This window comes from Miscanthus floridulus, chromosome 1 (genome assembly GCF_019320115.1).
Source record: "Miscanthus floridulus cultivar M001 chromosome 1, ASM1932011v1, whole genome shotgun sequence".
In the NCBI taxonomy this organism is placed as follows: Eukaryota; Viridiplantae; Streptophyta; class Magnoliopsida; order Poales; family Poaceae; genus Miscanthus; species Miscanthus floridulus.
Window position 1 is genome coordinate 9888693 of NC_089580.1, and position 69628 is coordinate 9958320.

The 69628-nt window shown below is 45.2% G+C and overlaps 7 protein-coding genes across 8 annotated transcripts in view; 3 read left to right on the top strand and 4 right to left on the bottom strand.

Moving 5' to 3' along the window:
- LOC136540671 (uncharacterized) overlaps positions 1–4660 on the bottom strand; it is a 6301-nt gene extending 1641 nt beyond the window's left edge. The window contains exons 1-3 of the mRNA XM_066532712.1: positions 4348–4660; positions 2077–2438; positions 441–492 (exon numbers count right to left, since the gene is read on the bottom strand). Of these exons, the coding sequence (XP_066388809.1) occupies positions 441–492; positions 2077–2438; positions 4348–4471 (538 nt within the window). The 5' untranslated portion in view covers positions 4472–4660. The remainder of the gene's footprint in view (positions 1–440; positions 493–2076; positions 2439–4347) is intronic.
- The window catches only part of LOC136541024 (octanoyltransferase LIP2, mitochondrial-like), a 15129-nt gene extending 4821 nt beyond the window's left edge, over positions 1–10308 (top strand). Inside the window, exon 2 of the mRNA XM_066532985.1 lies at positions 10120–10308. Coding sequence (XP_066389082.1) covers positions 10120–10132 — 13 coding nt within the window. The 3' untranslated portion in view covers positions 10133–10308. The remainder of the gene's footprint in view (positions 1–10119) is intronic.
- Positions 10309–16761: 6453 nt separating this feature from the next.
- Positions 16762–22392, top strand: LOC136451946 (uncharacterized). Its single transcript, XM_066452627.1, has 5 exons — positions 16762–16954; positions 20322–20424; positions 20806–21014; positions 21308–21822; positions 22090–22392. The coding sequence occupies exons 1-5, from the start codon at positions 16762–16764 to the stop codon at positions 22390–22392; spliced, it is 1323 nt and encodes a 440-aa protein (XP_066308724.1).
- Positions 22393–23850: 1458 nt separating this feature from the next.
- LOC136451957 (polygalacturonate 4-alpha-galacturonosyltransferase-like) lies at positions 23851–25345 on the bottom strand. The gene is made up of 3 exons (XM_066452636.1): positions 25082–25345; positions 24774–24975; positions 23851–24077 (listed from the first exon to the last, which is right to left on the bottom strand). The coding sequence occupies exons 1-3, from the start codon at positions 25343–25345 to the stop codon at positions 23851–23853; spliced, it is 693 nt and encodes a 230-aa protein (XP_066308733.1).
- On the bottom strand, positions 24513–28312 carry LOC136540852 (polygalacturonate 4-alpha-galacturonosyltransferase-like). 2 transcript variants are annotated; one of them, XM_066532915.1, is made up of 5 exons: positions 28117–28312; positions 26308–26330; positions 25529–25863; positions 25082–25439; positions 24513–24975 (listed from the first exon to the last, which is right to left on the bottom strand). In XM_066532915.1, the coding sequence occupies exons 1-4, from the start codon at positions 28199–28201 to the stop codon at positions 25370–25372; spliced, it is 513 nt and encodes a 170-aa protein (XP_066389012.1). In that variant the 5' UTR covers positions 28202–28312; the 3' UTR covers positions 24513–24975; positions 25082–25369. The 2 variants fall into 2 exon arrangements, with proteins under 2 accessions (XP_066389012.1, XP_066389066.1); XM_066532969.1 differs by lacking the exons at positions 24513–24975; positions 25082–25439 and adding an exon at positions 26164–26224 and having other exon boundaries at positions 25668–25863.
- Positions 28313–32695: 4383 nt separating this feature from the next.
- LOC136540764 (probable acylpyruvase FAHD2, mitochondrial) lies at positions 32696–37972 on the top strand. The gene is made up of 8 exons (XM_066532814.1): positions 32696–32900; positions 33115–33289; positions 34021–34073; positions 34453–34515; positions 36530–36580; positions 36669–36786; positions 36867–37004; positions 37463–37972. Exons 1-7 carry the CDS (start codon positions 32790–32792, stop codon positions 36980–36982), a joined length of 687 nt encoding a protein of 228 aa, XP_066388911.1. The 5' UTR covers positions 32696–32789; the 3' UTR covers positions 36983–37004; positions 37463–37972.
- Positions 37973–40478: 2506 nt separating this feature from the next.
- LOC136472660 (succinate dehydrogenase subunit 5, mitochondrial-like) lies at positions 40479–45173 on the bottom strand. The gene is made up of 4 exons (XM_066470371.1): positions 44882–45173; positions 43428–43732; positions 43161–43346; positions 40479–40817 (listed from the first exon to the last, which is right to left on the bottom strand). The coding sequence occupies exons 1-4, from the start codon at positions 45027–45029 to the stop codon at positions 40761–40763; spliced, it is 696 nt and encodes a 231-aa protein (XP_066326468.1). The 5' UTR covers positions 45030–45173; the 3' UTR covers positions 40479–40760.
- Positions 45174–69628: the final 24455 nt, after the last annotated feature.

A 69628-nucleotide genomic window follows, 5' to 3' on the forward strand; every position in this document is an offset into this window, starting at 1 on the left:
TTCAACCTTATTCTATTAGTCAAGACCTCCCCTCTAGGTCACTTCCACTTGCTCCCTCCTTATCTCTCTTCTATACCGAACTTTGAGGAAAGGGGGCGGTAGACAAAGTGAGCCCCCATGCTGCTTCCCAAGCACTTGCAAGTGGCATGGCTCCATGGCCATGTGATAATGACTTCTCTTCCCCCATTTTATAATGTGAGTGATACTCCTATACATGGCGTATTGGAGTATTGCATATCACGTATCAATATCAGGGTGTCCAGGTGACATGTATTAATGTATGGAAATCCATCCCTAGCCAAACTACCATGTTCCTTATCTACGCATGCCACGGTGTTACACGTCCAGTGAAACAGTTAATCCAACTCATTCTAAAACTGTAGGATAGGTGTGGCCACAATCTCTATCCTGGTATAGGATTAATTTCACACGGAGCCTACCTGGATTTTCTGGTTTTTCTGGTTCACCAATGTCAATACGCTCAACCTCAACCTGCAAAGTCAGAATCAGAAGTATGATTTACTGAAACATCAAAATTTGAATTGAGAGTTCGAAACTATATAAGATCACATCATGATGGTGGAAAAGTTCTGTATAGCGCTAAAGTGAGTATATCAAAATATTCATATATTAACAAATTTGACTCAACATACAGTTTCATCCCATACATGACGAAGCAAATTAGAAATGATATAATAAGCTTTTATATTAAACAAAAGCAGACGCCCAAAAATTAAAATAGCTTGGTAGCTTGATTGAAACAATGTATATAAGATTTGCATTGGAGAATTTGTTTCCATCTCAATTCCATCTTCTAAATCCCAACACAAGGCCACATTCCCTTTTGATGCTAAAAGTTAGAGCTGCATACTCAGCAGTATCAGCTGCCATGGTTCAGCCTTCAGAGTCATGACCACAGTTTGAAAGAAACATAATGTTATGGGCCATTATTCAATTGAAAAATGATTCAGTAACACTCTAACAAAGATTTCACATTCAGTGACCAAGTGCGTACGTAATGGCCCTAAAAATGATCACAATGAGAGGTTTTCGCAAGTAGCAAATTAAGTTTCACATGCCGACCAGAAATAAGGTTTCCACAAAAAAAAGAAGAGTAGCTCAACACTGTCATTTATTAACAAGTTGCTAACATCCACACCTTAAGAAGGTAAAGCCAACTACCATATTCTGCCAAAGAAACCTTCATAGGTAATCAGTGCTAAGAATACTTGCTATCCAATGTTTTGCTTCTAAATTACAAATCTGTTGTCCGCGAGCTACGTCACTTGAGATCCCACACTCACAGTGACCTTACCCCTCGCTTGAGTGAAGTTGTCCAAGTTGATCATCATGTGAAGTAATTCAAATTAAGTTGGGTCCTTAGTCACATTGAGAAGTTAAGTCAAGTTGACACCCTTGCATGTTTTAAGTAATTAGTTATCCCAGTGTAACATTCCTACACGCGTGAGAGTGAGTTCCCTTCTCACACCCGACTTCTAACGAAGCTAAGCATATCCAGTTGAAGTTTCAATTATAACTTTATAAGTTTGAAGACCAATGTTTTTGTACACCACTAAAATTAAATCAGATATTAATTACTTTGTATACCACCAATATAACACTAATCTTATGAAACAACAGGGTATGACTGCAGCTTATTTAATTCAAATAAACTTTCGAACTAGCTAGATTTGAAGGTAGGAAAACATATAACTTGTGGATCACATTTCCTAGTAAAACATTTCACCTTTCTAAAGAGAAGTAATAGGGTAGAATATATTTTATAACATCCTCAATTTCCCATAATCTGTCTAGGTTAAGATACTATCAAGTATCAAGGAAGATTGTTGATGACTTCAAAGTACATCAGATGATAAATCAATGAACACAAAATATCTGGAGAAAGATATCATGTATTTTTAGAAATGGAACCTGTTAGAAATCTTCAAACTTTATTACTTAATACTATATCGCAGGTGTTATCATGTTACTCAATTTAAAAGTGAAAACCTAACAAAAGAAAGAGCAATGACAAACCATTATCTAAGGCATAATAAAAGTAGTAACAGAACTCACTGGAACTGAGTGAACAGCAGGTTTGCTCACGGTCTGTGACTTGCTGACTTTAGGTAATGGAGGAGACTGTGATTCTGCACCCATTCCAGTAGTGGTAGCTGCCAAATTAACTGCTGCAGACTCTCCTGGAACTCGGACATGCCTTAACCTCTTGACAGCCCTATGCAACCTCTCAAGGCGAAAGGTCTCACCATCAAAAAATAAGACACCATCATTATCCTTGTACTCTTCTTGGCTCCCCTCAAATGTCACCTTTGGCTTGCCAGGCTGATTATTATGGAATTCCACAGTAACCCGGTTATCTTTGGTACTCTGCAGAGACCCAGCTTGAGTCTTGTCAATTGATGCTGGCTTAAATTCATCTGCAACATCAAAGGTAATAAAAACTATTTATTGCCGACCCTGATTTTTTATTTACAACATAAAGAAATGGCATGACCTTTTGTCAGATCACAATAATACAAAGGAAGGCTGCTAGATGATATCAGAAAACTAGCTTTGGTTGATCCCTAGTATTATGCCAATAATAACCTTTGCAGTAGAGGTCTCAGCATACCATCCATGACAATAAATAACAAAGGTAGCCATATTTTTCTTAACATCTAATTAATGACCAGAGAGAAGATCAAGTGGCTAATAATGCCACGCAGGCATTAAACAACAGTTGCCACACTGATAAACATGACAAAGAGAATATGATCAAGCAACCTTGAGGTTTCAAACCAGGCAAGAAACCAACTTACTGCAGACGAGACAATGAAGGGGATGACAGCTTTACTAGAGACTGAAAGGGGCTGGAGTCCTTTGAGTTCTGGGGTGAAGATGCCAGATTTTGAGGAAATACTTGTATGCGATGATGGAGATGGTGCAGAAAGGCAAGTGGATTTTTCTCTTGAATTTGATAATGTCCGTAAGAAAAATGAGATGATTAAGAAGACTAAAACAAGCACGCTGAAGAGATGCCCCACCTCCAGTGATGTCTAGAGCAAGTACAAGGTCTCCAGGGAATGGGACTCATGTTCCTCTAAGAGCTGAGAACAGATGGGCTGTACTGAACCAAGAAGGTACTTCTACCAATCCTTTCATAGTACTAGTCTTTAGATAATATTGTTTTAGCTAATGTCGCTATAGAATGTAATGTAATGTTGGGTGAAACTAATGATGAAATACAAGCAACTGTAGAAATAGCAGCAAAAGGCAAACAAGGTAAGAGTAACTCAGAGATCAACAAGTTAAGACAGTTATGAGGAACATGAACACAATGAAGAACATGAGAAGATTGGTGAGGAACACAATATCCCATCAACAGCAAAGCTTGCACAAAAAGTAAGGACCATTATTCAAAGGAGGCCAAATTGCACTAAAAATAGATGGCCCTTTTCAGTCACTGTAGCTGTAGAGCCCAACGTTCAACGCTTATATTGTTCTCCAAAGTACATTTAAGCACCGAGGGCTTAACATGTGTGACAAACCAAACTGCTAACATCCAACCAATACAGTGCACTCCTACATAACACCCCAAGCAAAAGGCACACAGCGTATGAATGGCGAAACTTCTGATGGACAAGTACAATTTCAGCGGACAGATCACAACACGCAGGCTGCCCTCAAAGATGATCGGCACAAAACATAAGCTCCATCCTAGTTCAAGATGACTCCCCTCTACATGCTCTGGTTGATGGAAGTGTAGCGCCGCATCCTTCAGAGCTTTAGCACCTGTTCCGAGGTACCAGCTGTTGATTGGTTTTGTTTTGCTGAATGTATCTTTGTTTTTTAGTTGATAAAGAGGCATATGATGTATCTCCAAATTATGATCATCTGATAACACTAGTAAAAATTAAAACAGGTCTTCAAAAAATTCAACCGTTTTTAGATTTATTGTGCACTGCATGTACTATTGGCAGATATTGTAAAAGTAGACCATTATTGCATTTTTTATGTCAAACTGTTTTTTTAGCATGAACTTTCTCCGCTCAGTACTTCAGTTTTAGACTTGTGAGCTGCACTTTTAGTATCTTTCAGTAGCTGTTGGTCAAATCAGTCAGATATTTCGTGTAATTTCGTCGCTGTGGAGTGTGGAGTAATGAAATCAGGTTTTCCCATGGTGCAAAATAATTAAACGCCAGGAATCCTGAGCCATCAGTGTCAAAGAACCCTACCTCCTGTGGTGCTAACTAGCGCTCGTCAATTCGCTGAAGCGGATCCCAGGCTACAGCGCCGCAGGTTGGGTACCGAAAAAAAGGAGTGGAAGAAAGGGGACGAAGGGCTTACAGCGGAGGGTGCAGAACTTGGCGGTGGGGGAGGGGTCACGGCAGGAGGAGCCCAGCCGGAGGTCGTACCACCGGTTCGCCTGCGGCGCCGTGCTTGGCTCCCCGTTGCTGCTGCCGCTCGCCATCCCGCGCTGTGCGCCGAGCCCCCTCGCCGGCAGCGGCGATCGGTTCTTCTATTCGATTCAGCGGAGGGGATCGGCGGAGGAATTGGAGGAAGAGGAAGGCGGCTGAGGGGCGCTCGGCGGAGGCGGAGCCGCGGAGGAGGCGTCGGGGGCTGCGGCTCCGGGCCTGTGGTTGCCTGTTTGGATGCTATGGGCTAGACTTGTTCGTAGGCCGCCCAACCAACCGGACCCGATTCTGTCAGGAAAAAACTCAATCCAACCTGATCCACCAGATAGGTCGAGTTCAGTCCGTAATAATTTTTTACCGGTGGCCTGACCCATAAATCCAAAGTAATTAGAGCTGATAAGGCCAATCTCAATGGAGTTTCATGGGGGGTTTCATGCACAATTAATAAGGTGCCACGTCAGTTTTTGCATGAAACTGGGAGGAGAGAGAAGAGATTCGTTTCATGGCCATGAAACTTATCCGCACTGTTTCCAAAACTTTGGAAACGCCGTGAAACCTGCACTGAGGCCCTTCCTTCGTTTCATCGCGACTTTTCTTCTCCGGGACCACGCGGGGAAGAGAGGGATGATAGGGATAGGTGGGACCCGTGAATAGTAAAATAAGGGATGAAACCGTGCCATGAAACTTTGCACTGTGGGAGAGACCCGTTTCATATCAAAGTTTCACGTGTTGGAAACTGGGAGGTGAAACTCTCCATTGAGACTGGCCTAAGAACCCAGCCGCACCCATTGGATCATCTCACGTCAACAATCTCGTGTCCCTCAAAAAAAAAATATCTCAACCATGAGTAGGTCTGTTTTTTATTAACTCTACCGTGGATAGGCTCGTTCAGCTTACCTTATAATCCATACTATTAGGCTTGTTTTTTTAGCCAGAACAGTGCTTTTCTCACACAATAATTCAGTCAAAACAGTGTTTTTCAACCAAATTTCAACAAACCGAACGGGGCTTAAAACTTAGGAGTTTTAGAGTACCCATTTAAGTGTTTTCGGAAGCGGAGCTTAAAAAAAAAAGAGCAAGCAAAGCAGTTCAAACAAGCCCTAAAATTCGTTATAATTATAGCGTAACTTTCAAGTGGCCATTAAATGCTGCCATGAATGTTCAATGGAACACTTAATACAGTTTGAGTGACATCATTAATTTGTCACCCACAGAAATTCAGCGCGTGTTTAGTTTCAGAAAGTTAGAATTTGAGGCTACTGTAACACTTTCGTTTTTTTTTTTTGCAATTAGTGTTCAATCATGGACTAATTAGGCTCAAAACGTTCGTCTCGCAATTTCCCACCAAACTGTGCAATTAGTTTTTTTTCGTCTACATTTAATGCTCCATGCACGGGCCGCAAACATTCGATGTGATAGGTACTGTAGCACTTTTTGAAAATTTGAGGTAAAACTAAACAAGGGCTCATTCATTTATCAGCCGATGAGAATCATAGAGCTCATCGTTCTTTTCATGACAAAAATAGACAAGAACCAACAACGGGCTAGGGGAGAAAGCACCACAAATGGGTTATGAAACTGCATACACATGATAGCTAACAAATCTAATATAGCACGAATAAAGAACATGTGATAGTTATACTACTAACAGAGGACTTCATTTTGAATCCCGTCTAACTTCAATGTTCATCACAGAAGAATATTTTAGGTGGTTTCTATTGGCTGATCTTGCATCCATGAATGTACGGATGCTCATAATTGATGTACTTTGTCCAGTAAGGCCGATACTTTGTCATTGCGATTTCCAGCCACGGTTTCATGTTACCATTGTAGTGGATGACCGCAGCATTGTCTATTTCTGATCGCTCAATGGTTGGATTGTACCCTAAGCCAAGCACATGCCATGATTTGTCCAGAGGGTGTGTCAGCTTGTAGAAAGTTAGAAGCCCTGGCGGCAATGTCCCCAATTTCCAGAGCAGCCTGTTCTCGTTCTGTACAAAGAGAACATAAAACAGTGTGAAAATGGAGTTCAGCAAATGTATGTGCTGATGTGTACATCTCAGGCGGTGCATTTGACTAACTCTTAACTCTTTGTAATGATCAAACATCAGTTAATTAACTAATTAAGAGAGTTGTGATAACTGAAAATTGGTATTATGAAAATTAATTAAGGACTCCAATGAATCATAATAAAAATAATTATTTAGCATTTGTTCATCTATATTGTACACGGTATAGTCATATATGCATAAAAATGAACAAAATCACAATATCTGAAAAGTCTGAAGTACCATAATCAATGTTCGGCAAGGCGAGATTCCACGGTCGCCTAGGCGCGACTAGGCGCTGGGCAGAGGCCTACCGCGGCGCCTACGGGGGTAGGCATACATCTAGGCGGTCCACGCGCCTCCGCGGCGTTCCGCGACGCCTCCGCGGCGCCTGGGCGGAGAGTAGGCGGACGAGGCGGCGGCTGGGCGGGAGTGCGCGGGCGCGGGACTCTGTTTTCGCGGGCGGGAGCGCGCACGCGCGAGAGCGGGCGACAGCGCGGGAAAGAAAGCGGCTGCGCGGGAAGGAAAAGAGCAGAGCGCCGGATTAGAGAGAGACAGAGACATAGAGAGAGAGAGAGGAGAATAGGAGAAGGAGATCCTCACTGCTGTCCGCCGCCGGTCTTCATCTCTCCTGCCGGCCGCCACCCGTAGCACCGGCGAGTCCGGTGTCCCGCCGAGGCTCGTTGCAGGGTGTAACACCCCAGGTGTTTGCCACCAGTTAAGCAATGGGTTTGAGCTAAAACATGGTATATTAAGTGATGATGAAGATGTCAAGGTCAAACCTATAGAAACGAGCCCCAACCTAAACTTGGATATTGCACCTTTGCTCGCCTATAGACCCCTTTTCAAGATATATGCTTGGGTGGTGTTATTGGAATATCTTCGTGTGTCTCACATCAATAACCATCTATATTGATCCATGGAAAAGTTTCGTGAAGTTTGGAATCAAGAAGTCACATGAAATGACGAGTTATGTTGTTGCTTGAATTATTTTATAAAGTGAAGGGAATTCTCGATCGTCAACCAAACCTTGCAACCTTGCCCAAATGACTCTAGATTAACTCTACAACAAAAGTCATGAAAGGTTCATGTTGGGCAAATGCCAAGAAAATGCTCCAATGGATCAAAAAGGATAATTTAAGCTTCATCGTGATCCTACTTTGGTCAAAGTAGAACAACAGGTTCTATACCAGTTTTGAGGTTGGACCTTAAATGAAAGTTGTAGTCCATATCATGTAGAACAAACTTTGTTTTTGGACCAAGAGCTAGATCAACTTGGAAATAAGTCAAACAGAGGCTCGATGTTGGAACCTGCTGCTGATTTCAGCACTTAGAAATATTCTAAGTCTGAAATTCATCGACATCGGCATTAACGTCTCGCGTTCTCCAAATTTCGTTAAGTAACTTGACTTGACCCCAAAATAAAAGTTGGAGCTTACACGATGGGGAAGAACATACAAGAAGATGGCACCAGTTGCATTTCATTTCGACCATCAATTTTGGATGTTTGCTTGTCGCTGTCAAATCACTGACACTATCAAGTTTAGTACTAATTATCTGCTAATCCAACAGCCTAATGGCCGAGCACCCTTAATCAAGTTTGTAGAGCATCAGAAGATGAAGAATTTTGCTTCAAGGCCCATAGCCCAGTTCGGAGCAGAGCTGGCCCAAAAACGGACCCCAAGTCGGGCACAGAGACGCACGCCACGTGTTCGTTGTTTTGTCTCCGTGGCAGCCATGCAACAGAGCGCGCACTCCATTGCCGCCGCGCGTCCCGCCTCCGCGCCATGCGCTGCCCTGCCCCTGCGCCTCCAAATGCGAACGCCCGAGCTGCCCGAGCACTCACTCGCCTCCCCACTCTCCTTCCCTCGCTCTCTGGTGCTGCGCGCGCTCCGGAACGCGGCCGCCATGGTTGCCGCCGCGAGCTCGAGTTTGGCCGCTGCCGTTCCCACCGCTCCCAGTCTCCTCACTCCCCACAAGCACCGCCCTAAGCTTCGCCGCCATCTCCTTCACGTCGCGCTCGTGCTCGCCGTCGCAAACCACCACCGTGGCCGTGGAAGCTCCGGTCGCCGCCGCTGTAGCCGCCGCCCGCGCGTGGCCAAGCCGCCGTGGGCCACCTCGGGCCGAGCCGAGGCCTCCGGCGGGTGCGTAAGGACCCCCTAGTGCTCCCCCGCCCCTCAGCCGACGACGACGTGCCTTCTCCGGCCGGATTCCACGAGCTCCGACGACCTCCCTGTTCAAAATCCCGCCAAGGACGTCATACGACAATTCGACGAAGTTCAGGGTCCTATCTGCATTGTCATAGACTCAGGTGAATAGTGCCGTAGGACTGGTTTGTAATTATTTTGCAGGAACTTTGGAAATTCATAGTAAATCGTAGAAAATTCGTAAAATAGTAAATGAAGACTTTTTGGAATCCTTGTGAAATTGTCTATGCAGTGGATCTATAATATGGCATGTTTTAGTTTAAATATTTTGCGGTAAAAATAGATTTGTGCAGTAAGGTTGTAATGCTAGTTGAATTTGTTATTTTTCATAACTGTAGATCTAGGGCTCCAAATGAAGTGAAATTTTTGTGGCATGTTACTCATGTGATAGTTGATGTGTGGTAAAAATTTCATGAGTATTGGATGAAGTATGAGTGAGTTATTGGTTTATCTTGCTCTCACATGAATTCTTGCTTTAGCAACTTGTCTTTTTCATAGAGGTTGCTATACATATCCAAATGGAGTGAAATTTGTACAGTAGACTATTGAGAGGATATGTGAGCCACTGTAATTTTTGTAGAAGTTATTGTGCACTTTTGGTATATGTTCATTAAGTCACCTTATTATCTAAAATAAATTAAGAAATGCATTAAAAGAATTTATTTGGTCATGGACACTAGGTTTTCTGGTGTTCTTTAGTCATGTGTGACATGTTGGTAAAGTTGGTTTTGCCTAATTATGTATTTGCAACATAAGTTAATAATTATTTTCTTGCCAATGTGGTTTATGGATAGATCTGGGAACTTAGCAAAGTTCTTCATGATAATGTGCTTTGTTGTGAAACTTGTTTATACAAAAGTTGTAGATAATTCATGTATCTAGCTTCTATTAAAAATTGGTGTCATTTGGCCAAGTAGTTTAAGAGTTATAGCTGTTTAAAGTTGGGTTTCAGAAATGGCTGTTTTCTGTCAATTGTAGACCAGTTTCGGTAAATGAATATATTTGACTTAGTTAACTTGAGAATCATGCTGAGATGATTAAAGATGAAATGTAGATAATTTCCTAAGCTTTCCAGAATGTCTTGTTTCATATCATTTGGATTTATAAAACTCCAGATATGATTGATTTATGAAGCTGCTGTTTGCAAGTCCAGAAATTGGCTTATTTCGGTTATAGTTGTTGCGTCACCTTGACTTGCTTTGCCTGTTGCTAAGTGTGGTTCACGTCCTTGGTAATTAAGTTAAATACACCTGAGATCTTGTGAGACTTATGTGCCATGTATAATATTCTTTGTTATCTTAGCATGATAGATTGTGTGATGTTAAGTTAAGCCTCGCAAAGTACTTAAGTGTGTTTAGTGTAAACAATGCTTGTCTTGCTTGCTATTTGTGATGCGTCTCATGGTACTATTCTTCATATTCATGCACTTGCATCTTGCATCTCATCTAGGTACGCTAGATGAACCACGTGAAGGACGTGATGTTGGAGCCGAATCCGAAGACGATGTATGGAGTATCTGTCCCGAAGATGGAAGGACTAAGCGAGTGCTAGGATCTGAGATGTCACCAGGATGGTGCAAGCTAACTGAACTGACTTGTGTCGGATCCCAGGCAAGCCCCGGAGCATTATAAGTCTCCTACTTTATAAAAGCAATTCTTTCTATATATATGAGTTTATATATATTGTTGCATTAAGTTGTAGGAGTTGATTGAAACCGTTGATGCATTTATTACTATCCTTGCCTACCTTACTACCTTGTTACCCTGTTAGGTCAGGATCGAATAACTGCTTAGCCTTGCTTAGACCGGTAGCGATCGGTGATATCCGGTCACCTACATTATAGGTGGTTACTGGAAGAATTTAGCTATGGAAAGAATGATATCCTGGAATTAACCATATGTGATGGATAATTGGAGACCGGACGGAAAAAGTTGGAGGCAACCAGACAGGGTTCTGGGGTGCTGTTAGTTTCCGTCTGTGTCGATTAAGGACCGATCGTTGTTGGCCCTCGAGTCATGTTGAACGCATGCCTTACATTTAGCTGGCCGGATAAAGTACCTTCCGACCGCGAAGCTGGGAGATTTTTCGGGCCGAGTAGATTGCCCGCAGCGCACTGTGCCGGAGCAGGTGTGGTAGGACACGGGGGCGAGATGATAAGACCAAAGTGCAGTCGGTCGGCCCCCGGGTACATGTGGTTCCTGGCAAACTCGAGATTCCTGGGAAGTTGACTCGGTGATTAATATCTCACTTTAGCGGGTGAGTGAGGTTTGTGTAAGGAATAAATCACCAGCTGGTTAGTTATCGATTCGAATCGCCATCGCTCCTGGATAGTGAGCACTTGACTCGAGTTACTTCATCGTAGTAATTATTATGGAACAATGATGGTTATCTGGATGGTATGGGATATGCTAAATCTAAATTGGTAACTGGATGTTATTGGTTAATCAAGTGATTGCTATAGTATAGGTGCTTACCTAGATGGATAGGCCATAATAAAGATGATGCAAAGTACTTAAAATGGTTTCTTCATGATAGCTTATGCTTTTTCGCAAATAAGTCAGCTAGCCCACTAAAGAAAGCCTTGCATAATCCTTGGTGTCGCTTTATTTTGGTTTAAGACGGGTAAGTCTGGCTGAGTACATTCGAGTACTCAGGGTTTATCCCACCTTGTTGCAGGTGATGTTCTCGACCTGTTGATGATGGTGGCTAACCACCGATGGGCTCGGTGATTCCATACTTACTTCTCATCTATATGCTTTTGTCGGATGATGTCACTATGCTAGCAATATATTTGAAACTTATATTAATGTAATCATTTGAAAGCTATGTTGTTTTCACTAAGCGGTTTTGAAACCCAAACTTGTACTATTATTTGTTAACCCCTTTGTAATATTATTTCCGCTGCAACCCGATGTATGTGATGTGTATTTGCTTAATCACGCGATCTTGGTTGTGATGTTGATTTACCGAGGTCTTTCGGGACACTCGGCGGACTACCGGGTTTATATGAGTGAAAGTATGGGTGTGTCAACGTGTTAGCGGGGACAACCATACTTGATCTTGTATAAATTGGGCGGTTCTGTCACAGCTGGTATCAGAGCGAGATTAAGCATAATACTGTCAGGTATATAGTTTTAAAAGCTAAGTTTTGGTTTTAAAATGTCTATTTTAACTAAAACTTTTGCTACAGGCAAATTTATCAAAACTTATTTGTAAAACTATGCTAGCGACATCTTCCTTTATGCCCAGTTAAGGACTATTAGGTGGCTATCTAAGTACTAACTTTAAGGGATGTACTTTATTGCAATTTTTCTTTCGTTGTCCATACGGCGTGCTATTGTATGGTGCTATTCGCTTGAATGGTACTGTATGGATCAATTGCCTCTACGACCAGGTAAGTGTGAGTTGTGAGAGTATGACCGTCCAACTATCGGTCTAGGGGAGAGTTAGCTGTGGTTACTGGAATATTTACATGTTACACACATGTATATATGAAGGTACTTAATTGTGGGTATATCTGTCGGGTAGCTATGGATATCGAAGTATATACATCTAGGGATGTATATATGGAGAGTATCTTAGTTTACTATTTTCATTATGTGCTTATTTATCTCTTATGGGAATGGGCTGCAATGAATTTACCTGCAGGTACGCTAACCACGAATGCGTAGATTGAATGTAGCTGACGACTAGCTATATATCGAGAGAGTACGTGTTATGCCACCGACATAGAACGTGATTGCCACCTTAGGCTGGCAATTTCGTGAGGACGAATAGGACGAGCATGCATCATGATTGTGCTTGTGCATAAATATGCTTCCCTTCCTTTGTTCTAAGTAACTTGTGATCGATGTATTGCACTATCTTCCTTGTGTGAAGTTAAACAAGAATGCCTTGTTCCATGTTGCTTGAATAGGAAGTGCTTGAGAAAAGTGTGTGCTTAGCCTTGCTAGAAATAATTGTGGTTACATGCTTAACCTATAATGTCCTCTAGTTTAGCCAAGTGGTGGGTATGCATGCTTGTTATCTAATTAGTGCCATAGTTATCACCCCTTTTGTCCTCGGTAAGCATATGAGTGTTGAAGAGCGCTATCCTAGAACCACGTCCAAGTTTTGGTAATCACTTGGTGGACACAAGACGTATATGGAAATTTGGCAAGAAGTCCCCTGCTCAGTTGTCTTTGGAAATTAAGCTATGCTCTCTTGCGTTGTGTTTTGATTTTTGGATCCCCTGCTTGTTGACCCCTAACCTTGTGACTACCTTTGTTTGCTATCCCTCCTTCGCATAGTGCTTGCTCCTATGCAACCCAATTTATGCCATGTGAGATTTCTTGTGGGTTGTATGTTCAGTAATGGTGCCACGATTAGCGATCTATGGTGCCGCGACGAAACCGAGAGCCTCCTGTGGGTGCACACACAAGGCTGTGCTGCTCGGCACGCGCTGGTATCGAGGTTTCTAGTCATGATCCATTGCAGAACTACACCAATATGTTATTCTCACTTGAGCTCTTCCTTGGTTATCTCTCCTTATCATGTCAAGAGATCTATATGCAGAACTAGATGCAATAGGACTTCCTTCTGGAGTAGTCCAACGGTTAACCTTTGAAGAACAGGTCACTAACAGGAACATAAATAGACTGCAAGAGGTGGTAGACAAGTGACTCTACTCGACGTGACTGCCCCTATAATGACGTCGGTCATCTAGTGAGCAACTTATGTCATTTTCATTGGATCAGAAAGGTGCACCACACTTAAGGTTGAACAAGTTATCAGTCGGATGATAAATGGACCAGGAGATTATGTGCTATAATAGGTCACCTGGTATATATGAGATTCCTGTCCAAGTTCTCAATCTTTAGGTGCATAAGGATGACGTAGACGAACCAACCTCCTTTGGTGTGACCCCATTCTGCTGACTTCAATGGCGACCATCTGTAGGCTTTGACTAAAATTTTTATTATCAAGAGTAAAGATTTGGAACCTTTTTAGTGTTGAGGGACAACTGATTTGTACCAAGAGGAAAGTTAGTCTTCAGTTAGGTAACGACTATTTGGTAACTATGAAGGCCAGATCTCACAGAACAATGTTGATCAAGGAAACAGCAAACCTGGCCCCGCAATGCAGGTGCTACTTCTTCTCCAAATGTGCTATCAAGTCAATTCTATCTTTGACAATCACGTATATAGTACAAGACGTGGTATCGGCTAGGTAGGAGCTAGTGAAAGCACGTCCCTGATTTTAGTTAGCATCTTTATGCCCCAAGGTACCAATTACACATGTGTCCGGACTCTATTGGATGAAGTGCCGAAGGATATATAGGAATGGTTCCTTGTCAATGTAGAAATGCCCTACATGTGGAATAATGTTTTGTGCCCTGTAAAAATAGCCCACAAGTCCAATGCTTGTGCATAGTCAAGTTGGTATCTAGATCAACGGCGGAAATTGTTACCTAAGAAGCATGTGAGGAAAACTCTAGCCTTCATCCTCAGCTAGGGAAAGGTTGTTGCTGCTATCCAAAGGGATCGAGAGTATAGAACACACACCACAACGTATGAAGCAAAGAAAGAGAAGAACGAGAAATCTATCTACATTTTAAGGTACAGAACCGAACATCTTCAAGCCAACAATTAGTGACTCAAACGAAGTTGGATTGACCCCAAACTTGGTGATCTCATTCATTGCTTAGGACCCTTCAATGTCTTAAGTTGGTTTGAGTATTGGCTGAGTAAAACATCGGATTTGAGAGATACCTTGTCGGCTCGGTTGCTGCCATTTTAGAACACAACAGTTTTGGTAGATGAATTGTTTGGATGGTCAAACGGTGTTCGTTTGAGTTGAATTTTGGTGAGTATTTAGAAGACTCATGGATCTGTATGCCTACCAAAATTCATGCATAATGGAGCTGTAGTTTGTGAGATATGAATAGAAAACAAAAGGGTACAGAATCTGCAATTCCGTTGTGACTGCGATCATCATTTGCATTAGACAGTTGTGTTTGTAATTCATGCCAAGGAATTATAACTTGTAGGTATATTGCTGATTAGACAACCCTCCATACCCTTGAGAAGACTAATTGCACCCCTATGTGCCTTGCCTTTGCCCTCTTAGATCAGCAATGCGTGAGCAGTCAAGGTGTTCTAGAAGTCAAAATTGTGCCCTTGCAATTCGAAAGCAATTGGAAAGATGTCAAACCGCAGATTTTTGGATTATGGTTTTTGAGATATTGATTGGCCTTGGAATGGAAGTCTCGAAGACAAATGTAGTAAGAAGGCTGGTTTTGCTACGATGCAAGTCAACCCAACTTGTTGTGCAACTGCACCACGAAGGCAAATTGTGCTCAACCTGCTTGGTAGTGAACTAGTCCCTAGTTTTGTGATTACTTGCAACTTGTATTGTCCTCCAAGCCTCGCTAACATCCTTCTACGTCAATGGTTCTCCAATGCTGACATGCCTTTGGTACCTTATATGTGTTTTTACCCAAGAGGTTGCATCAGATCCAACCTAGATCACTGTTGCAACTTGGATACGAAGGCTCCCTAAGGAATGATCATCGAGAACGTTGAGCCGACAGAGTCAGCTACTATGTTTACCACTCACTCAGCAGACTCAGACCATACAATATTGTTATCAGAAAAAGAGAACTGCACACATGGAACCATTGCAACGAGTATCCTTCAGAAGATTATCATCTAGTGCAAAGTCCATAAGGTCTGTGCTATATCCACTTGGGAAGTAGATGCTGCAAGTATTTAGTCTACGTTTGTATCGCTCTTCATACATCAAGGACGAAGTACGTAGGACATTGCTATCTTGGATTCCTCCCAAAGTAACAATACTTCATGAAGGCCAACGAAGGAAATTCTTCAGACAAAACTTACTACAAAGGACAAGTATCAGAAAGTGTCTTGACCAAATTAGCCTCTCTTATGCTTGAAGCTATGTAGCCTAAAGCTCTGGCTGATATTGGAAACTGGTAGCATGTCTCTCTTCCACAAAAGTCTTTCGTCCTGAATCTCGAGACGCGATTCTTTTAAGGGGGGAGGGCTGTAACACCCCAGGTGTTTGCCACCAGTTAAGCAATGGGTTTGAGCTAAAACATGGTATATTAAGTGATGATGAAGATGTCAAGGTCAAACCTATAGAAACGAGCCCCAACCTAAACTTGGATATTGCACCTTTGCTCGCCTATAGACCCCTTTTCAAGATATATGCTTGGGTGGTGTTATTGGAATATCTTCGTGTGTCTCACATCAATAACCATCTATATTGATCCATGGAAAAGTTTCGTGAAGTTTGGAATCAAGAAGTCACATGAAATGACGAGTTATGTTGTTGCTTGAATTATTTTATAAAGTGAAGGGAATTCTCGATCGTCAACCAAACCTTGCAACCTTGCCCAAATGACTCTAGATTAACTCTACAACAAAAGTCATGAAAGGTTCATGTTGGGCAAATGCCAAGAAAATGCTCCAATGGATCAAAAAGGATAATTTAAGCTTCATCGTGATCCTACTTTGGTCAAAGTAGAACAACAGGTTCTATACCAGTTTTGAGGTTGGACCTTAAATGAAAGTTGTAGTCCATATCATGTAGAACAAACTTTGTTTTTGGACCAAGAGCTAGATCAACTTGGAAATAAGTCAAACAGAGGCTCGATGTTGGAACCTGCTGCTGATTTCAGCACTTAGAAATATTCTAAGTCTGAAATTCATCGACATCGGCATTAACGTCTCGCGTTCTCCAAATTTCGTTAAGTAACTTGACTTGACCCCAAAATAAAAGTTGGAGCTTACACGATGGGGAAGAACATACAAGAAGATGGCACCAGTTGCATTTCATTTCGACCATCAATTTTGGATGTTTGCTTGTCGCTGTCAAATCACTGACACTATCAAGTTTAGTACTAATTATCTGCTAATCCAACAGCCTAATGGCCGAGCACCCTTAATCAAGTTTGTAGAGCATCAGAAGATGAAGAATTTTGCTTCAAGGCCCATAGCCCAGTTCGGAGCAGAGCTGGCCCAAAAACGGACCCCAAGTCGGGCACAGAGATGCACGCCACGTGTTCGTTGTTTTGTCTCCGTGGCAGCCATGCAACAGAGCGCGCACTCCATTGCCGCCGCGCGTCCCGCCTCCGCGCCATGCGCTGCCCTGCCCCTGCGCCTCCAAATGCGAACGCCCGAGCTGCCCGAGCACTCACTCGCCTCCCCACTCTCCTTCCCTCGCTCTCTGGTGCTGCGCGCGCTCCGGAACGCGGCCGCCATGGTTGCCGCCGCGAGCTCGAGTTTGGCCGCTGCCGTTCCCACCGCTCCCAGTCTCCTCACTCCCCACAAGCACCGCCCTAAGCTTCGCCGCCATCTCCTTCACGTCGCGCTCGTGCTCGCCGTCGCAAACCACCACCGTGGCCGTGGAAGCTCCGGTCGCCGCCGCTGTAGCCGCCGCCCGCGCGTGGCCAAGCCGCCGTAGGCCACCTCGGGCCGAGCCGAGGCCTCCGGCGGGTGCGTAAGGACCCCCTAGTGCTCCCCCGCCCCTCAGCCGACGACGACGTGCCTTCTCCGGCCGGATTCCACGAGCTCCGACGACCTCCCTGTTCAAAATCCCGCCAAGGACGTCATACGACAATTCGACGAAGTTCAGGGTCCTATCTGCATTGTCATAGACTCAGGTGAATAGTGCCGTAGGACTGGTTTGTAATTATTTTGCAGGAACTTTGGAAATTCATAGTAAATCGTAGAAAATTCGTAAAATAGTAAATGAAGACTTTTTGGAATCCTTGTGAAATTGTCTATGCAGTGGATCTATAATATGGCATGTTTTAGTTTAAATATTTTGCGGTAAAAATAGATTTGTGCAGTAAGGTTGTAATGCTAGTTGAATTTGTTATTTTTCATAACTGTAGATCTAGGGCTCCAAATGAAGTGAAATTTTTGTGGCATGTTACTCATGTGATAGTTGATGTGTGGTAAAAATTTCATGAGTATTGGATGAAGTATGAGTGAGTTATTGGTTTATCTTGCTCTCACATGAATTCTTGCTTTAGCAACTTGTCTTTTTCATAGAGGTTGCTATACATATCCAAATGGAGTGAAATTTGTACAGTAGACTATTGAGAGGATATGTGAGCCACTGTAATTTTTGTAGAAGTTATTGTGCACTTTTGGTATATGTTCATTAAGTCACCTTATTATCTAAAATAAATTAAGAAATGCATTAAAAGAATTTATTTGGTCATGGACACTAGGTTTTCTGGTGTTCTTTAGTCATGTGTGACATGTTGGTAAAGTTGGTTTTGCCTAATTATGTATTTGCAACATAAGTTAATAATTATTTTCTTGCCAATGTGGTTTATGGATAGATCTGGGAACTTAGCAAAGTTCTTCATGATAATGTGCTTTGTTGTGAAACTTGTTTATACAAAAGTTGTAGATAATTCATGTATCTAGCTTCTATTAAAAATTGGTGTCATTTGGCCAAGTAGTTTAAGAGTTATAGCTGTTTAAAGTTGGGTTTCAGAAATGGCTGTTTTCTGTCAATTGTAGACCAGTTTCGGTAAATGAATATATTTGACTTAGTTAACTTGAGAATCATGCTGAGATGATTAAAGATGAAATGTAGATAATTTCCTAAGCTTTCCAGAATGTCTTGTTTCATATCATTTGGATTTATAAAACTCCAGATATGATTGATTTATGAAGCTGCTGTTTGCAAGTCCAGAAATTGGCTTATTTCGGTTATAGTTGTTGCGTCACCTTGACTTGCTTTGCCTGTTGCTAAGTGTGGTTCACGTCCTTGGTAATTAAGTTAAATACACCTGAGATCTTGTGAGACTTATGTGCCATGTATAATATTCTTTGTTATCTTAGCATGATAGATTGTGTGATGTTAAGTTAAGCCTCGCAAAGTACTTAAGTGTGTTTAGTGTAAACGATGCTTGTCTTGCTTGCTATTTGTGATGCGTCTCATGGTACTATTCTTCATATTCATGCACTTGCATCTTGCATCTCATCTAGGTACGCTAGATGAACCACGTGAAGGACGTGATGTTGGAGCCGAATCCGAAGACGATGTATGGAGTATCTGTCCCGAAGATGGAAGGACTAAGCGAGTGCTAGGATCTGAGATGTCACCAGGATGGTGCAAGCTAACTGAACTGACTTGTGTCGGATCCCAGGCAAGCCCCGGAGCATTATAAGTCTCCTACTTTATAAAAGCAATTCTTTCTATATATATGAGTTTATATATATTGTTGCATTAAGTTGTAGGAGTTGATTGAAACCGTTGATGCATTTATTACTATCCTTGCCTACCTTACTACCTTGTTACCCTGTTAGGTCAGGATCGAATAACTGCTTAGCCTTGCTTAGACCGGTAGCGATCGGTGATATCCGGTCACCTACATTATAGGTGGTTACTGGAAGAATTTAGCTATGGAAAGAATGATATCCTGGAATTAACCATATGTGATGGATAATTGGAGACCGGACGGAAAAAGTTGGAGGCAACCAGACAGGGTTCTGGGGTGCTGTTAGTTTCCGTCTGTGTCGATTAAGGACCGATCGTTGTTGGCCCTCGAGTCATGTTGAACGCATGCCTTACATTTAGCTGGCCGGATAAAGTACCTTCCGACCGCGAAGCTGGGAGATTTTTCGGGCCGAGTAGATTGCCCGCAGCGCACTGTGCCGGAGCAGGTGTGGTAGGACACGGGGGCGAGATGATAAGACCAAAGTGCAGTCGGTCGGCCCCCGGGTACATGTGGTTCCTGGCAAACTCGAGATTCCTGGGAAGTTGACTCGGTGATTAATATCTCACTTTAGCGGGTGAGTGAGGTTTGTGTAAGGAATAAATCACCAGCTGGTTAGTTATCGATTCGAATCGCCATCGCTCCTGGATAGTGAGCACTTGACTCGAGTTACTTCATCGTAGTAATTATTATGGAACAATGATGGTTATCTGGATGGTATGGGATATGCTAAATCTAAATTGGTAACTGGATGTTATTGGTTAATCAAGTGATTGCTATAGTATAGGTGCTTACCTAGATGGATAGGCCATAATAAAGATGATGCAAAGTACTTAAAATGGTTTCTTCATGATAGCTTATGCTTTTTCGCAAATAAGTCAGCTAGCCCACTAAAGAAAGCCTTGCATAATCCTTGGTGTCGCTTTATTTTGGTTTAAGACGGGTAAGTCTGGCTGAGTACATTCGAGTACTCAGGGTTTATCCCACCTTGTTGCAGGTGATGTTCTCGACCTGTTGATGATGGTGGCTAACCACCGATGGGCTCGGTGATTCCATACTTACTTCTCATCTATATGCTTTTGTCGGATGATGTCACTATGCTAGCAATATATTTGGAACTTATATTAATGTAATCATTTGAAAGCTATGTTGTTTTCACTAAGCGGTTTTGAAACCCAAACTTGTACTATTATTTGTTAACCCCTTTGTAATATTATTTCCGCTGCAACCCGATGTATGTGATGTGTATTTGCTTAATCACGCGATCTTGGTTGTGATGTTGATTTACCGAGGTCTTTCGGGACACTCGGCGGACTACCGGGTTTATATGAGTGAAAGTATGGGTGTGTCAACGTGTTAGCGGGGACAACCATACTTGATCTTGTATAAATTGGGCGGTTCTGTCACACAGGGAAGGGTGGAGGCGAGTCCAGAGCTCCTCCTCGAGCCCACCAGGGAAGGGAGTCACTGAGTCCAGAGGTCCTCGTCGCCGCCTTCCACAAGCCCAAGGTGAGGTCTGCCCACCCCCTGCTCCTCTCTCCTCTGCTCGACTGCTCCCTTCCATCTTCCTGCTCTGTACGCCTGTGCTGTTCTGCTGTGTGCGGTGTGCCTGTGTGCTGCTGCTGTTTACCTAATACCTTTGGAGATCTGGTTGATGCTATATAATATGCCTGAATGCCTGCTGTTCTTGCTCTGTATCTAACATCTATTATCTGCATCTGTGATGTACTAACATCTGCTATCTAATATGCCTGAAATCTGAATGATTGATGTCTGTTGTGTACCTACTATCTGCATGTTTATAGATTGCAGCTTAATTTCTTGAATTGTTGTTATATGCCTTTGCATGTTTGTAGAATTATAGTTTCATATGCCTCTGCATTCTCTTCATGTAGAATGTCGGAGCAAGAAGTTGCTCCGGAGGAAGTGAATGTCCTGAAAAGGAATTCAGATGATGTGGGATGGGAGTATGGGTTTCTGGTGGATCCAAACAATAAGGACAAGGTCGAGTGCAAGTTCTGTGGTCATCGGAGCCAAGGAGGGATCCATCGGTTGAAGGAACATGTGGCCAATGTTGGAACAAATGCGAAGAAGGAGCATGAATGTTGGAACAGAGGATGATGAAGTGACTTGTGTTGGAAGTTCAGAGCCTCACAAATTAGGACCCATTGATAAGTGGACACGTGCTATTGATCCTAAAGCAACAAAATCTGAATCTTTGCAGCAACAGAAGTTGAACAAGGAACTTTGGAAACAAAGAACACATGAGGTGCATAAATATATTGCAAGATGGGCCTATAACCATGGTAATTTACTATTATGCATTTCTGTTTTACATTTCAGATTTGAATACATGCCTGAACTGAACACTAATTACACTTTTTGTATCATTTGTAGCCATACCATTCAACGCTTGTGACAATGATGAGTTCAAGCAAATGTGTGAATCAATTGGACAGTTTGGTTCTAGACTAGAACCTCCATCTCAGTGTGATCTGCGAGAGAGTTTGCTAGATGAAGAATATGCAAGAACCAAGAGTTTGCTGCAAGAACGTGATGCTGAGAAGGTGAAGAATGGGTGCTCTATTATGACTGATGCTTGGTCAGATAGGAAGAGGAGAAGCATAATGAACCTGTGCACTAATTGTGCTGATGGATCCAGTTTTATCAGCTCAAAAGAGATGTCAGATGTGTCACACACAAGTGAAGTCATCTTTGAACTAGTAGACAAAGCTATTGAAGACATTGGTCCGAATCATGTGGTGCAAGTAGTGACAGACAATGCTTCTAACAACATAGGCGCAAAGAATCGATTGGCTGAGAAGAGACCAAACATCTTTTGGACCTCTTGTGCAACTCACACGATCAATTTGATGCTCCAAGGAATTGGCAATATGCCATGGTTCAAGAAGGTGATTGACCAAGCAAAGACATTCACCATATTTGTCTATGGGCACACAAGAACATTAGAGTGCTTGAGACACTTCACAGAGGGGAAAGAGATAATAAGGCCAGGGATGGCTAGGTTTGCTTTAGCTTTTCTCACTTTGAACAGCATGCTAGAGAAGAAGGACCAACTAAGAAAGATGGTGGTTCATAGTAGGTGGGACACATTGAAGGATGTGAAGTCAAAAAAGGGAAAAGATGCAACAGCAACCATATTGAGTCCAACCTTTTAGAAGGATGTGAAGTTGTGTTTGAGTGTTTTTGAGCCATTGGTCAAAGTTCTTCGTTTGGTTGATGGGGATGTGAAGCCATCAATGTGTTTCCTATATGGAGAACTACTGAAGGCAAAAAGAGAGATCAAGGAAGCCTATGGCAATGTTGAGACCCGCTACAAGAAAGTTATTGCTATTATTGACAAGAAGATGAAAGAAAGACTTGATTCTCCATTGCATTTGACTGCCTATCTGCTGAATCCATACTACAGCTATGCTAACCCATCAATCTTTGATGAGCCAACAATAACAGAGATTTATTAGTTGTGTAGAGACTTTTTATAATGATGATGAGGACAAGCAAGATCAGACTGCCAACCATGAACTAAAGAAGTTCCAGGATAGAGAAGGACCATTTAACAAGAAGCTTGCAAAGGCTTGTGAAAAATATGATTACAACCCAGGTAGAGGTAACTCATATTACATGGCTGTTAGCTATTTGCATCTATTATTCTATTGTAAGTTTGTAACTGACATTACATGGCTCATTTATTTCAGCATCTTGGTGGCGGTTGTATGGAACTGAAACACCAGCTTTATAGAAGATGGCAACAAGGATCCTATCTCTAACATCAAGCTCTTCAGGCTGTGAAAGAAATTGGAGTACATTTGAAATGGTTACTCTCTATCTAATGTCCAGATTTCAGCAGTAAACTTACAGGAATGGAAATATTTATATGCTCTATTGTTTAATTTGTAGGTACACACTAAGAAGAGAAATAGGCTTACTATAACCCGACTCAACAAATTGGTCTTTATTCAATTCAACTCCAAGTTGATTAATAAGAAAGAAAGGATAGTGTCAAAGAAAACCACTGATGTTCTCTTGTCTAGTGACACAACTGAAGCTCAGGGTTTTCTGTATGAGGATGGAGATGAATGTGCAACAGTTGTCTATAGAGATGAGGAAGATGAGATGGAAGGTACAGGGATACCTTGGTCTGTTATTGGAGAAGCAGTGGGAGCAGACCAACAACTTCAGCTGCGTAGAAGTGCAAGAGTGAGACAGCTTTATGAAGGAGAAGAATTTGACTCCGAAGAAGAGTTTGATGAGAATGAGGGTGAATATATGAAACCCTATTGAAGAAGATATGGCAGTGGGGCTTTATCATGTCATGTTTATCTTTTAATTGTATCTTTTAACTTATGAACTTAGAACTCCTGCAGTCTATGCCTATGTGCCTGTGTTCTGTACTTCTGTGTTTTGAGAACTGAATTATGTGTTGTATTGTCCTACTGGTCTGCTATGCATTTAATTTTCTTTGCTGCTACTGTTATCCCTGCATGTTTGTGTTCTGAAATGGCTTTCCTTTGCTGCTGAGTGCTAATAATGTCTGATGGATAGGAGAAGACTAAGATCATTCAAATAAGTATCTAACCTGTATCTTTTAACTTGTATTGTTCATATGGTCTGCTGTCCATTTGTATTTAACATTTTAACTACTGATATGGTCCATTGTATTGCTGTAGGAACATCACATTTGTATTGTATGAACTATCAACTATGTATCAATGTATGAACTAAGCATGAATGACACTTTTATATCAACTAAGGTATGTCTATTGGACCTTATCTCCTTTTATACAATTCACTCTGCTACTATATTTAATTATTTATATAATTTATTCAGCTATATATATGCTGAAATACAAAAAGGGAAAAACGCCTAGACGCTAGGCGAGGGGTCACCGTCTTCAAAACGCCTAGCGCCTAAAAAAACATTAGTAAATCCCAGTAATGTCTTTCTTCTTCCATTCTTCCAGATCAAACATGTTCATTCCATAAGCCCAACCACATGCATTAGGATCAAAATTCTGAGAAATATTTGGGTTTGAGAAATTGAGGTACTTGTCAAATCGATGAAAACTCGCTCCACATGTTTCCACCGCTCCATTTACATTTCCATTAAGGTCAACCTCACAGAGTCCAGTTAGATCCCTCTGGACAACTATGTCATCATCCAGGAAAAGAATTTATTCAGCTTGGGATAAACTTGGGGGAGGTAAAATCTTAGATGGTTGAGCATGGACAAATATTTTGGGTTTCAATACTTCATATTATTTTCTGGTGTCCTATGTGACAAAATGGTACCACAGAAGCTAAAAGGCAAGTTTTATAGGACGACGATTAGACCTGCTATGTTGTATGGTGCAGAATGTTGGCCTACGAAAAGACGACATGTTCAACAGATAAGTGTCGCGGAAATGCGTATGTTGCCTTGGATTTGCGGTCATACAAGGGATCGAGTTCGGAACGATGATATACGTGATAGATTAGGGATAGCACCTATTGAAGAAAAGCTTGTCCAACACCGGTTGAGATGGTTTGGACATATCCAACGGAGATCTCCAGAGGCACCGGTGCGTAGTGGAATCCTAAGGCAGGATAGTAACGTGACGAGAGGTAGAGGAAGACCGAAGTTGACTTGGGTAGAGGCAATAAAAGGAGACTTGAAAGGATGGAATATACCCAAAGACTTAGCCTTAGATAGGAGTGCTTGGAAGACAGCTATTCACGTGCCTGAACATTGCTTCTGCTGGGTTTCAACTCTAGCCTACCCCAACTTGTTTGGGACTTAAAGACTTTGTTGTTGTTGTTGTTCGATACTTCAGATTAGAAGAGCCAGCAGAGAGTGTTTTCGGACCGGACTTGAAATAGTATTCTCTCATGGCTGCAGACTCAAGTTGCCTCAGAACAGGGCAGTAAGAAGAGTTTAACCATTTGAAGTCATCAACATTTTCCACATGGATTGTTGCATCCCCAGGTGGATTCAGCAAAAACCACATGTTCATGGCCCCAAAGTTCAGTTTGTCAGTAACAAGATGAAATACATGTTTTTCAGGCTCCTGCAAATTTATAGCAAGAAAATCAAGAGTGCTATATAATTGGTCATTCAATGGTACACACAATGAAGAGATTACACTTCCAGCTTGAAGATGGTATTACACTAACCTTCGCATTCATGATGGTTGAGTTGACCACAACTGATGCTGCCAAAACATTGTCCGAGAAAAGAGCATAATGGTAAAGATCAGGATTTTCCGAGTTCTCACTATTGGGGAACTTTCTTTTCTCTGGAGGCAGAAGGTAATAATCAATTGTTAAGCGCATGGAAAGACAATGGATGCCATTTGGGATTGTCTTAGCTGCCAGCTGGCTAAGGAAGGTGCTCTGCTTCTTCAAGCTCCGGACCTGCTCATCTGCTGACTGAAGCATTGCTCTCAAACGCTCGGTAATTTCCTAGCAATCGTACAATAGATCCCTTGATTTTGATAAAACTTGGCCCATTGCTTTGATTCTATCCAAAGCACTGCAAATTAGGAAAGAGATGAATCAACAGAGAGAGAGAAAACAGTATCACTGAAAATTAGGCCCAAAAATAGTTCGAGTAGGCACCACCTCTTGGGAAGTTCGGCATCAGCAGTAGCTTCCCCAAGGGAGCGCTGGCTTTTCTTGAGCCTTGCAAGCAGCTCCTGATAGAGATCAAGCTTGTCCCTCGATTTGGCAAGAACAGAATATATTCTGGCCATGATCATTTGATCTCGCATCAGACGAACCCTTGAATCTGCCTTCTCATTTTCATTTTCACGTCTCCAGATGCTGTATTTTCCCAGCACAGCAGAATCAACAGCTTTTGAGCGTTCGATACCTGCGTTCTCAAGTTTAACTAACGCTTCATCATCCTGCTGCATTACTTCCATTTTCTTCCTTACACCAATTCTCCCTCTTAATTTCTACAATTAGGAAATATCAAAATGGTCAAGATAAGGTGAAACAAGATTACATTTTAGAACAGCTGTAAGCCATGGAAAAATGACATAAGCAGAATGTTAAGCACTTTGGGAATGAAACAAGCGCAGTTTAAATCATCCCTACATATATATGCTGCAGTTTACAAGGATAAGCACTCAAGACCGGGGGGGGGGGGGGGGGGGGGACGGGGGCCATCTACATTAACAATTAAAGTTCCAAGTCAAATGAGTGTGATGTAGTCACGTATAAGAAATATATGGTATTAATACTCAGTTACCCACCCTTCCGACTCGAGCAGATATTCTGCAATTCAAAGTTGGGTCGCCTACTCCAGTCAGATATCTAACATCACAGAAGGCTGGCACTATAATCACACATTTTTTCACACAGAAGAAAGAAACAAGGCAGGAGAATATTTTACTAACCTGTTTGCGATGGTCCACTCGAGCTGCACAAAGCAGAAACAATGGCATTAGCACGACCCCTCAAAATATATTCTACAATCATGAAAAAAAATGTCTAAAAGCATGTAGTTTCTTCTAATTGTACGAGGAAGACAAAATATCTATCAAACAACAAAATGGTTCCAGCAGAAATAATGGTTCCTACGAAGATAAGAGCAAACTGTAACATAGGCCTACAAGAGAACAGGATCACATTGCTATTACAGCAAATTTGAAAGAGAGCAAAAACTTTAGTTAGGACATGAATTGAGTAGTTTGGTGAAGGGATGCTATCTTCTAAATGGGTAAGGATATCATTCCAATATGAAATACAATTCAAATTTTCCTATGAAATGCTAGATGTGATTCTAAGCCATCCAAAGACAGCATTTACCCCCACGCCCTCTTCTGTAAACACGCGTGCTTTACAGAAAAGACGGGTGGACTTGGTTGCTGAGCCACACTCCAGGCAACATAAGCAAACAAAAAACCTAAAACTAGAAGAAATGTGATGCAATTGCTTTGAAGGAATAGAATGTATAATCTATGCAACAGATTTCGCTCTAAGTTCTAACTTGTTATTACCAGAATTCACAACCCTGATACCCAATAATCTAGGTAGCATTATCGTAAACCGAAGTCTACTACACCTTATACTAGGCTGCATGGAAGCCTTTATTTGCCCTAACTGTAGGCATGGGGTATGGTGCACCAGTGTTGATCAGTTAACAATTCAGATGCTTGACATTTTGTACTCAAAGATAGAAACAAAGAATGAAACTCTTAGAACCATTAACCATAGAGGTTTTGCCAGCATGGAAACTAGAGGAAGAGGATAGCCACACAGTATCAGACAGGGAAAAATATGTATCCTTAGATATACATGACTATGGTCTGAAGTGCAGAAGGCCATCTGGCCCACCCACATTGCATCACAGAAAACTGAAAAGCTATCGACAATAGGGCTCGCAAGTTGCAACAGGAAAGTTATCCTAACAACAGCGAAAAATTCCCAGAAACATTAGCATTTTAGCAATGAAATCCATATTTCCTGATAGTGTTTGAACCATTTATAAATTTATAAATACCATTATTCCTGAATTCTACTGCTCTAAAAAATACAGTTGAGGATTCATTGCACCTATGTATCGAAACTAACCTGTCTAAAAAAAATGTAAAAGCAGCTCAACACTGACCACAAAACATCATATAACTGGGACCATTTCAGTAACTGCTAATCTCTCAAGTTGATGATGATTCATTGATTCCCGACATACGAACCCACGGATACATACCCGTCGCATCTACAACCCACTCCCAACATCCAAATACAGTGAGGATTTGTTGCACCTAGGTATCAACACCAACCTTTCTAAAAAGAATGTATCAACAGCTCAACACTAACCACAAAACATCATTTAACTGGAACCATTTCAGTAACTGCTAATCTGTCAAGTTGATGATTCATTGCTTCCCAACATGCGAACCCACAGATTACACATGCCGTCGCATCTATAACCCACTCCCAACATCCGTCCAACCTCATAATCAAATCAAGTAATCAACACAAACTCCCCCCCAAAATCCCAATCTGCTCCGGTACAGCCCAACACCGCACGATCGGCGCCGTTCCCTGGCTGCGAACAGGGAAAAATCACACAGATCTAGCGCCGCCGCCGTGGCATTCTTGAGACTCGCGCGGACCGACAGAATCCCCGGACGCGCGGCGGGGAGGGGACGAGGAAGAGAGAGAGAGAAGGGGAGATGGGGCCGGGTCGTGAGCGGCATTACCTTGGAGGCAGGGGGAGGCGGCGAGGATGAGGAGGAAGGCGAGGGCGAGGAGGTGGAGGGCCGAGCGGCCAGCCCTAATCGCCATGGCCGGCCGGCTCGGGGCGGATCGGAACAGGTTGGAGGAAGGGAAGGGAGGGAGGGCTCGTGCCGGCTTTCTGGGGGAGCGAGGGAAGGGGGCCGAGTGGCGAGTGGTGGCGGCCAGTACGCACTGGCAATGCTCCGCACTTCTGTCACTGACAAGGTCCATTCACACCTGTTATTGTCGGTGCCGTTAGCCGTAGCCGTAGTACGTCTGCAAAGTTTGACAGGTTCCCTATAAACAATTTCGAATTCAGAGAGTTTTGGACTAAACTAATGCAATATTATGCTCACTATTTTTCTCTTTCCTCTCACATCTGAATTTTAGACCTATTTTTTACTACTTTAGCAGTATTTTTCAGCAAATAAACATTATTTTTCTCTCACAACAAATCAACATAAGCATCAGCATAAGCCAAATTTAACAAAACGCCTCAACTAAAAGTTTTTCTTGAATTATTTTTCCTTTCACGGAATGAGATTCGAATTTAAAGAACTTTCGTTATAAAAATGTGATGGCTTGTTCGTGTTACCGATGTGTAGATATATATTAATCATTTAAATGAAAAAAATATTAACAAAAGCGTAGTCTCAAGTTTTTTTCCTTAGCAATTGAAAAGTAAAAAGAGACAGAGGACGGATGAGCACGAGATAGAAATATGAGTACCTCAGCACTATTCTCCTTTTTATACTAAACTATAAAGACCCTCTCCCAAACCATATTTAAGAAAGTGCGCTTATGCTAAGGTACTACTTTGCTGAAATTATTATTTTTATATTGAGAATAAACTTTGATAAACCACAAGAAGTGTTTATATGTTCGGAGAGTTGGAAATGGCTACTAAAATCATAGGAGTTCCCAAAAATACCCAAAAAAATGACACTTTTAGTCAATGATATTATCTCACAAGAAAAAGGAAATACCTGAATAACTAATATAACGGCTTCACGTAATGCATAGTTAGACCCTTTTATACAAAAATCACAAATTTAAAGTGAATTCAACAAAGTACTTCCTTCGTCCCTAAATATCTGTCGTTTTCGCTTCCCGAGAAACAACTTTGACTAAATATATATTAAAAAATATTAATATTTATGGTTTATAATTGATATCATTAGATAGATATTTGAATCTAGTTTTTTAATAAATTTACTTGAAGATATAAATATTGCATGTATTTTTTATAAATTGAGTCAAACTTTCGGCATGAAACCAACGGCGATAGTTAATTAGGAACAGAGGGAGTAATTTTTTTAAATTCTTTACACCACAACTATAATTTAGATTTGAGATAAATTAGACGGATCCTTCACCTTGTATGGTACCAATTTCCTTTCCCTAATCGATCCAAAAGGTTTTTTTTTGTCCATGTCTGGTGAATAGCTAGTTATCAAATAATAAAATAAATAATACTAGCAAATATATATGTGCGTTACGACGAGAAAAACTATCAAACATTTAAAAGAAATGGGTACAGAGAATGTTCTTTATCAATTTATATTTCCCATTTTCTATGAATTTAAGAGCTACAAATTATTAGTTGATATTCTATATGCATAATTTTAAAGATGATTATGGCATCCATAACCTATGTTAATATTGACAATAATACGATAATGTCCTATTAAGTATGTATCAATTTTAAATACAACCTTGAGATTTTTTCCTATGGTAAAGTACGAACAAATGCTCGTAAATACATTATAACTTTAATTGTCATGCTATCCATGCGTTGCTACAGCTAAAATTAAGTTCTACGACTTTCTTTGAAAAACACATAAAAATATGTAATTCTAATCTCTTATCCAAGTCAGCTAGTATCAGTTGGGTCGGAATTCGGCCCATACAAACTGTCCGTTTTGGTTTGAAAAAGTCCACATTACCTCTCTCAACTTTCGCGAAAGTCCGTTTTTTCTTCCTGAACTCCAAAACCGGATAAAACACCTTCATCGACTTTTAAAACTGTTCGTCTTACCTCCCTGGCTCGGTTATAAGCGGTTTTAAAGGCAGTTTTGTCTTTTTTTATTTTGGCTGAATCTTTGAAAAAATCATAGTAAATCACAGAAAAACGAAAATCTAATTTTTTGGACTCCACATGAGTAGATCTACACCGTGAATATATAATATGGTATGCTTTAACACAAATTTTTTACTGTAACTTTAGATCTATGCTTTTCTGTAATTAAATGAAATAATTCATACTGCAGTTTCTATAGTCCAATTGTGGTGAAATTTTTATGGTGGGCTAATTATTGTATGTTTAAACTGTAGTAAAAATTTTATACTCATTGGATCATGTATACTTTAGTTATAGATTTTATTTAGGTTTATGCTTGTTAAATATAAATAAATCTATACCTAAGCTATACATGATCCAATGAGTATGAATTTTTTACTACAGTTTAATCATACAATAATTAGCTCATCATAAAAATTTCATTACAATTAAACCATAGAAACTGCAGCTATAAATTATTCCAATTAATTACAGAAAATCATAGATCTAAAGCCACACCAAAAACTTTGTACTAAAGCATACCATATTATATGTTTACTGTGTAGATCTACTCATGTGGAGTTCAATAAAATTAGATTTTCTATTTTATGATTTTTTTATGATTTAATATGATTTGTCAAAGATTCAGCCGAAATAAATAAAAAGAAAAAGACAAAACTGCCTTCAAAACTGCTCGTAACCGGGTCAGGGAGATAAGATGAACGATTTTAAAAGTTGAGGGAGATGTTTTGTCCATTTTAGAGTTTCGAAAGGAAAAACGTACTTCCGTGAAAGTTGAGTGAGGTAATGTGGATTTTTTTTTCGGCAGTGAGATTGTCCGGCCCAAGGCGGCGCCCACACCGGCACCCTGTCCAGCGCCGTGGCGGGCGGCGTTGCGGCGGAGCCCCGATGAGTCAGAACTCAGAAGACGCCATGTCCGGAGCGGAGGGCTTCTTCACCTCTGCAAACCAAAGGCACAAGGGAACCTGAATACTTCTGTTATTTCCTCTCTTCGACAATCCTACTTTTGGCGCTAATGCTGCTGGCAAGAATTCCACAAGACATTTTTTAAAATAAAAAACAGAGCTGTGTACACCGAGTTTAGACTACAACCTCTAGAAGAATGTTAAGTTTAGTAGACTACGTTTACTATCAATGTTAGTTGGCTAAAGGATAAAAAATGTTACTGTAATCATGAAACAAAAGCAATCGTGTTTCTTCAGTTTTCTTTTAGTACATGATACAGAAAAATAAATGGTCAATAGCATCATGTATGTGTGCATGAACTCGGGAAAAAAGTGGTCAAGTTAGCATCATGGTGTACTTATTCTAATTGATTGTGAGTGCACTTTAATCTTCATCATGAAGGGGAATAATAAAAAAAGTAAAAGTATGCCGACCAATTGAGTTGGCATATGCAGATAGATAACTAGATAAATGATCGTGTAGCGAATACTAGTTTGTGCTGTGATGTCTTTGCCAGTAAGCTTTCTGCAGATCTTTGTGAAACTACTCAGAAGTCTACACTGATTCATCCTGCATGCCTCAGCCTCTCAGGTCTCTGTCAACAAGTCTCCACTGATTCGGGAACTCGGTAATCTGTGGTCAGTCAGAGTCTCTGTGATACAAAGCACTGTCCGCTGTCCGGCTGATAACTTTTGTTATCACTACTGAATTTTGACTTCATTGGTGAAAAAGTAGCATGGGGTTAGCCGGCTAGCCAACCAAACAAAACTAGGTTAAATCAGGAACTTTGATCCACAACATTCTGATTACCGACGACCCTGAGTACGCCAAGAAGTATCGTCCTGTCTATATAGGATTATAGGGTTACTGTTTTGTACTCTACACTCTTAATTGCAACAACTAAAATAAAGATATGTTTCAGGCTGACAAGGCTGCTTTTGACGAGGCTGAGAAAAAAAAGAGGCTTGCGGCCTGTTCGCTGGTTAGTTTCTGGCTGATAAGCTCAGCTGGTGTTGATTTATTGTGAGAGAAAAATATTGTTGGCTGGCTGATAAGCCCTGACTGAAACCAATAAACGAACAGGCTGTTGAGGAGGTATACAGAATTACACACTATCCTTTGTGCAATGCCATCCCTGTTCTTTTTAGAGAAGTGTTAGTGTACTCATGCGTAGCGTAGCATAAGCCCTCTCTTTCGAAACAAAATCATACTACTATTCAGTTCAGTATTTGCAATGTTCATGTTCCTCTTTTGCCAGGAATCTGCAAGCACTAATGACGACGACGACATTGATGCAGATGTAAGCTTTGGGTTGCTTGTGCCTGCCTGGAGGACGAGGATGATGCGGACGATGACAACTTGACAAGGCTGGTAATACTGCTACTGATGAGGCCAAGGACTCTGCTGAGTGCTGACTAGAGACCTAGTGCTGACGCAGAAGGCAAGGTCGCTGCTGATGAGTAACAAAAAGCCCATTTTTATCTAGAAATAAAAAGGGCCCATTTAAAGCTGAAAGGCCGAAGTCAATACTGCGAGTCGTTATTCAGAAGTCAGAACTCAGAAGCAACCAATTTGTTTCTCCGTCACCTTCACTCTCTCCTCGACACCTCCGGTCCACCAAGCCTGCCGGCCATGGCTTCGGCTGCGGCGGCGCAGAGTCTGCTCGTGGCGAGCACGAAGATCATCGGGGTTGGGCGCAACTACATCGCCCACGCCAAGGAGCTCAACAACCCGGTCCCCAAGGTGCGCTCCGCGCGCCTCCCATCCTCGATCCCAAAACGCTGCCGGCTGCCGCGCTTCCAACTTCCCTCCCCCCTCCTTCCCGCGCTGCCTCTGGAGTCTGGATTGATCTCACGTGTGTTTGGGTGTTAGTCTGGATTGATCTCTGATCTCGCGTGTGTTTGGGTGTGAGTCTGGATTGATCTCGCGTGTGTTTGGGACTTTGGGTGTGTTGCAGGAGCCCGTCCTGTTCCTGAAGCCGACCTCGTCGTTCCTCCACGCTGGCGTGGACACCGCCTCTGTCGAGATCCCGGAGCCGCTCGAGTCGCTACACCACGAGGTTGAGCTCGCCGTCGTCATCTCCCGGCGCGGGCGCGACATTCCTGAGGCGTCCGCCATGGACTACGTCGGAGGTAATTTGAGAATTGCGTCACAACGATGGAGCCTTCCTGAGATATGTTCATGCTCTGTGTTCTCATTGAAATGTTACGACCTGAGATAATTAACGACGAACCCTTCGTGAGATAGTAAGGCTTTGTATTCTCGTTTATAGAGAAAAGTTCGTGTGTTTGCAAAGTGCCAAAGTGTACTAAAAAAAACCTATGGTTTCATTTTTCAGAAAGGTCCATTAGGATTCTAGGATATGTTCATGCTCTGGAAACTATTTAGGATCATTGAGAGTTATTTTGGCCTTACTGCTTTATTGTCACGAGGAGTGACGGTGTGTGATGGAAGCTAGAAACAGATGGATTTTAGCAATTCTAGCTTCTTGACAAGCTTGATGGAAAGTGCAAGCGAGCAATTTAAAAGCTAGAATTTCCAAGGCAAGCTCGTTCTCATTTGATGATGGTTATTGCATAGGCAGGAATACAAAAGTATGTTTCATGGAATATAGAAATACAAAACTCGTGAGTTCAACTATGTTTTCTTGTACAATTGTGGATTTGTTGTTTTTTTGGCCTGATTGATGACTATTTGTATTCTGTTCTCTTCATCATTAGTGAACTTGAGTTAAAAGCTTACAATATCTAGTCTCCTTTGTGCTTACCTCATTCTTTTTATGCTTTCTGAATTGAGCAGTTTAAAGCATTCGTTGGCGACAAACTAAATATGTGATAGCTGCTTGCGTCATTGAATTTTCCAGGTTATGCACTTGCTTTGGACATGACAGCAAGGGACCTTCAATCTGTTGCTAAGGTGAGTTCTACCTTCTGTAGTTTTTCTGAGCCTCAGTACTACTTGTTCAATTACTGATGTAGTAGTGTCATCTGTCATCCCTAGTGGTTGTTGAATCTTAGGTATGATCATAAAAACATTCAATTTACATAAGTAAATTCAGTAACTAACTTTGCAATTTAGTCTCATTAGTGGATCTTCTCCATGATCATATCTATTGATGAACAGCAAAGATTCAGATGCTTTTAGTCGAGCTAGTTACTGTCTTCATCCATCCAATCTATTTTGTTTCACATAATGTTTTTTTAAATATATTTTGTTGTACAAATCTGGTAGCATCAATTGGCTGCCAAGACCTTAAGTAGACTCAACCTCTTGATGCTTTTCATGGACTTTGCAGTCTGCAGGCCTTCCATGGACTTTGGCTAAAGGACAAGACACCTTCACTCCAATTAGTGCAGTAGTAAGCAATGATGTTTCTTCATGCGCTTGGAGTTGTTAGGTGGCTCAGGACAGTATATTTTATTTATTTGTGTTTGCTTGTTATAATTACACCTCAATGAATCAATGCCATTGTTAGAATATCTAGTTTCTATGTGAATGCTTCTACTCTACATATGAATGCGCCACCTCCTCCAGGCTGGCTTGGCCCTTTGGGCTCCTCTAGTCTAAACTGGCCCCTTCGGGTCTGGCCCTTTGGGCACCTCTGTATCCTAGGCTATATATGTAACCCTCTTGTAACTCAGCCCTCTAATGAATAATATCTCAGCCTGTTAGGCTTCTATCATGGTATCACGAGACTTTTGAGTCCTGTGCCGCTTCCGCCCCTCTTCCCCAGCCGCGCGCGCGCCCCCAGGCCGCTGCGCCCGCTGTTCCTGCGCCCATGGCCACCGGTCTCTCGGCCACAGCTGCTGCGGCCAAGCTTCGTGATGAAGCTACCTCCGCCGCCGAGCTGCTGGAGGCCCAGGCCATCTCCATCCGCTCCTCCAACGCCGAGCGCAGCCAGCAGCTCCAACAGGAGGCCGACCTCCTGAAGTCTGCCGCCGCCGCCCAGGAGCGCGTTCGCACTGCCGCCGCTGCTCTTGACCAAGAGCGCGCGCAGGCGGACGCCCTGGAGCAGCAGGCTGCCGTCCTCCGCCATCGTTTTCGCGCGGAGCTGCTCAAGGACGACGATGTTCGCACCGATGACGCCCACTCTGAAGCCGCAGCCATTGCTCATCTCCACAGCCAGGCGGCTGCTGTCCAGAACATCAAGCACCTGATCCCCATCGTCCTCGAACTCCAGTCGTCATCGAACTACTCCAAGTGGCGCGGCTACTTCCTCCTCACCCTCGGGCGGTTCTCCCTGAGGGACCATGTCCTCAGCGATGACGCCCGCCCCGACGATCCGGCATGGTCTCGCATGGACTGCGTGGTCGTCTCCTGGATTTTCAACACCATCTCCCCCGACCTTCTGGACATCGTCCACGAGCACGCTGGCACCACTGCCCGGGCGGCTTGGCTCGGGGTCGAGAATCAGTTCCTGGGAAATCGCGAATCCCGGGCACTCCTTCTTGATGCTGAATTTCGCAACCTCTCTCAAGGCGCCCTCTCCATCGACGACTACTGCCGCCAGATGAAGACCAAGGCTGATGCCCTTGCTGATCTTGGCGAGCCCATCAGTGACCGTACGCTCGTCCTGAACGTCCTGCGCGGCCTCAACGAACGGTTTCAGTTCATGGCACAGCTGATCACTCGCCAGAAGCCGTTTCCTTCCTTCAGCGACGTTCGCGCAGACCTGCGCCTTGCTGAGCTCAACATGGAGCAGCCTATGGCTCCTCCCTCGGCGCCTCTCGCTACACCAACCAGCAAGCCCCCTGCGCCTCCACTTCCTGCGCCACCGCGCCCCCCTCAGGGATCTCCCTCTACTGGGGGCGCCCCTTCTGGCAGCGGACGTGGGCGTCGTCGCCGCGGTGGGCGTGGCCAAGGCGGCTCTGGAGGTGGCCAAGGCAGCTCTGGAGGCTCGCCATGGCCCTCCGTGTTCAATCCATGGACTGGGTCCATTCATATGTGGCCCGGCTCCAACCCAGGCGGTCCTCGTGCTCCACCGCCTCGCGCCGGCTTCCCTCCACACCAACAGCAAGCTCTGATGGCTGCTATGGCTCCGGCTCCTCCACCATACTCCACATCGGGCCCTGGTCTGTACTCCCAGGCACCGGTTCAGGCACCCCCTCCTGCATGGGCACCTTGGGATCCACACTCCCTCGCCAACGCTTTCAGCACTGTGACCCTTACGCCACCAGGCAGCAGCGATTGAAGTTAGTTAGCGTAGAAATATTAGTCTGTGCAGATTGCAGAAGGGTTGTTAGATAAGCGACACCTCATCTTTGTCGCTTTCCGTGTTCTCCGCAGCCATCTAGTGACATGAAATGTGTAATCCCATTAGTATGACACACCATGTTTTGACTTCAGCTAATGATAATTTCTCCACCAATCAGGTTCCAAAATCGGCTGTCACTAATCCCGACGATCTCGAGCTCTGGCTAAAGGTATTTCTGCAAATATGTACTGAATTTCTTTAATGTTGCCTGAAGTGATAGAGCATATGGTGTACAATTGACTACCAACTGTATCCAGGTAGATGATGAACTAAGACAGAAAGGATCCACAAGTGACATGATATTCAAGATTCCTTTTCTGATCAGCTATATCAGTTCCATCATGACATTAATGGAGGGTGATGTGATACTAACAGGTAGTGACATTTTCTCTATGCTCAGCTTGTTTTTGTGCATCTGAGGTCTTTCTGTGGGTTATTCATTAGTTCCTCTACAGGTACTCCTGAAGGTGTGGGTCCTGTCCGAGTAGGTCAGAAGATCAAAGCTGGTATAACTGACCTAATTGATGTCGAGTTTAATGTTCAGAGGCGCAATCGGTCATTTTCCGCATGATGCAATAAGCAAGAAAGTAATGGTAAGCAACAAGTATTGCAAACATATGAACCGGAACTGATTTTTCTAATACAATACATAAGACAGTAAGGCAGCATGCTTTTATTTGTTGTGTGACTAAAAATAGTATCAGGCAATTGATTTCGTAAAAGCAACCCTGTTTGCCCGTAGCAAGGTCAATATGATCAGAAAGGGCATCATATTCATGTTCGAGGAAATTCTTGAAAATGTACTCCAAGTGGACAGCCAGGTGGTGCATATGTATAGGGTAAAGCACCAATATGCCAAAACTGTGCCAAACCTACGTTGTCCTACTCCACATTCTCACAGATACATAGCAATCAAAACCTGAAGTATATGAACTACTCCTTAGTTAGAAGCTGTGCTATATGAACTATTGTTACCCTGATTGAAAAAAAAAGATGCTATTGTCAACTAATGCTATGTTAGCTTAGAATCTAACACTCGATTTTTCTGCAGGGATGTTCATGGAATAACGAAGCGCAAGGGCAAGGCATTGGCGGCAACGATGATCATTCTGGCAGTGGTCACGAGCAGCATCGCCATTACCTCAAACATCATGAGCCCCATCAGTCACAAAGTCAGAGAAGGTCATGTAGGCTCAGATCAAATCAAATGCTGTTATTGCAGGCCAACCGCTTGAAGATTGCTGCTCATGTCACGTGTTCCTCTTGGATTGCTTCGGCCTCATGTTGTAGATGTTTGTGAGGAGATACGTAGGTAGATGGTTGTAAGCAAAATACCAGCTGGCCAATGTTGTATACTTGTACTGGTGATACACTGTGTAAAATAGAAATCAGTGAGCTTTTCTTTTTAAGGGTTTTATAAACCGTAGCAAATAATTTCAGGCCACTTATTAGCTGTCTCCCTTTATATGCCACCTGCCTTGTCACTTACTGTGAGAAGGCTCCTTGTCAATGAACAAATAATTTCCCTAATATTTATGACATACTCCCTCCCTTTTTTTAAGTGTCACATTTGGTTTGTCCTAAGTCAAACATGTGTATCTTTGACCATTGATTTTAAAAAATTTATATAGTTTCATGCAATAAGATTTGTATTTTTAGGTTTATTATGAGAAATACTATCATAATATATAATTCATATATTGTGAAACTATAAGGATTTTTAAAAATGGTTGGTCAAAGATTGCAATGTTTGACATAGGACAAACCAAATGTGGCACTTAAAAAAAACGGATCCCTCTGTTTCTGTAATAAAACATATTCTAGAAATTTTAGGACAACTTAGAAGAACCCTCAAATGACATATGTACCCATAGAATAAACCCAATTAAGAAGTTTATCCTCAAATTATAGTTTTCTTTTTAATAAACTTTGTCAAATATGAACATGGGCACCACATAAAATGCATCTTAGAAGTAATAACACACTATTTCAGAGCGGAGGGAGTACAATCTATATCTAAACCTAGTATTAAAATGAACAAATTTTTTTTTTGTATATGGCAAACAATCTATGTCTAATTGTCTATAGCATAGTTGTCTCCCTTGTATGCACCACACATTTCGTGGTCTGACCTGACGATCCCGTGTACGTTGCAACTCCGTATGGCTCGTTTTTTCACCTTTCTCAACCTCATAACAAGTAGATTTATTTTAGCTGAATAAATAATTAGTTAATCCTTTATTATGTCTAACATTTATTGTGGATCTTGGAATTTAAACAAAAGGTCAAATGAAACTCAGATTATTATTACAATAAGTAAACATTAAATCTCATTTTTCACATCATTTTAATTATATATAACACATTTTGTATTTTAAGTGATGATTTAACATGCTACAATCCACTACTTAGTGAATAGCAATCACATATTGAGATTGTTAAACCACAACAACAACAACAAAGCCTTTAAGTCCCAAACAAGTTGGGATAGGCTAGAGTTGAAACCCAACAGAAGCAATCAAGGTTCAGGCACGTGAATAGCTGTCTTCCAAGCACTCCTATCTATGGCTAAGTCTTTGGGTATATTCCATCCTTTCAAGTCTCCTTTTATTGCATCTACCCAAGTCAACTTCGGTCTTCCTCTGCCTCTCTTCACGTTACTATCCTGACTTAGGATTCCACTACGCACCAGTGCATCTGGAGGTCTCCGTTGCACATGTCCAAACCATCTCAACCGGTGTTGGACAAGCTTTTCTTCAATTGGCGCTACCCCTAATCTCTCACGTATATCATCGTTCCGAACTCGATCCCTTCTTGTATGACCGCAAATCCAACGCAACATACGCATTTCCGCGACACTTAGCTGTTGAATATGTCGTCTTTTCGTAGGCCAACATTCTGCACCATACAACATAGCAGGTCTAATCGCCGTCCTATAAAACTTGCTTTTTAGCTTCTGTGGTACCCTTTTGTCACATAGGACACCAGACGCTTGCCGCCACTTCATCCACCCTGCTTTGATTCTATGGCTAACATCTTCATCAATATTCCCGTCCCTCTGTAGCATTGATCCTAAATATCAAAATGTATCCTTCCTAGTCACTACTTAACATTCCAAACTAACATCTTCCTCCTCCCGAGTAGTAGTGCCGAAGTCACATCTCATATACTCAGTTTTAGTTCTACTAAGTCTAAAACCTTTGGACTCCAAAGTCTCCCGCCATAACTCCAGTTTCTGATTCACTCCTGTCCGGCTTTCATCAACTAGCACTACATCGTCCGCGAAAAGCATACACCAAGGGATGTCCCCTTATATGTCCCTTGTGACCTCATCCATCACTAAAGCAAACAAATAAGGGCTCAAAGCTGATCCTTGATATAGTCCTATCCTAATCGGGAAGTCATCCGTATCTCCATCACTTGTTCGAACTATAGTCACAACATTGCTGTACATGTCCTTAATGAGCCCGACGTACTTCGTTGGGACTTTATGTTTGTCCAAAGCCCACCACATAACATTCCTTGGTATTTTATCATAAGCCTTCTCCAAGTCAATAAAAACCATGTGTAGGTCCTTCTTCTTCTCCTTGTACCGCTCCATAACTTGTCTTATTAAGAAAATGACTTCCATGGTTGACCTTCCGGGCATGAAACCAAATTGGTTCATAGAGACCCGCGTTATTGCTCTCAAGCGGTGCTCGATAACTCTCTCTCATAGCTTCATAGTATGGCTCATCAACTTAATTCTCCGGTAATTTGTACAACTTTGAATATCCCCTTTATTCTTGTAGATCGGTACCAATATACTTCTCCACTCATCAAGCATCTTGTTCGATCGAAAAATATGGTTGAACAGCTTGGTTAACCATACTACAGCTATGTCCCCGAGGCATCTCCACACCTCGATTGGGATACCATCCGGTCCCATTGCCTTACCTCCTTTCATCCTTTTCAACGCCTCTCTGACCGGGGCGTTGATTGAGATTGTTAAACCCTTGCATCAAAAAATGGCAGATCACTGTATTTTTTGCAATGCTTAAGGAAGTTGAGTTGCGAGCGAAGGCATATGATCATGAACAAAGTATTCCATTCACACCAGTTGAACAAGAAGTCAGGTGCATGTCAAAAATTAACAGAATTGACAGGTTTCACGCACATGAAACACGTTCTTATTACAGACACAAGGACGGGAGTATCTGGAGTTACTTCAAATGCACAGCTATTTGATGATCATATTTTTATTGCCATGCTAGCTACAAAGGAGAAAGGAAAATGCAGAAAGACATTCTGATCTACAGATTTCATCAGCCCATCGATGATTTCCATGGTTCTGATCTGCAGACTTCTCATCAAGCCCTTAGCTCAACATAGGAACCTGAGATCCCTGAGGTGCCAATCAGGGAGATCTGCACGTAGAACAGTTAAATTATGAGTAAGGAGTCCTAAATATATATGTTATTTCACTAGCTTCAGTCCTGACACAACAAGCAGGCTCGATGTGTATCGAACTGAGAACATAATTCCATACATGCTATGAGGTTGAGCAGGACATAATTCATTTTCATCATCAGAAAATAATCCGATGAAAAAAAAACTAAAGGAGAAGGTACATTTTCATAGCAATAACGACATGGGACCAGAACATCCTTTCCCCATAAATGGTACACTATCATTATGTGCACGAGGTGTTTGAAAAAGCACAACCATGTGATTCTTATAAAGCCGCTTGCCTGCTAGTAATGCCGTGAGCAAAAGATCATGGAGGAAGACCAGACAATATTGGCCAGGAATCAGCCCGAATGCATGTTTGTTTTGCTGGTTTATGGTGAAAGTAGGAGAAATGGGAAAACATTTACCAATTTGAAAATAACAAAATTACCCTGAACCAATAAAGCAAAGTCTAACTCACATATCACCAATTCCAAAATGTCCGATACACTTTTTCTCAAAATCCTACCCGCAGAGAGGAGCTTGTCCGCGGTGGTAACACTGTCAACTCGCCACAGACAGAAGGGGAGCTATATTTGGTACTTCAGATTTCACACAAAGTGAAATTGGATGCAATTCCGGTCCTGTCGGTGTCTCGAGTTACCACCGACGAGTAAATTTGTATTATTGCGCGTCTGGCTCGAATGGTGTGCTTAGAGGACACGAGGTTATACTAGTTCGGGCAGAAAGTCCCTACGTCCAGTTCATCGCTGCTGCTCGTGTTACTAGCACTGAAAGTTTATAGTAGAGGGTACAAACGGACGAGAGAGGAAAAGGATCCCAAGTCTCTGGTGAAGGGAGTGAACGGGTGCTGAGAGCTTGATTGCTGCTCAGCCGAGTGCTCGTGTCATGCTTCTTGTGTCGATCTCAATTGATCGGTTTTAATCGGATCGGCCCCGAGTGAGGATGCCTTGCTTTCCCTTTTATAGGCCAAGGGAAAGCACATGTTACAGTGGAGGAAAAGAGAAGAACGAGAGAGAGAAGAAGTCCTTCAGGATCGCCGGGTCCTTCTTATCCTTCATGCGGGTCCCACCGACCCTGTAGATGTCAACAAGGACAGCTCCGCGTCGCGGCCCTGTCCGTTACTGGCACCATGCGCAGGCGTCGTCTGCCGGTCATGGCGTTCCATTCCGTCGCAGCGGACGTCGTCGTGGTGAGCTGACGCGCCTGTCAGCGTTCGTTCGGGGGTTAGGCAGAACAACACCGGTACGTCCGACGCTGTTCTTGATGTGAATCCTCAGGTATGGCCCGTCATGGCCACGGGTTACATCGGGGCGTGCCGGTCTCTTCCTTGGTGTCAGAGTTTTGACCCAGGCCCATACGTTTGGACCTGGAGTGGTTGGCGGTGGTATGGATCCCCGTCGGGCGAGACAGAGCCCGCGGCCTCGGGTTCGGGCGAGGCGGAGCCCGGTCCCAGAGGTCGGGTGAGGCGGAGCACAAACCCCAGGGTCAGGCGAGGCGGAGCCCATGGCCTCGGGGTCAGGCGAGGCGGAGCCCGTGGCCTCGGAGTCGAGCGAGCCTAGAGGTCGGGCGAGGCGGAGGTTGCGGCCTTGGGGTCGGGTGGAGCTGTAGTCGCGCTCTTGACTGCTCGGATGAATCAATGTTGATGGTTATTAGCTCCTCTTTGGGTACCCTAGTATTGGTCCCCGACAGGTACCCTGAGTTCTATGACATACATGACAAACTAATTTAACAATCCTTGCTAGATCTTGCTATGACACTCAGTGCATGAACACCTACAGCAAACTATTTGAGAAGCCTGAAGTACATATTACCCCCTTCAAGTTACCCCAATTTTTTCTTTGTACCAAGTGAAATACAATCAATATGGTTTAGGATCCCACTGGCAACTGAACAATTAACACCAGTTTATGGAAATCATGGGCTTCCACCTGGTATGGAAAATATCAAAATAATGGATGGATGGATGGTTGCAGAAAATACAGATTCAAGTTTTTAATAGATTTTCTTCAGATAGGCAAAGGACCAAGTATGGGAAATTCAATCAACAATACAAAAATCAGTCAAGCAATAAACATGATAACATTATATTAAAGATGCACTAACACTGCATATGGAACAAAAACTGAACATGATCTTAAAAGGAACTATGGCACAGTTAGAAGCAGAGAAACTTTTACAAACATCAAGAATCACAAAAGTATCAAGGAACATATTTCTAATTTTCTACCAGCATAAGACAACACTGAAGTAAAACTGTACCACAGGGACAACCGGACAAGTAAAATTCAGAAGAATACCTTTCCCCACTCAGAACCTATGCCACTGCATCTCATTTTGAGGTGTATCATTTTTGTCCCCAACTCAGTCTCCACCTTCTTTCTTAGATAATTTTCCTCAGGGCCAAAGGACTCCAGATATGTCATGTAGCGATTATATGCAGCTTTAACAGCATCTTCAATATAACCAGGCAAGGGACCCACATTCTGCAAAAGTTTTGTCTTGATCAGACTGATATAAGCACCCCCAAAAAAATACATGAGGAAACAGAGATAACAAGTACTGACTTCACCAGTCAGGCCACAAAGATCATCAAGAGCCATTCTTAGGGTAACCAAGGTTCCACTAAATTCTTCACACGCCTCAGCTGCACGAAATACATTTTTCAAAGCCTCTTGACCAGCATTATCATCGGTGGCTTTAGATACTGCTTTCTTTGCTTCTGCTACGAGAGAATCTGGAAGTTCATTCCAACTAGCAGCCAACAAATCCTTAAATGCAGATTCTATCTCTGGATCAGATATTGCAGGCAAGTGCTTTTCATTTGAACTGAAGAAGCGTCTCAGTTTCCATGAGATAGGATTGTTGCCACCTGAGTTTATAACATGGACAAGCTAATTAAGAATGAGGAGTTTTAAGTGAAGTGCAATATTAGAATCACATCAAAATGAAAAGAAATAAGGCATCATTGACTCTTCTAGCATTCTTTCCCAAATATATAAACACAAATCAAAGGAAAAAATTCCACAACTCCAAGGATTTCACATAAAATAATCGAATCTCGTTAAAGGAAGTTTAATCACTTTGAATCCCCTTTAACCATTTCTCTCACAGAATCCGGCACATATTAAATTAGAGTGAAAGATTAGTATTAACCAACCAAGTACTTTCTTTGCAAACTAACATGGAAAACAGGAAAAAGGCAACCTTTGTATCCCCTTTTCGTTAATGACTGTACCCCTAAGTTCATGGTTAAGAACACAATATATTGGAACAGAACGGTTTGGGTTAATAAAAAGCACCGCCTCCCTCACCGCCCAAATGTGGTGTGCAACAACACACGATGTCCCTTATTCGGTTATTCCCTTCCATCCTCTCTCAAAACCATGTCCCTTATTCCCAACCACCTTCTCTCAAAACCAACTCTCCTTGCAGCCATCAGCATAGGATGGGCCAACCCTAAACAGTAACAATCCCATGCCGCCCCTGACCCCATGCGTGAAAAACATAAATGATGATTTTTTGTTGCTGATTTCCTGAAGCCCGTGTACTCAAACAAAGGCTAGACAACCTTTTGTCTAGTTGCTACAGAAGCAAATGCCTCGCTGCCAAGCAACATCACTCGTGTTGTATAAATAAGAAAGTGAGTTCATTAAAAAGTTTGATTAGACATTAGCCTAGAAAGAAACACTCTAGGACCACACATTTCACGTCCAGGCAACTCTCTGTCTTCATGTTGATATACTCTGAGCTAGAGTATGTCAACTTCCAGTCAACCATAATCTCTCGCATAATAACACCCTTGCCTACGGAGTAATAGCTTCTAGCATTGCAAACAAATTTCCCCACTAGCATCAACCTAGAGTTATAATCTCCCTAGTAATTAGGGCAACCATATCTAGGACTAGGAGGATCCTAACCAGGAATCAACCCGGAAGGACCCGATAAGGAGATCAGTCTGATCCAGGCACCCACATGCGGTAAAATCAACAAGTAGTCAGAGAGACGTGGGGAGGAGTACCTGAGAGCGCGGCGATGGGGCGCGAGAGCGGCGCAGCCCCGGCCATGGGCCGGGAAGCAGCGGACAGAGCCGACGAGGCTGCCGGGGCGAGACGCAGGAGCCGGCGTGCGGCGGAGGAGCGGAGGGCGGCGGCGGCGGCGGCGGCCATCGCCGTGGTCAGGGAGATCGCCGACCGAGGCGGCGCGGGGAGGACGAGCGGCGGCTGCGGAGGCGGGGCAAGTTTCGGTGGTGTGGGCTGTGGGGGGCGAGGACGAGGGTCGCAATCGGCCGCGTAGGAGAAGAATGGGAGGGGAACGGAACGGCCGAGCCGAGACGGACGTGGGGGGAGGGCGAGCCGTGTCACGTTCGGTGCGACCCGGTGCGCGCCTGCCGGCGGGTGGGCGAGGCGTGCCGACGTGCCGTGCGGTCAGCGCGGTGTACCGCTCCAGCTCTTGCATTACTCGATCCACTATTTTTTCTTTCGGAAGCTAAGGTAGTGTTGGATCCGGTGATTAAAATTTAGAAGGTATATTAGCAGGACGTTGTATGAGATGTTCGGATACTAATAAAAAATAAATTACATAATACGTCAGTATTCCACGAGACGAATTTTTTTAAATCTAATTAATTCGTCATTAGCATATGTTTACTGTAGCACTACATTGTAAAATTATAAACTAATTAGACTTAAAAGATTCATCTCGTAAATTAGTCACAAACTATGCAATTAGTTTCGTAATTAGTCTATATTTAATATTTCATACATATATCAAACATTCGATGAGACAGCGACTAAAATTTAGGAGGGACAACCAAATACCACCTAAATATAAAAGGTCGCATATGCTTGCGACGACCATGACTTCAGCTGAACTAGTTTTGAAACTTTTTTTTTTTTTTGCGAATGTGCTTGCAGCTAATAAACTAGGAACCTTTCAATAAACTACTACACGAAGGGTATAGTCACGTTATTCTAGAAAGACGTCTTCTATGATTCTCTACTGGTATTTGTTACCTCTAATAAAGTCTCATCCCCCCTTCACGTTTTGTTAACTTGTTCGCCCCCTTATATTTACACTAATCATGTGCATGTCAAGCATGATGGATAGACTCATCCCATCTATGTAACAAATTCCAAATGTAAGTGAGAAGGCGATGGATAGGTTCGTTTCTGAAACCAAACACCTAGTTCCTCCATTGTTTGGTCATTACTCCGTTATCTGTAAGATTTCTTTTCTTTTCTTGGATGGCATGTCATCCATATTTGCCTTATTGTTGCTATAAATTTGCACAGCTTCTTTTTTATTTTATGCTAGGGGCTTACGGTAAACTCTTCAAGCACCTTGATATGATTGCCAAATTCTTCTCTGCTTTTGATTCTATACTTGTCGATAGTCTTTGCTTAGGTTGTACTTGTACCTTCACTTGAATGTCTCGTCTCCAATTTCATCTAGCTTTGTCCATAGACGAGATCTCCTTTACCCCTTCCTCGAGGCCACTATCCGGGCTTGGTGTCGTCCTAGGTCATGCACCACGAGTGTCGGTGCGAAAAGTGACCAACGAGTAAATATTTGTCGTTTTACCGTACGTTGTGATCGGATGTGGCCTAGCACTCAATGACACAGGGTTTATACTGGTTTAGGCAACATGCCCTACGTCCAGTTTGAGTCGGTCAGTGACTTTATTCCTGAGCCTAGATGCTCGAAGTTTGTTATGGGGTTACAAACGAGAGGGGTTAAGATGGGGGTATCAGAGGTCTGGTCGGATCCTAGACCGAAGGGCCGAGAGTGACGGGAGCTCCTACGTGTGCTAAGTGTTGGAACGTATACTCTATGTAGCTTTATGATGTCTAAAGCTAGCAGAGAGTGAGTCGAAATGATCCGTGTGTTGTCTGTTGTTTGTTGAATCGATCGAATTATCCTCCTTTAGGAGAGAGCGCATCCCCTTTTATAGATGAAGGGGACAACCTTACAAGTGAGAAAGAGGGAGTGTGTGCTACCTAGTCTTGTTGCCCACGCTATCAGATACGAGATGGTTTGTCAACGCTTACAATACTGTTGACGCCCTGATGCATGTGGTTGGTTCCATCGTGCTCTTCTAGTATGGCAAATGTCGGCGTCTACCATACTGTAGGACAAATGCCGGCGCCCACAACACTGTTCGTGTCTTGACATGTCTGGAAGGTTGTAAAGTACCCTTCTGACATGCCTTGACAGTACTATCCTGCAGGTGTGCAGGGTACGGTTCTCGATATTGCGGTTGACTTGTGTGCCTTATCTTATCTGCTCCGCCTGATTTCTCGGGTCCTCACCGAGCGGGCGTCCCCGTTCGGTCGTTCCCAGTCGGCTCCGACCGCGTCGGTCGGAGAAGAGCCGCAGGCAGAGGCTTGGTGTATTCCCGGTCGAAGACGTGGGTTGGAGTCAGAAGCGAGCGTCGCCCTTCCTTGGCCAGGTCTTCCGGTCGGAGACGCGGGTCGGAGTTGGAAACGAGTGTCACCCTTCCTCGGCCAGGCCTTCTAGTCAGAGACGCAGGTCGGAGTCAGAAGCGAACGTCATTCCTCCTTGGCTAGAACTTCCGGTCGAAGAGGCAGGTCAGAGTCGGAAGCGATCCGGTCGGAGACTAGATCACTCTTACGGCCTGTCGTTAGATATCTAGGCCGGCCTAGGAGTTGCGCGGCGTCCACAACGTCATCTGCTAGGCTGAGCTTTTACTAGAAAGCAGGTCTATTAGGGACCCCGGGTTTATAAACCCGACAGGAGCCCCTGAGTCCTCGGGTGATTCGGGTAGAATCGTCTGGGTTTTTTTGTTTTGACAGTGGGTGCGCGCGAGCGCACCCGCGTGTGTAGCCCCCGAGCGATTCAGGTAGAATCATCTGGGGGGGTTTGTTTTGACAGCGGGGGAATTTTTCGCTTTGACAATGGGTGTAGCCCCCGAGCCTGTGTCTGACTAGTGAGTCAGTTGGAGGCTGAGCATCTTGGTACTCTTTCCTGGGGCCGCAGACTGTCGTTCAGGGTGTTTGCCCGTGTTTGTCCCACCCATGACCTACGCGGTCGGTTGATTTCCTGAGTTGGTGTCGGGCGACCTAAGCCCCTGAGCCCTGTTTGGGCTTGGTAGGGGTGGGTCTAGTTCCGTGCGTTACCCCGTCCGTGGTTTCCACAACTGGAGGGGCTGAGCTAACGTTGCTTGCCTCGATGGCTCGAGTGATGCGCTCGGTGAGCCCGCTAACGGGTACGTTCGAGTGGAATCTAGGTCCATTGTTCGTGACAGGGTCAACATAGCCCTCATGTGGCATTCCACTGCTCCTTAACCCGTGTCCCGGCTCGGGTCGTTCTAGAGACCGACTCAGGTGGCCCACTGGCCTCCCCTCGATGGAGATTCTGTGGGCATGGCTCGAGGTTAGGATCGAACGAGAAAGTTGAGATAACCCTATCTGCTTCTAGGTAGATCGGGCGAGGGCCGTTGGGGCTCATCTGCGTTTTCTCCTCTAGCTCTGTTTGATGCGAGGTGGCCTCGAGCCCTTTGTGAGCTGGCCTTTGAACCCCAATCCTTCGTTGCTCATGTTGAATGAAGCAACTACCACCTCATGACGCAACACGAAGCGTTGTGATGCATTAATTTGCATATGCAATGCTTTGGATGTATGGGATAAATGAATGATGGTATGAATGCGTGTGTGAATGCGTTGTATGAGAATGGATGAATGAATGATCATGCATCAGAAAATAAAGTAAGACGGTTTGATAAAGTTACCTTGATGACTCGAGTGACGGGTTTTTGGGGAGTCTTTTATCGGATATGTCCGAATGGGATCCGTGTTCGTCGTTCATGATAGAGACGGCATGGCCCACATGGAGCATCCACTACTCCTTACCTATCTCTCGATAGTCGCCTGAGCTGTCCAATCGATTTAGGAAGCCCATTGGTCTCTCCTCGATGGGGATCCCATCATTGGGCCCTTCAAAGTCCAGCTTGGGGAGGCGGAGGGCTGTCTGCATGCGGTTGCACCTTGTTTCCCGCGCTCGGCGTGCGGTAGTGGTGGGCCATGCCTAGGCCATGTCTCGTCTAACCAGGCGCCATTTCATCGGGCAGGGCGTGTCCCATCAGTCAGGACGCGTCCCACCGTATCCCATCCGCATTGAATGGGGGAAGAGAGAGGGTTTTTTGCCCCAATCCTTCGCCTTTCTCCAACTGTTGTGTCTCCTCTTTAAATAGGAAAAGGGAGAGGGTTTTTGTCCCAATCCTTCACTTATTCTCCAACTGCTACTCCTCCTTCTTCCTTTTCGCCAAGCACGTTCGTGTGCCACGGTGGTTCCTAAGTAAGAGAGGGTAAAGCGAGGGAGAGAACTCATAGATCCGTTCATGAGTGCAAAGCATGATGTCGAGCTGGAGGCCATCCAACGTGGATAAGGCGATGCTGACCACCTTCACCGAGAAGGGGCTGCTCCCGCCGAAGGAGGTGGCGCACTGGAGGGCTCATGCGCCAGGGGAAGCCATTCCGTGGCCTCAGGCTGACAAGGTCGCATCCTTCCTCGCCTTCCATGAGCGCGGGCTAGGGTATCCCGCGCACTGGTTCCTACGCGGGCTCCTCAATGAGTGAGGCCTAGAGCTACAACACCTTAATCCAACTGAGTGTTGCACGTCACTGGCTTCGTCATCGTCTATGAGGCCTTCCTCAGGATGGAGCCGCACGTGGACCTCTTCCGGTGGATCTTCACCGAACGAGCCTTGTCAGAGGGGAAGCCACCCAGGAACGCGTCGGTGGGGGGTTTTGCCCTATGGAAGAAGTCAAGGCCATCGGGCTCCTACCCCGCCTGGTGTGGCCCTACCCTAGCGACCCACGACCTGGTGTGGCCCTACCCTAGCGATCCAAGGAAGGTTTGGTTCATCCTTCGGGAAGAGGAGGAGGTGCAGCTCTAGGATATACTTAGGGAGAGAGGACTCGTGATGGAGTCCGATCTCGCCCAAACCAGGGCTAGGCTCGAGGAGGCCTTAGAGCTGGTCAAGCTCGTCCATCAGGCGGTTATGGTCAACCTGCCCCATGTCATAGAGATAAGTTTTCTGTGTTTGTCCTTGACTCCTTGGTATTTTACTAGTTGTCTCAGCATGATTGCTTCTTGCTTTGCAGGGTTTAGAGGAGATGTCAAGCCGCAAGTCCCGTTTCCTCCGGGAGGAGCACGCTCAGATGGAGCAGGAGGCCATGGTGTTGTGGTGGGTCACCGAGCTCGAGCGTCAGCTAGAGTCTACCCGCCGTGAGTCTCAAGATCGGGCGGTCGAGGCGACGGAAGCGCGGGCGGTGGAACTGCTCGTGGTAGAGCGAGCGACTACCGCTGAGCGGGGACTTGATGCGGTGAAGGCCCGCCAGGCGAAGACTGAGGTGACACTCCAAAAGTCCCTAGCAAAGACCAAGGTAGTGCTCCAGAGGTCCCTGGAGGCTCTAGAGTCAGAGCGGAAGGCCCGGTCGGAGGTCGACCAGGAAGTGCTCGCGCTTCAGGGGCAGATGCTTGGGACGGAGGAGTCGAACGCTTGGCTACGTGAGTAGATGACTCGACATGAGGAAGGATTGTCCATCCTTGAGAACACTAAAAAGATCAAGATGCCCAAGAGGGGGGTGAATTGGGCTAATTCTAAATTTCTTTGCAATAATTAAACTCTACGGTTAGCCCAATTAACCCCTTGTGCCTAGAAAGTGTTTCTATTGATCTAACACATAAAAGTTTAGCACCCTAAGTTCCAATCCTACTCTAGCATGGCAATTCTAGGAATGTAAATGATAAGAATTGAATTGCTCAAAGTAAATGCTCAAAGTAAAGAGAGAAGGAGGAACATGATAATGTTTTGCCGAGGTATCGGAGAGTCACCACTCCCCACTAGTCCTCGTTGGAGCACCCACGCAAGGGTGTAGCTCCCCCTTGATCCGCGCAAGGATCAAGTCATCTCTACGGGTTGATTCTTCGACACTCTGTCGTGGTGAATCACCCACAACCGCTTACAACTTGAGTTGGGTCATCCACAAGTTCTGCCAGATGATCACCAAGCTCTTCAATCACCACCAAGCCATCTAGGAGATGACGATCACCAAGAGTAACAAGCACGAACTCTCACTTGACCACGACAAGCCTAATGAGAAGGGTGGATGCACACTTGGCTACTCTTGATCTCACTAATGAGGGCTCTCTTTGGGATTCTCAAATCTCAATCACCTTACTAGGACCTTGCTCTTCTTGGCACTCTCAAAGGTGTTTCTCAGCTGATGCAATGAGCAAAAGTCCCCCCCCCACATGATAGAGGAAGTATTTATAACATGGGCTGAAAAACCAATCGTTATGTGCCTCTGCGGGGTGACCGGACGCTTCGGTCATGTTGACCGGATGCGCCGGTCAATTCACCCCGAACTCCAGTGTTTATAGTGTGACCGGACGCTGACCAGCGTCCGGTCATGATTTTCCATCTCTAGAACCTTACTGGAGTCGACCGAACGCTGGCCCTCAGCGTCCGGTCACTTCACCTCTCAGCATCCAGTCACTTCTAGACGGCTTCACTTTGATCAAATGAACTGACCGGACTCTGCGCCAGCGTCCGGTCATATCGAAGCCAGCGTCCGGTCAGCATTTGACCCTCCATTCACTTCCAACTTTCAATCATACGTGAATGAAGTTTGCTCTAATGGATCTAAGGGCTTTTTAGGAGCTACCTAGTGCTAGGTTTAGCTAGTGTGCACCACACCTAACCCACTAGACTCACCTAGGTCAAGCTACCCATCTATACCCCCCTTAATAGTATTGTCAAAGGAAAAACAAAGTCCTAAACTACTCTAAGTGTCTCTTTAACTCCAATCGACACTTAGAACTAGTCCATCATTAACCTTGTCGTTCATCCTTTGAAAACCGAAATGATTTACATCGTAGGGGCATGACCACCATGATAGCCCAATCAATCTCCATTACCGTGACCTAACTTAATTGCCTCTACAAAACACACGTTAGTCATAGTAATCATGTATTGTCATTAATTACCAAAATCCAACTAGGGGCATAGATGCTTTCAATCTCCTCCTTTTTGGTGATTGATGACAATACTACCTCGAGTATGTGAAAGAGTTGAGGTTTTTGACATGCTTGGTTCATATAAGCTTTTGACAATAAGAACAAAAGAGTTAGGCAAACTTACATGACCCAAGCCAACATGATGTACTCAAAAGATATGAAATAAGCATGAGTACAAGTAATAAAGCTCATTTGCATCGGAGTGAAACACGGAAGCAAAGCAAATGAGCATAGCACAAGTGATATGACATATAAATAATTCAAAGTAGAGAGCACACATGTCATATATCACGATTACGTAGATATCACTATCACATAGATATAGTTTGATGCATAAAAGTAAACACACGAATGTATAATAGTGTATCACACATAAAAACCAATTATAATATATAGTCTAAGTAAACTAAGCTCCCCCTAGATATGTCGCTCCCCCTAAGACTAACATACTCGATCCCTCTCTCCCTTTGGCGTCAAACACTAAAATTTAAGGGTCGGTCGGTGGGGCTACAGTGGATGAGTCGGGCGCTGAAGTACGAGGAGCAAGCTGGAACTGAGTGCCATCATCATCTGACCCTGAGCTCTGAGCTGTCTGACCCTCTATAGCTAGAAGCGATGCTCAGATGATGCCACTAAGGAAGGGAGCGTCTCTGTAGTCCCGGTAATAGGTGCAACTATAGAGGGACCTGAGACATGTAAATATGATGGAGTAGGATGCTCTGTCAACTCACTGAAAGTTGCTCCAAGACTCCTGGAGACTGAAGTATCTGGCACTAGTAGCGAGGAAGTTTGAGCCGGTGTGAAACCCGTCTAGAGAGGGGTGAACTGTGGGGCTAACACGGGCGAAGCAAACCACTGGGACACCTACTCTGTAGGTGAAGCAAACTGTGCTGGTGGCTGTCCCTGTCTCTGAAGCCCACTAGGTTGTAATGTTGGAGTTATAGAAGTAGTGGCAGGCTGACCAAGCTAGGGTGAAGGCTGTGGTGGTGGAACCCCAATAGCTGTCACTACATGCTGCATAAATCCAAGGAGCTGCTGCTCCATGAGGAGTTGCTGCTGATGCATGGCCTGCTGTTGCTGCTGTATGGCATGCTACTGCCGCTGAAACTCATCCTATCGAGCCTGGAACTGTGCAAAAGTAGCAGCGGTCTCCTGAGCCTGGCGAGCCTGATCCTGCCTCATCCGCTCAAGTATGGCAAGTAGAGTGGGGTTAGTCTGCGGTGCAGATAGAGCTGAACTAGAGCTACCGGCCTCATGATCATGTCGTCGAGGAGGCATCTGAGAAATATCACGGTAGTCCTCATCTGAGCTGTCACTGGGGTCGCTCTCGACCATCCCCTCCTACTGAGCATTCAACTGCTCCTCCTCAATAGCTGCTATGTCCCTGATAGTATCATCCCACTGGGCTGTAGTCTCTGACACCTCTGGACGACAATGTGGTTAGCTAGGTGCACTCGGTGTACTATGGCGGATCATCTGAGTCAGGTTATATGCAGGGAACTCTGTCGTAGCACCACTTTACTCAGCTAGCATCTCAGGCGGCCTCACTATAACTGCCCTATGAATAAGAAATGTGATCCAGTGGGCATAGGGCAACTGTCGGTGACTTCTGAACCCCTCAGCAATAGTATCCTCCATCTCTGATAGAAGGAGATCCCAAATATCAAACACTATCTGCTGCATCAGACAGTTCAGTAGCCACAACTGTATGCGAGTCAAGCCCTCGCGATACCCCATCCTCAGAAGCAGTGTCCTCCTCATAATGGCATCAAGCACTCTAGCAGTGAGAGTGAGATCACTAGGTGTCCTGCTAGACCCCTCGCTGAATAGCTCTGTGAAGCAGTGGCAAACTAGATTATTAGGGGGCACCATCCCACCATGAGGATGTCTGGGGGGCGCTGTCTATCCATAGCAAACCTCATGTAGCCGGACGGGCTGCTCCTGAAGCCTGAGTATCTCTCTAACCCTAGTGCTCATCAGCCTATAATCTCTGCCACTGAATGCAAAGTGTATGAATCTATGATGCGGGTCAATCCAGAGAGAAGCATAGAACTGACGGACCCAAGATGGAACATATAAGCCTGTCCGTCTAAGTAAATCTATCAGCCCTGGCAGGTAAGATAGGTAGAGGCGAATGTGCTCTCTAGCTGCTACAACAATAGATTCTATGTTGCACACCCTCTGAGATCTAAAAATAGCTTCACTGTTAAGATATGCATAGTAGAAATCCTCCTACAGTGGTGTGTAGAAGTCCTCTGATGCACGCTCATCTCGCCTTGGCAGAAACCACTGCTCAAAATCCATAAATATGAGCTACTGCACCAGCTTGGCCGTGGCGGCCCTTAGATCTAGATGAGTCACTGGAGGCAGACCCTATGGTCTAGGCGGTGGACGAGAACCCCTCCGCTGTGTATCTGCCCTCGGTGTGACTGAAGCACGGGTACGACCAGAGTGGCAAAGCTATGGATAAGGTGTCTGCTCTGTCTCCTCGACCTGCTGTCCCTCCTGAGTATGCACTGCTGCTTGTGGCTCCTGCTGTGACTCCCCCTGAGGCTGACTCTCATCCAAGACAACTCGTCGTCCCGCAACCATGACAGTCCCAGCTGGACCATTATGATGGCGCTCAACTTGCTCTAGTGCGGCCCTCGTAGATGGAGAGAGCTGATCTGCAATAACAACACCACTACGAGCACCTCCTCTCTTGGCACGCTCTACAGCCTCTACAACTGTGGCTGCCCTAGATGTGTCTGCATCTGGATACTTCCACTTCTTTGTTGCAAGTTTCTTCGTCGCCTTGCCTTTTGGATCTGTAGGCAAGCGATGCGGGTGTCTTAGATCCTCATCACTGGGACCACCTCCAACATTCTTGACACGAACCATCGGTTGGATCTAAAAAGAACAACTACCACTGACAAGAAACAACTGTCAACTATCACTTCCGAGGCTTGGCCTCGATCCGTACTCACGAGCTTAGCCCCGAGTTGACTAACAACTGCAAATAGGACCTCAACAGCACCGACTCGCTACACGATAGAATAGAGGATATATAGATAATCTTAATTATCCATCTAGAGATGTGAAACCCTAAGAAAGCAAGCAATTATGTACGAAATTGAATCGAGGGCTTGCTACCTGACGAACCGGCGATCCGAAGAGATGAGAAGCGACACACGAGGAACCACCGAATCAGCTAGGGTTAGGGTTCCGGCTCAACGAAAATCGGCGACCGAGATGATGTGGAGGAACCGACTTAGGGCACAAGCTCGGTAGCTAAGGCAGAGGCATGGGCGGTGCAGCATGTTGTGGCATGGAAGGTGCTGGCGCTAGGGCACGATGGTGGCTCTAACGAGGCGACACGGCTGTAGTGGGAGCTCGGCGATGGTGCTGGCATGGAAGCAGGGCGGCTTGGTAGAGGATGGCACGACGGAGCTTGCTGCGTGGCTAGGGCAGGGCGCGGTGAGCTTGCGGAACAACATGAGCTCTTGGCGGTGTGGAGCTGGGCAGCACGGCGGAGTCGGTGCGGTGCGGCAACATGGGCACAGAGGCGCGAGTGGCGCAGGCGGCGATGCGACGTGGAGGGGCGACGGGCGGCGCAAGGAGCGGTGGTGCGGGGTGCGGCGGCCGGCGGCGCGGGAGCGAGGCGGCGATGTCGGCGGGATAGGTCAAAGCGCACGAGCGGCTTGCGGTTATAAAGGGGTCCCCCAACGTGACAGAGAAGGAAACAGGAAAGAGATTGAATCCCGCACGTTTTCAACTGACCGGACGCTCCAGTGGTAGCGACCGGACTCTGCCACCTAGTGTCTAGTCGATTCTAGAGAGGTCCAAATCCCCTGGAATCACGATCGGACGCGTCCGGTGGACATCGACCGGACGCAGCCAGAGTCTAGTGCAAACAGCTGTCATCATCTTCGATCGACCGGACATAGAGCCACGATCTGACCGGACGTTGGGAGAACACTATTCCAGTGTCCGGTCACTCCTTCGTAGCAGGTTCACCTCCTGTGAATTGACCGAACACTGGACATCAAAGTCCGGTGCAGCGTCCGGTCACTCCTTTTCCAGCGAATCTTCAAAGTCCTTCGTGCTGCCTGTTCTCAATCAAGTCCCAACTCCAATAAGATCCAAATAAACACCAATTGGGACTGATGTGAGTGACATCTCTCAAACCCTCATGTTTTTCAAAAATATTTTGCCTTAGGCTATTATTCTTTTTATGAAAATAGGCAATAAGAGGGCAATTGAAGATAAACGATAAAACAACATTCATGCATATGCAATGCAATACTTGAAGATAAATCTAGTTGCTTGTCAAGTTTGATCCAAGGTTAAGCTTCTTCACACGCTTTACGGCGGTTATCTTAACCATGTTAGACAAGCCCTATATGCATTACAAAAAAATTAAACATGTTGTATATTACAATGCAATGCAAGGGACAACACAAGCTCATTTTTTAGTGAAGTTACTAAAATCAAGAACATTGAGCTCATTCCGAAATCGACAAAAAGTCACCTCATCTAGCGGTTTAGTGAAGATATCCGCCAATTGATCCTCAGTTCTTACACCTTCTAACGATATATCATTTTTAGCAACATGATCTCTAAGAAAGTGGTGGCGGATATCTATGTGCTTGGTGCGAGAGTGTTGAACCGGATTATTTGCAAGTTTTACCACACTTTCATTGTCGCACAAAAGAGGTACTTTATCTAGAACTACACCATAGTCTAGCAAAGTTTGTTTCATATACAGAATTTATACACAACAAGCACCCGCGACAATATATTCCGCTTCGGCGGTGGACAAAGCCACACTATTTTGCTTCTTGGAGGTCCAAGACACAAGTGATCTACCAAACAAATGGCACCCTCCGGATGTGCTTTTTCTATCAACTTTGCACCCGGCATAATCCAAATCGAAATAGCCAATTAATTCAAATCTAGCTCCTTTAGGATACCAAAGGCCAATGCTTGGTGTATGCTTAAGATACCTAAGGATTCTTTTTATGATAATTAAATGAGTTTCCTTAGGATTGGCTTGAAATCTTGCACACATACACACACTAAACATGATATCAGGCCTAGATGTGGTTAAATATAACAAGCTACCAATCATAGAGCGGTAGATAGTTTGATCACATGTTACCTCTCTCATCTAGGTCGAGATGTCCATTAGTTGGCATTGGTGTCTTGATTGGCTTACATTCATCCATCTTGAATCTCTTGAGAAGATCATTTATATATTTCTCTTGAGATATGAAGATCCCTTCTCTCATTTGTTTGACTTGAAAACTAAGAAAGAATGTAAGCTCTCCAATCATTGACATCTCGAACTCCTTTGACATCAATTCACCAAACTCTTTGCAAGAATCTTCATTTGATGATCCAAAGATGATATCATCAACATACACTTGACAAATGAAGATGTGCCCATCAAGCTTCTTGGTGAATAGTGTGGTGTCAACCTTCCCGATGGTGAAGCCCTTCTCAATGAGAAAGTCTCGAAGGTGCTCATACCAAGCTCTTGTGGCTTGCTTAAGCCCATATAATGCTTTGGACAACCTATAAACATGATTAGGATATCTAGGGTCTTCAAACCCGGAAGGTTGATCAACATAGACTAGTTCATTAATAAAGCCATTTAAAAAATGCACTTTTCACATTCATTTGATATAGTTTCATTTCATGATGTGATGCATATGCAAGGAGGATACGAATGGCTTCTAGTCTTGCAACTAGTGCAAAGGTCTCTACAAAATCCAATCCTTCAACTTGAGAGAACCTCTTTACAACTAGTCTTGTCTTGTTCCTCACAACTACGCCTTGATCATCTTGCTTGTTGCGGAACATCCACTTTGTTCCAATGACTCTTGCTCCTTTTGGCCGCTCTTCAAGAGTCCAAACTTTATTGCGGGTGAAGTTGTTCAACTCTTCATGCATGGCATTTATCCAATCCAGATCTTGAAGAGCTTCTTCTACCTTGGTAGGCTCATAGCAAGAGACAAAAGAGTGATGAGCAATAAATGAAGCAAGTTTTTGTGAGCGAGTCATTACACCCTTTGATGGACTCCCTATGATGAGATCTTATGGATGATCTTATAGTAGAGGTATATTTCTTCTATTGACCACTTGAGGAGGAGGTTGTGAAGAATCAACATCTTGTGCTTGTACCACCATTTGATCATGGGAGACATGGGTGTCTTTATTTTCTACTCTCTCATCTTTATTATCATCTTGTGGCACACTTGATGAAGAAGGTGGATCAATCACTTGTACATCATCTTTAGGCTTGATGTCTCCAACCGGAATGTTCTTCATAGCCTCCCTCAATGGTTCATCACCTACATTATCAAGATTCTCATGTGCTCCTTGAGAGCCGTTAGATTCATCAAATTCCACATCATATGTTTCTTCAACCAAGCTGGTGGCATGATTAAATACTCTATATGCTTTGGACTTTGATGAGTAACCAACAAGAAAACCAATATCACAACATCTTTGAGACTTCCCTAGGTGTTGCCGCTTCTTGTAAATATAGCATTTGCAACCAAACACCCTAAAGAAAGAGACGTCCGACTTCTTCCCATTGAGCAACTCATAAGGTGTCTTGCTAAGGAATTTTTGAAGGAATAGGCGGTTCGATGCATAGCATGCGGTGTTGATAGCTTCCACCCATAGAGCTTCGGGGGTGTTGTACTCATCTAGCATTGTTCTTGCAAGAGTGATCAATGTCCGGTTCTTTCTCTCAACTACACTATTTTGTTGAGGAGTATAGGTTGCGGAGACCTCATGCTTGATCCCAACTTCATCACAATAGGCTTCTATATTTGTGTTGTCAAATTCCTTCCCATTGTCACTTCTAATCTTCTTAAGCTTCACTTCAAATTCATTTTATGCTCTCTTGGCAAACTTCTTGAAGCAAGATGTAACTTCGGATTTGTCATGAAGGAAGAATACCCATGTGTATCTTGAATAGTCATTAACAATCACAAGACAATAAAGATTTCCTCCCAAACTCTTGTATGTTGTTGGTCCAAATAAATCCATGTGAAGGAGTTCTAGCACTCTTGTGGTTGATATGAAAGCTTTGGTTGGATGAGTATTTGCAACTTGCTTGCCGGCTTGACATGCACTACAAAGCTTATCCTTCTCAAACTTCACGTCCTTCAACCCTCTCACCAAATCATTCTTCATTAGCTTCTTGAGTGAGCTCATCCCAACATGAGCAAGTCTTATATACCATAGCCACCCAAGTGTTGTTTTGGTCAATAGGCAAGTCTTCAAATTTGCATCTTCGAATATGAAATCCACTAGATATAGGTTATTGTATCTAAATTCTTTGAATATCACTTGATCATCATCCTTCTTAGATACAACAACTTCCTTCTCGGTGAACAAGCATTGGAAGCCAAGATCACGCAATTGTCCAACGGATAGCAAGTTGAAGCTCAATGAAACAACATATAGAACATTTGAGATAGAATGATCATTTGGTATTGCCACTTTGCCCAATCCTTTAACCTTGCCCTTTGAATTATCTCCAAATGTGATTCTTTCTTGTCCATCTACTTCTTCATCTAGTGAGGTGAATATACGAGGATCACCAGTCATATGTTGTGTGCAACCACTATTAATTACCTAATGACTTCCACCGGTCTTGTAGTTCACCTACACACAAGAGATCAAGCTTTAGGAACCCAAACTTGTTGAGGGCTCTTCATCTTCTCAACAAGTGACTTAGCAACCCAAATTTTCTTAGGCCTATTCTTGTTGGAAGATCCTAAGAACATGACTTTCATCTTTCCACTAGAATCCTTTCTAAGCATGTAGTGAGTATTGAAGGCAAAAGGTCTAGTATGCTTGGGCAAGGGTTGTGGTTGTGGAGTTTAGCACTCATGAGCAAAGTGACCTTCTTGTCCACACTCAAAACACTTCTTTGGCTTTGGCTTTTGTTGTTGTTGAGCTTGAGCCTTCTTCTCTTTGTTTGCTATGTACCCAATGCCACTTCTATCTATCTTCATGACGGTGTTCATTAGTAGCTCACTTTGAAGATACTTGCCTCTAGTGAACTTGCTCAATCCAATCTTGAGATGCTCTTTCTCCAACTTGAGCTTCTTGTTCTCTTCCTTAAGAGCATCATTGTTTTTCTCTTCCTTGAGCTTCTTGTTTTCTTCTTTGAGCTTCTCATTCTTAAGCATCAACTCACCATCATGATCAAGAGTTTCTAGCACAATGGTATTGTGACTTTTAATCTCTTCAAGATCTTTCTTGAGCTTTTCATTGTCATTCTTGAGCTTGACAAACTCATCATAATCATCGGCCTCAACCACTTGCTTGCCCTTGCTACTAGAACTTTGCTCAATGCTCTCAATGATCAAATCATCACATGATGTAGCTATATCAATCTTAACAATATTGTTAGTAGCATCATGTGGCTCATTGAATAAATATTCTTGAGCAATAACAAGATTATCATGATTAATCTTAAGAGTAGTATATTCATCTTTTAGCATATTATGGCTAGTGATGAGCTCTTTATGCATCCTCTCAAGTCTATCATGTTTATCTTTAAGCTCTTTCTTAGAAGATTTGAGCTCCTTGAGTTTGGATGGCATAGCTTCATTTGCTTCTCTAAGCTCAACACTAGCCTTTTTGGCTATATCACATTTAACTAAAAGAGAATCATTTTTAGCTTCTAGCTTGTCATTCTTAGCTCTAGTCTTTATAATGATCTTGGAGTATTTATTTAGCAATTTAACAAGATCATCATAAGAAGGTGATTCATATTCATCATCATCACTATCGCTATCATCATTACTAGCATGTTCATCACCACTACTCTCATCATCATTTGATACCTTGCATTCACCCTTAGCCATAAGACATAGGTGTGTAGAAGATGATGGTGATGGTGGCGGTGAAGATGATGAAGAGTCAATAACAATGGTGGCCACCTTCTCATTGTCACTATCATCATCGGATGAGCCACTAGATTAATCAATATCCATGAGCCAATCATCGACAATGTTTGTCTTTCCACTCTTCTTCTTCTTGTGGAAGTCCTTCTTTTTGCCATCTCTCTTCTTGTATGGCTTGTCTTTCTTCTTCTCATCTTCATCACTTGAGTCATCTTTCTTGCCCTTGTTCTTGTTCTTGAACTTGTCTTTCTTGGGCTTTGTGCATTGGTGAGCTAGATGACCAAGTTCTCCACAATTGTAGCAATCCATCTCGGAGATTGGCTTCCTTCTAGAGCTAGTGAAAAACTTCTTCTTCTTGCCATCAAACTTGATGCCACTCTTGTTGAGCTTCTTTAGCATCTTGGCGGTTTTTCTCACCATAAGAGCAAGGCTTGCATCATCAACTTCATCATAACTTGAGCACTCATACTCAAGCCTTGCTTTGCCCTTCTCTTGACTAGCTTTGAATGCTAAGTCCTTTTCTTTCTTCTTGTTAGAGGATGAGCCATCTTGAGGTGTGATGTGCATATACATCTCATGAGCATTGATCTTTCTCAAGATTTGTGTTGGTGTAGCGGTGGAAAGATCACCTTGATGAAGCACGGTCACAATGTGCCTATATTTGTCAATGGGGAGGACACTCAAGATCTTTCTTACAACATCGGATGGTTGCATTTGAGTCAGTCCAAGCCCATTGACTTCCTCTACAAGAACATTCAAACATGAATACATTTCATTAGCACATTCTTTAGGAAGCATTTCAAAAGAGTTAAGCTTTTTCATGACAAGATGATAGCTTTCCTCACGCTCACTCTTTGTTCTATCATGGAGCGCACAAACGTCCGACCATAGTGCATGGGCGTCTTTGTGGTTCCTCACCCGGTTGAACACATCTTTACAAAGACCTCTAAATATGATGTTTTGAGCCTTTGTATTCCATTTCTCATAATTCACCTCACTGCCTTATAGGTTAGTAGCATCCCGAGGTTTTGGGAAGCCTTGTGAGGTGGCTCTAAGTATTCCAACATCTAGAGCTTCTAAGTACGCCTCCATGCGAATTTTCCAATATGGAAAATCGTCCCCCTCAAAGATAGGAGGAGGTCCATCCCCGTGAGACATCTTTCTCAAGGCGGTTATGCCTAAATACGTGAGCACGAGGCTTCGATATCAAGATGCCTAGAAAGTGTTTCTAGTTATCTAACGCATAAAAGTTTAGCACCCTAAGTTCCAATCCTACTCTAGCATGGCAATTCTAGGAATGTAAATGACAAGAATTGAATTGCTCAAAGTAAATGCTCAAAGTAAAGAGAGAATGAGGAACACGACGTTGTTTTACTGAGGTATCAGAGAGTCACCACTCCCCACTAGTCCTCATTGGAGCACCCACGCAAGGGTGTAGCTCCCCCTTGATCCGCGCAAAGATCAAGTGCTCTCTACGGGTTGATTCTTCGACACTCCGTCGTGGTGAATCACCCACAACCGCTCATAACTTGAGTTGGGTCATCCACAAGCTCCACCGGATGATCACCAAACTCTTCAATCACCACCAAGCTGTCTAGGTGATGGCGATCACCAAGAGTAACAAGCACGAACTCTCACATGACCACAACAAGCCTAATGAGAAGTGTCGGTGCAGAATGTGACCAACTAGTGAATATTTGTAGTTTTGTTGTACGTTGTGATCGGAGGTGGCCTAGCACTCAATGACATGGGATTTATACTGGTTCGGACAATGTACCCTACGTCTAGTCGGGGTCAGTCAGTGACTTTTATTCCCGAGCCTAGGTGCTCGAAGTCTACAGTGGGGTTACAAACAAGAGAGAGAAAGAGGGGGTGTACAAGAGGTCCGGTCGGCTCCGACCGGAAGGGCCGAGAGTGACAGAAACTTCGCTATGAGCTAAGTGTTCAAGCGAAGGCTTGAGGTCTGAACCTTGCGGTTCTGTGGTTGTGAGCTATCGATCTAAGGAACTCTAATCTACTAGAATCGGTCCCCTTGTTGGAGGGAGCGCATCCCCTTTTATAGATGAAGGGGATGGCTCTACAGGTGAGAGGGAGAGGGTACGAATGTCTTTAAGCCTTGCTGCCCACGCTAATGAGGATTGGATAATGGTAGGCGCTCCCAACACTGTTGATGTCGCTGTAGAATATCAGATGCGCATGGTGAGGTCGTGCTATCTTCTTCAGGAAGGATGGACGACGGTACCTACAAATACTATTTGATGCCTAGTGGCATGTGAGGAGTCACGCTATGTTCACCCGGTATGGCAAATCCTGGTGCCCATACCACGGTCGATGTCCAGAGACACGCGGGGGGCTTACCGTATGAGAGTTTTAGCGGCCCCTATAATACTGTAGGGGGAGATGACGGCGCCTATAATACTGTTTGTGTTAGGGTGGCTGCAGAGTACTGTTTCATGCAGGGTATGATCCTTGGTACTGTGGTTTTGACTTGTGAGCCATGCCTTGCCTTTCTCTGCACGTCTTCTGGTTCCTTCCGAACGGGGTGCCCCCGGTCAGATGGCTCCAGTCGGCTCTGAGTGCGCCGGTCAGAGAAGAGCGGTGAGTAGGGTTCCTACGAGCCACGGTCAGAGAGATGTGGGGTCGGAGTCAGAAGTAGGGCTTGGGTAGGCTTTCCAATCGGAGAGGCCATCCGGAGGTAGCTAAAGCCTGAATTGAGCGCTCCGATCAGATAGGTGGGCTGAAGTAGCTGACGAGCGGGCGCTGCTCTTCTTGGGCCTGGCCTTCCGGTCGGTTGCTAGACTGCTCCTTTGCCCTGTTGTTTTTAGACTCTTGGGCCGAGCCTTGGCGCAGAAGCTAGTCCCTAAGGGACCCCGGGTTTATGAACCCGACAGGAGCCCCCGAGCCCCTAGGTGATTTGGGTAGAATCGTCTAGGGGATTTTTGTCTTGTCGATGCGCGCACCCGCGAGTGTAGCCCCCGAGCCCCCAGGTGGTTCGGGCGGAACCGTCTGGGGGGTTTTGTTTTAGCGGGCGTGTGTGTGTGTTTTTAGTCTGAGACAGAATTTTGTCAACCAAGGTGATGTTGTGTAGTCGAGGTGTTTTTAGGCACGAAGATTGGATTGAAATAGAACTTACTGATCCTAGTGTCGATGTGTGTCATGGATCGGGCGAGGAAGTTAGTTTGGATAGACCCTGGCGTCGGTGCGCGCCGTGGTTTTGAAATGGTTAGTTCTGGAGACGGACGAGACGGAGCCCGTGGGTCCTGATGCTGGTGCGGCCTGGGCAGCTGAGGTAGTTAGTTCAGTTAGTTTTCATGTGAGTTCAGAATTGTGGTCCCTGGCCAGGGTTTCTTGGAGTGCTGTCGGAAGTGAAGCCATTACGCGAGTTCGAAGTCACGGTCCCAGGCCATAGCCGGATGTCATAGATCCTATCGACACGAGTTCGGGGTCGTGGTCCCAGGGTTTTTGTCGGAAGTGAAGCGGTTACGCGAGTTCGGAGTCGCGGTCCCCGGATTTTTTTTGTAGCACAGTCGGAAGTGAAGTTGTTACATGAGTTCGGAGTCGCGGTCCCCAAATTTTTTTGTAGCACAGTCGGAAGTGAAGTTGTTACGCGAGTTTGGAGTCACAGTCCCAAGCCGTAGCTGAATGTCATAGATCCCGTTGACGCGAGTTTGGAGTCGCGGTCCCAAGCCATAGCCGGATGTCATAGATCCCGTCGACGCGAGTTCAGAGTCGCGATCCCAAGGTTTTTGGCATTTGAGCCCTCGAGCCTTGTAGGGCCTTCGTGGGGGTCAATGTGAGTTGTTTTGCGTTACCCCATCTGGTTCCTCACAACCGGAGGGGCTGAGTTTCGTCGCTTGTCCCGATCGCTTAGGCTCGAAGACTAGCTCGGTGAGCTCGCTAATGGGTGTGATCGAGCGGAATCCGGGTCCATCGTTCGTGACGGGGTCGGCATAGCCCTCTTGTGGCATTCCACTACTCCTTTACCTGCAGCTCGGCAGATGCCTAGGTCATTCCGGAGACCGACCCAGGTGGCCTAATGTCCTCCCCTCGATGGAGATTCTGTGGGCTTGGCGAGAGGTTTAGGATCAAACAAGAAGGTTGAGATGACCTGGTTTGCCAGACCGGGCGAAGGCCACACGGTGCTCATCTACGGTTTTCTCCCCTGACTTTGTTGTTTGCTCATGTCGAATGAGGCAACCACCGCTTCGTGATGCAACACGGAGCGTTCTGGTGCATTTCGCTGCACGTGCGATGCTTAGTTCCCGAGCCCTCCGGCGATTCTGGGCCTAAATCGTCCGGGAGGCATGGGCGTATGGAATGAAATGCGCGTATGGATGTATAAAATGATTGTAATGAAATAGAGGGGGTTTGATAGTGCTTACCTTGACGACTGGAGTGACGGGGCTCGGAGAGCCTCAGTCGAAAATGTCCGACCGGGACCTGCGCTTGTTAATCTCGGGTGAGTCCTTGTGTGAACAGTTTTTGTATTAATGGACACATGCTCACCTTGGCCTGAGTGACGGGGTTTTGGAAAGCTTCAGTCGGAAATGTCCGACCAGAACCTTGACGACCTGAGTGACGGGGTTTGGAGAGCTTCAGTCAGAAATGTCCGACCGGGACCCGTGCTCGTCGTTTCATGACGGAGTCGGCATGGCCTACATGGGGCACCCCTTTGCTTCCTTACCTATCATTCGGTGTCAATCCTGAGTGATCCGATCGACTCAGGGGGTCGGAGGGTTTCTTCCGGTGGAAGACTTCACTTTGGGTTCTTCTAGGACTGGCCTGGGGAAGTGGGGAGTCGCTCGCGTGTGGTGGCGCTTCGGTCCCTATGCCCATCATGTGGTAGTGGTTCATCATGCAGTAGTGGTGGGCCATGACCAGGCCATGTCCCTTCTGATCAGGAGCTGTTCCGTCGGACTAAGCACGTCTCATTGGTCAGGGCACGTCCTATCTGCATTAAATGAAAAAGAGAGAAAATCTCGCCCCGTCGTTCTAGCTTCCCCGATCGGCGCATCCCTCCATAACCGCCCCTCCCTTTTCCGTTCTTTTGCCTGTTCTTCATCTGCCGCCGCCTTCTCTCTTCCTCTTTGCCGTGAGCGTTCCTGAGAGTGGTGGAGGTTTCTAGGAAGGGGAGAGGGCAAGGGAGAAGAGAGGAACTCACCGAAATGTTGGACTAGAGGTCGTCCACCATGAGGGCATCGGTGTTGGAGGCGTTCGTCACGATGGGGTTCTTGCCACCGTAGGAGGTGGCGCACTAGAGGGTCCCTAGGAAGGAAGAGTTCCCGCAACCTTGTCCCAACAAGGTGGTTTCTTTCCTTACCTTCCACGAGCGTGGATTAGGATACCCCGCACACTGGTTCCTGCGCGGGCTCCTCAACGAGTGGGGTCTAGAGCTGCAGCACCTCAATCCGATGGGGGTGCTGCACATTGCTGGTTTCGTCACCGTCTACGAGGCTTTCCTCGGGACGGAGCCGCACGTGGATCTCTTCTAGCTCTTCTTCTCCGAGAGAGTTATGACGGCGGGGAATTCGGCCGAAACCGCACTGGTGGGAGGGTTTGCCCCGCAGAAGAAGTCGAGCGCGGGAGGTGTGTACCTCGCGTACTCCCCATGTGACTCCAACTAGGGATGGCATGGGGAGTGGTTTTACATCCGAAATCCGGCGGAGGCGCCATTTTCGGTGTTCACCGGTGGGAGGCCGGTGAAGCAGAAAAGTTGGTCGTGGGGTTGCGTCCGCTCGGAGAAGCACAAGGTGGAGGTCATCGAGGAGGAGCTGTGGAAGCTTGTAAGGGTCGGCCTTGATGGGGTGCGGGTGTTCCACACCCTCTTTCGCCGCTGGGTTGCGCCGTTGGTGGAGCGGTCATGGCCCATGTGGATGTACGGCGACCGGTCGGACCCGGACTGTGTGTCGCCGGAGGACCTGTCAGACGATGAGGTCTGGAGTCGCCTTGGCCGGGTGCTGCAGCTGAGACCCAGGGATACGGTTGCGGGGAAACCCATACCGTTTAATGCCTCGGTCGTGTCTAACCTGGTATGATCCTTTATTTCGTTCGTGTTTCTTCCTCTGCTTTTGCTGTTTCTTGATCCTGGGGCATCCGTTCCATAGGGGCTTGAAAGGTACAAGTCTCGGCCGCACCTTCCTAAGGGACCGGAGGGAAGGGCCCGGCAAGCCACCCAGAAGGAGGCGGCGGATGCCCAGAAGAAGAAGAGAACCAGGGAGGTTCGATGGAAGGAAGAGAAGAAAAAAATGTCGCCCGACGCGTGAGGGCCGGGGAACGTAGGAGCAATGTCGAGTCGGAACTCGCGTTGGATGATCCTACGGATTTGGATGACATGGTCTTCTCTGATGAGGAGGAGAGTCAAGAGGTCGCCGTGACTTTGGCGGAGCATCGCGACCCTGCGGCGGTGTCCGCTAGCGAGGAGCAGGAGGCCGCCCGGCGTCCAGAGGTTCCCGCATCGAGGAAGCACGCTGCGAGTGCAGATGTCGTCGGCGAACGGGCGGTGAAGCGGATGCGGTCACCGCGCCCCTCGATGGCGTTGCCAGCTCCGTCGTCGCCTGTGGCGGACGCGGCCGAGCGAGCCGGGCGGTCCGAGGAGCGGACTAGCACTCACGTGCCGATGGGACCGGTCCCAACGCCTAGCTCGCAGCCGTAGGAGGCCCTACCTGTCGTGGGTGCGATCGAGCAGTCCGAGCGGTCTGAGGAGCAGACAGGCACCCGGGCAACGCGTGACCTGTGGTCAGAGGATGTTCTGTCCGCTGCTCCGGTCGAGGAGTCCCGAGCCGGCGGTCGTAGTGACCTGCAGGCCGGGCAGGAGCCGGTCGGGACGGCTCCGCCCCCACCTGAAGCGAGGGGGCGCGGGTCGCAGTCTGGGAGTGGCCCTCGTCCGGTAGGTCCGTTGTCGTTGGGACCTACCTTCAGGATCGTGCCACTCACCTCCCGGTATGTTTCCCTTTGTTGTTCTTTGACTTTTTGCCGGTCGAGTCTTTTTTGGAGTGTGATTCACCTGTATTTTCTGTCAGCGGCCGAGGGATGCCGGGGTTGAGCACCACTTCGACCCCCATGCAGGAGACTTGGAGGCCTACCCTGCAGCGTTCCCTCCTAGGGGTGGTGCCCCCCGGGGCGGCTGCTGATAAGGCGGTGGCGGCGATCCCGGTGCCGATGGCGAGGGTTGCGTCTGAGGTAACCCTCGCGGCCCCTCCTCCGCCGGTCATGGTGGAAGAGACAAGGGAGGGCGAGCTCCCTATCTCACCGGGTGGAGGGCCGCACGGCTTGTCCTTGCCATCGGAGCCAAAGGCGCCGGAGGGAAGGGCGACCGGGACGGAGTTGGGACGCCCGGCGGTGTTCCACGCGGATGAGGTGGTGGAGATCCCGTCCGATGACGAGGTGGACGTCATGGCGGAGCCACTGGTGTCGCCGCAGGAGCTGGCGGTGTCGCCGCGGGAGTTGGCAGCATCGTCGTGGGAGCAGGTGGTGTCGCCGCAGGAGCTAGCGGTGGTCCAGTTGGAGGCTGGGCCCTCCGGCGGTTCGTCGGAGGGTGACCTAGAGTGGCCCTGCCCTGAGGACCCATCGAAGGTGAGGTTTGTCCTCCAGGATTCCCGGGAGCGTCAGCTCTGGGACATTTTTGGGGGGCAGGGGCATGCCATGGTGTCCGAGCTCACCAAGCTATCCGCGAAGCTTGAAAGCGCCCGGAAATAGGCTCAGTTCGCTCGGCAGTTGGTTGAGGGCAACCTATAGCTCGCTACGGAGGTGAGTTTCTGGTACTTGTCCTCAACCTTTGAATCTTTCGTTGGTTGTCTTTAGCATGCTTGTTTTTTGTAGGATATAAGGAAGATGTCATCCCGCAAGTCTTCCTTCCTCCGGGCGGAACACGCCCGGATGGCTGAGCTGGAGCGCTGGGTAGAGTCTGCTCGCCGCGAGTCCTAGGACCGAGCGGCCGAGGCAGCCGCAGCGCGGGTGGAGGGACAGCGTGCAGCGGAGCGGGCGACTGCCATCGAGCAAGGGCTCAAGGCGACGAAAGCCCACCAGGCGGAGACTGAGGCAGAGTTGCAGGCATCCCTGGCGAGCACCGAGATGGTGCTTCAAGAGGCCTTGGCAGCCCTTGAGGCAGAGCGGAGTGCTCTGGCGTCGGAGCGGGTCGCCTTGGAGTCGGCAAGGAAGGCCCTAGAGGCGGAGCAGAGGGCCTGGTTGGAGGCAGACTAGGAGGTGCTCGTGCTCCGAGGCCGGGTGATGGAGACGGAGGAGGTGAACACCCGGCTGTGCGCGTAGGCGACTCGACAGGCGGAGGAGTTCTCCGCCCTTGAGAACTCTCGTGCTGGTACGTTCCCTTTCTTTTTTTCGCTGCGTTGGTTTCTCTCTTCAGCCTGTTCCTGAGCTTGTCACCCCTCTTTTAGAGCTGGATGGAAAGGTGAAGGCGTTGGGGCAGGACCTAGAGACGACCAAGGTGACCCTCAGCCGGAACGCAGAGGACCTAGCCAAGTCCCATGAAGAGCGACGTGCTCTTGAGGGGGACCTTGACCAAATCCACAACGTTGCCTAGCTCGTCGTCTCGGAAATCTTTGGGTCGGTGCCAAGCACTAGCGCGCCTGCTGTCCAGCTGGCGGAGGTCCCAAACGCGGTCAAGGACCTTGTCAGGAGCGGGTTGTTTTACGGGGCGTCGGGGGTGCTGACCTCGGTGGCGACATACCACCCGAATCTGGACTTCACCACTATCTACGGCGGGTATGCTAAAGGCCTGAGCATGGAGGACATCCTTGCCCTTTCCCTCTTTCAGCCCGTCGGCCTGTCGCAGAAAGCGCTTGAGGAGTTCACAGTCC

Bases quoted from the DNA above. Each gene is read 5' to 3' on its own strand.
- LOC136540764 (XM_066532814.1), top strand. From the start codon at position 32,790: ATGGCTTCGGCTGCGGCGGCGCAGAGTCTGCTCGTGGCGAGCACGAAG. The intron at 32,901-33,114 runs GTGCGCTCCGCG...GGTGTGTTGCAG, and splicing joins TCAACAACCCGGTCCCCAAG to GAGCCCGTCCTGTTCCTGAA. The intron at 34,516-36,529 runs GTAAGCAATGAT...TCCACCAATCAG, and splicing joins TCACTCCAATTAGTGCAGTA to GTTCCAAAATCGGCTGTCAC.
- LOC136451957 (XM_066452636.1), bottom strand. From the start codon at position 25,345: ATGCTTCAGTCAGCAGATGAGCAGGTCCGGAGCTTGAAGAAGCAGAGC. The intron at 24,976-25,081 runs GTTAGTGTAATA...ATAAATTTGCAG, and splicing joins CAACCATCATGAATGCGAAG to GAGCCTGAAAAACATGTATT. The intron at 24,078-24,773 runs GTCCGAAAACAC...ATGATGACATAG, and splicing joins AGAATACTATTTCAAGTCCG to TTGTCCAGAGGGATCTAACT.
- LOC136540852 (XM_066532915.1), bottom strand. From the start codon at position 28,201: ATGGCGATTAGGGCTGGCCGCTCGGCCCTCCACCTCCTCGCCCTCGCC. The intron at 26,331-28,116 runs GTAATGCCGCTC...TGCTTTGTGCAG, and splicing joins CGCCTCCCCCTGCCTCCAAG to CTCGAGTGGACCATCGCAAA. The intron at 25,864-26,307 runs GTTAGTAAAATA...TCCTAATTGTAG, and splicing joins GAGTGGACCATCGCAAACAG to AAATTAAGAGGGAGAATTGG.
- LOC136472660 (XM_066470371.1), bottom strand. From the start codon at position 45,029: ATGGCCGCCGCCGCCGCCGCCGCCCTCCGCTCCTCCGCCGCACGCCGG. The intron at 43,347-43,427 runs GTCAGTACTTGT...AAACTTTTGCAG, and splicing joins TTTGTGGCCTGACTGGTGAA to AATGTGGGTCCCTTGCCTGG. The intron at 40,818-43,160 runs GTATTCTTCTGA...TTCTACGTGCAG, and splicing joins TAGGTTCTGAGTGGGGAAAG to ATCTCCCTGATTGGCACCTC.
- LOC136451946 (XM_066452627.1), top strand. From the start codon at position 16,762: ATGCAACAGAGCGCGCACTCCATTGCCGCCGCGCGTCCCGCCTCCGCG. The intron at 20,425-20,805 runs GTCTGCCCACCC...CTCTTCATGTAG, and splicing joins TTCCACAAGCCCAAGGTGAG to AATGTCGGAGCAAGAAGTTG. The intron at 21,823-22,089 runs GTGATTGACCAA...CCAACCTTTTAG, and splicing joins ATATGCCATGGTTCAAGAAG to AAGGATGTGAAGTTGTGTTT.